The sequence below is a fragment of the Diaphorina citri genome, unplaced genomic scaffold, assembly GCF_000475195.1.
Source record: "Diaphorina citri unplaced genomic scaffold, Diaci psyllid genome assembly version 1.1 scaffold138, whole genome shotgun sequence".
Classification (NCBI taxonomy): Eukaryota; Metazoa; Arthropoda; class Insecta; order Hemiptera; family Psyllidae; genus Diaphorina; species Diaphorina citri.
This window is the reverse complement of record NW_007377575.1, coordinates 2,079-57,261: the sequence shown is the minus strand read 5'-3', so window position 1 is coordinate 57,261 and position 55,183 is coordinate 2,079. Positions and strand designations below refer to the sequence as shown.

Genomic DNA, 55,183 nt, shown 5'->3' with positions numbered 1-55,183 from the left:
TGACCCCGCCGGGAATCGAACCCGGGTCTCCCGCGTGCAAGGTGAGCGCAGTGACCACTACGCCATGGGAGCTGACTTACCCACTTGATTTAAAGCAAATTTTTCTCACACAAATGAGCTCTGATCTTGAAATTTGTCGCGACGACCTATGAACTCAAAGCGAGAAAGTTTTCTAGTATAGGCTATAGGTAATCAATATAACGACCATGGTAATCAGGTTGTATAAATGTAATCATCATGTTCTAAATGAAACATTTCAGTTGAAGATAAGAATCCTGGTGAGAAAAACTGGGACTGCACATACAATATATCTATACAGATAAATGTAGGTACAATTTCATTCAGAAATATTATTAGAATAAAAACTTTATATTTTACTGATATCTCTTGCTCGTTTCTTGTAGTGCTAGCCCGATCTGAATTATAGCGGTTCTATTAGGGAACCAACTTTATTTCAATTACTTACTTTACTTTCCGAGTCCGGATCACCTTTGTTGTCAAGTTGTTTAGATCTAGTCACTGCAACTGCTTTGTGGTTTGCGACTTGCAGATCTTTCAAAGTTTCATGGAGGTTAGAGAAGGTGGGCCTCGGTCTGGATTGACCATTTGACCCACAATCACATCTGTCCTCATCTGTGTAGCCCCACTTCCAGGTTAGCTTTACAGCGAGTCACTACCGTCCCGAGTCGGTTCAAACTCTCCCAAACAGGGTATTGTAGTTGGTTTCCATCCACAAGTTCTTCCTGTAGGTTTGGGTTTCCTGTTGCTACTTCCCCGAGTTACAGTCTTCTAGTTTCAGGTATCGTTGGGCAACTCTGGGAAGAAGCAACAGGAAACCCAAACCTACAGGAAGAACTGGTTTCTAGTTTCAGGTGTCTTTCAACATAGTTATCTTCTCTTTCCTGAACAAGTCCGCTTATATCATTCAACCTTTTTATGACGTTCTATCATTACAACCTTTTTATGACGTTCTGTTGAATTTCTGCATCTTTAATTTTATTTCAAGTTGAAACCCCGATGAAAAGGTTACTTACATACCCGCGATCATATTCTACCTCTGCAAGGAAATGTGTTTGTCTTTATTCAAGCTGAAAAAGCCACACTTTGAAAGTGCGATGTTCTAATGGGAAAATAATATCTGTTTCTGAATTTAAAAAAAAAGTAAGTTAGTATAGCAGAAATTGAATTTCATATTGTTAATTCAAAATATTTATTTATCTGAAAATTTTTCTTCTCTTCCCAAGTTTTCATTTATACAGGGTTAATATGCAGAGTGGGTTTAGTCTGGGTACCCCTGAATATTTTTTGAACGGCTAAAGATGAGAAGCTGAAATTTAGGGTAGTGTTTTATCTCTTAAAAGACTATTATTTTTACTTTCCTTATCCTATAGGAAGGAAAGTAATGTAGCGACCGGTGTCTTTTTATTTTCCCATTCATTATTTTTCTCCTCCTTGTGTTCTGACCCTTTGCTCTGTTTGTTTTTGTAACGAATAGGAAAATTTGTAGAAAAAGAAGAGGAGGAGGAGGAGAGAAAGAAGAAAGGGATCGCAAAATATGAAGGCAATAACCCACAGGTACTATGCTAAGCTGAAAAATATTCAAACCGAAAATAGGATAAGGAAAGTAAGAAGGGTGAGAGAGAGAGAGAGAGAGAGAGAGAGAGAGAGAGAGAGAGAGAGAGAGAGAGAGAGAGAGAGAAAGAGAGAGAGAGATTTCCATTATTAGTGGATGTGCTAAGAGCTCCGAATTTTCTGATCATATGTACCTATTATGTAAGTTGAGAGAGAGGTGAAAAAGTAGACGTTCAGAGTTGTTCTAGGTTCTGGTCAATAAGAAATGCATACGAAAACGTATAAAAATGGCCAAACTTACCTACTCTCTACAACTCTACGAATCTACACCAAGACAACATGAGTCTGCAAACCTGGAGGTGAATTTCCCATCGCAGATATGTACATATTAATATATTACCAACCAAGAACTCGATTCGGCTTGATCCAGTATTCATGATTATGAGTTATGATTTGAATAATGTGAAAATATGATTCTAGATCTACCTGCCTGATGACTGATAGGTGCCTGGAGTATTGATAACTATAAGGTGGAGATACCTTTTATAGTTCTTACCTTGTAAGTTGATAGTACTTGCTTGAAAAACGCTTTTTTCAGTGACTCATCGTCTTTACCCTAGGATTTTTAAAATCAATGTTCTATCAGAAATGCTAGGTATATAAAGGTGTTGATGTAGGTAAGTATTAGTGGAGATAATATTGCTTGCACGAAAATCGAAGAAATCTCCTTCCTCCTTAGTCTAGACATCTATAGGTACTTTTATTTCACCAAACTGACTAGCTTCGATTTTCGTTAACACCTTAAGGCCTTAGCCTTAGAGCTAAATCTCAAGTACTTGCAAATGTGATTATTGAAATGTTTATAATGCCTTATACCTACTTACTTTAAACAAGATCCTAGCAGGTTCGATTTATAAGGTTCGTTCTCGGAACGGCTGGCTTTCTCCTAATGCTGTTTTCCTTTATATTGTGGAGCTCAGTTCACATCCAGGATCAGTTGCCAACTTTCGGGTGAAAACACTATAGAGATAGGTATCCATTGGATTTTATACTATAATCGTCATAATAGTAATCGCATTTGTTACCATAACATCAGGTATAGGCCGTTACGTTATAGATTTTAATATCTTGCTCGAATCATTCATTATATTATTTCCTAGTTCCTTCCTTCTCTTTCGTCTCATTTTTCCGACAGGCGTTTTCCTACGAGTACCTATTTATCTATCTATAAATAGGTACCTACCTACTATTGTAACTACTCATAGCTCATAGGTACGTAGGTAATACGTCTCTATAGTTATTATATACAAGTATAGGTAGGTACCTCAAGTAATCGATTTTGATATCTATCTACATAAGCATTCATGATTCGAGATGTGACCAACTTCAGTGGTATACCTATACTGGTTAAACGCAGTGGACTTCAGATCTAGAGGTTGCTAGTTCGAGTCAAGTGTAGTAACTACATATAGTTACAACTTACAACCTACTCACAGATTATGATACCTACCTGAAGTACCTAGATTTAATACGTCTGAAGAAAATGGTTACGTCAGGTTTGTGTTGTAAACATTGGAACTGTCAGGATACCTTGATGGCATCCTGTGACATCTGATCTGAATGTCAATGTCACTTGTATTGATATTGGTGAGATCCAAAGGTGTGTCCACACAATCGACGGCCTTCGATCGATGTGAATTTATTGTGAATCGATGTCGTTCGACAGCCGGTCGACTATGTTTGGGCACACACCTTAAGAACATACCTAGGTACAATATTTTATTATTTTTTGTTTGATTGGAAGAATTGTAACTGTCAAGGTCTTATCTCTCCAAAGACAGGACAGAAAAAAGCCAGCCTTTCCAAGAACGAACATTTTACGTTCATCATAAAATCCACCCCGGGCGGGAATCGAACCCGCGACCTAGCGCTTACAAGGCAGACGCGCTAACAACCAAGCTAACTAGGCTGGCCAATAAAATGACTGCTTTTGAGACCTCCGTGGCTGAGTGGGTACTGAACTACTGTGGGTAGATACCTATTAGGTATCACATTGGGTTTGTACTTTGGAGGTCCCGCGGGATTATTTGATTCCTCACACATAAAATACCTACTGACAGGACGATAGGTATACCTATTTCTGTGCGTGGAGTGAAAGTGATGAGTGCAAAGTGGTTCCTGGAACAAGTCACTGGTGGAAATTCTAAAAATGCAATTCATAAAAGCCTGCCATATTTATTTGGCTGATTTTTGGCTGCTTCGCACCAAAAAAGTCGAATCATTTGACCAATGACGCAGAGATTCTAGACGTAGGTATTATTTATTCCGGTTTAAACTCACGTCATCAGTATCGTCTTGAAATCCAGCAAAAATAATCAAATTATTACCTATCTACCTATATAGGTATACCTACCTTCCTGCCTAGGTATATACCAAATCTTGAGGTAATTATAGAGGTAAGCATAATTATCAAACATAAACTTAAAGCTCACAATTATCTAAATGAAATCCAAACCATTTCACTTTTCAAATTTCTTGAAAAAGTGAAATGAGAAATATTATGGCCCGCCCTATAGTTCGATTTCTTAAGTTTTGATTCCGCTCTTAAACTGGTTTTACAGCAGCGAGGGTGAAGTCTGTGATAAAGAATATACCTACTTTGGTTTTTAGCGTCGAGCGTCTGGGAGTCTGGGATATAGCCTTCATTCTATGACAAACTACCCGTCTCCTAAAATATTATAACCTCATCCAGCCCGAGTGGGCAGCAGTACATGCGGTGCCCGGTACCCACCCGAGTGAAATATGAGGTACATAGTTTCACAGGAGATAAATGAAGGCTCCATTATCGCCCGAAATTTGTACCAAAGCGGGGGGGGGGGGGGGGAGGTAGCCGGGACCCCTCTGCCCCCCAAATTCCAACTCTGCCAACCACGCGCAAAGATTAACTTCAGTGAGCCCTTGGGTACTGTTACATTCAAGGTGCCAGGGCAGCTGGCTTAGATTATTTCTAAGAGATTTCATGGAACGAACTGTAACTGTTAGAAAAAAATCCAAGGTTCTATCGTCCCAAAACTGAAGAGAGACGAAGGACAGGATAGAAGAAAGTCAGCCGTTTCGAGAACGAACCTTAATATCTGTTCAGGATACTAGTCCGTTCCGCGGATGGGAATCGAACACGCTTGGATCTTCTATTTGACTGAGATCCCAGTTTTATTTTCTATATCTGTTGCTTGGTCAATGTCTTCTTGCAACATCTTCTCAGAAGGGTTTTGAATACCCAAGACATCAAGTGACCACAAGTCTGAAACACTGGCTTCTCTGACATACAAGGACGTCACAATAGCCGCCACTGTATTCCTATCTTCCTGACTAGCACACAAGTCTGAAACACAGGCTTCTCTGACATACAAGGAAGTCACGATAGCCGCCACTGTATTCCTATCTTCCTGACTAGCAGTACTAATACTAGGCATTTTACCAGACAGTGTCCATCCCAGGTAGGTTTCCATGGTGCCAGGGCAGCTGGCTTAGAATTATTTCTAAGAGATTTCATGGAACGAACTGTAACTGTTAGAAAAAAAAATCCAAGGTTCTATCGTCCCAAAACTGAAGAGAGACGAAGGACAGGATAGAAGAAAGTCAGCCGTTCCGAGAACGAACCTTAATATCTCTTCAGGATACTAGTCCGTTCCGCGGATGGGAATCGAACACGCTTAGATCTTCTATTTGACTGAGATCCCAGTTTTATTTTCTATATACATTCAGTTTGGCAACATCTACGTCATGTCGAGTCCCATCCCTTGATCAACCCAACTATACAGAAAACGGAGATCAAAATACAGTCAGCTAACTATAAATTTCACGGATAAATAAAGAAAATAATAATAGGTGCCTACCCTCCTACCAACTTATGTACCTACCTATAGGGTTTATGTAGGTAATAAAGTTAATCATATTGTTCAGATTCAAATTGAAACGTGAAATTATACATTCGCTTCACCTTCTCTGTATTTAAAATTTCAAAAATAAACGCTAGAGGTGAAATTAACATATTGTTCAGATTCAAATTGAAACGTGAAATTATACATTCGCTTCACCTTCTCTGTATTTAAAATTTCAAAAATAAACGCTAGAGGCTGACTACCACCTAAAATTTACCTACACAGGTACCTGGCTACTCCGTAGGTAGGTACCTAATTATTACCTGACGATGAAAGCTTGATTTGTAACAGAGGCCGAAGCTTGGCCTTATATTCTTTCCTAACAGCTGGTAGGTAAGTAGGTATAGTGTAGGGTGTAGGTATCTACCATTTTGAATTTTAATATATAGGAGGACAGGATAGAAGAAAGCCACCCGATCCGAGATCATAACTCTTTAGGTTCAAGATGAAAATTTTTCCCCTGGCGGAAAGCGAACCCGCGATTATACGTAAAAGCAAGGCTGGCCCATACCGTCCTGTGAGAGCTGTGAATCATCCCCTGGCGGAAAGCGAACCCGCGATTATACGTAAAAGCAAGGCTGGCCCATACCGTCCTGTGAGAGCTGTGAATCATATACCTGGTTTGATGGAACAAAATGGGTACTAAATGATGGGCTTTGGTACAAATTCGCAGCAAAAGTTGTGGTGCTAACTTCACGCACCTATACCTAGCGACCTCTATGAACTATTCAGAAAACTACAACACACGAGAGGAGAGTTAAAACTGTTCACTGGAAATGCAATAGGTCGCAGCACATTTGCTGATATTTGAGGTTATGTTTTCTGAAAGAAAAAAAAAAGAGGAAGAAGATTTTTTTTTCAAGTCGCGACCATTATTTTTTTCCCTGTGTTTTTTCCAAAGTTTTTCCAAATGTTTCCACTGAGTTTTATTGATTAGCAACCAATATTTGTGCATAAATTGAAAGTGATAAGGATTCAGCAGGAAAATAAGGTAAAATTTGAACAGATTCATTACATTGTGCTCGGCAGACATTTCGTTTTCATCAGCTAAAATTGGACTTCTTGTTTTTATTTCTGTGAAATGTAGTTGTAGCTTTCATTTTAGAGGTGTTTCGTTTGTACGACTTGTACATTCCCCATCGCATTCCTACGAATGGGTTTGTTATCTAGAGGTTTGATATAACATATTAATATACCTATTTCTAGATAAATGTTGAATAAAGATAATAAAAAATGTTCTCGTACCTATTCCCCTTTTTATTCAGTGTTGGATTGATATTTCTTTTGCATTATTAAATTCTACAATGTTGGGAGTATCAAGTACACGGATTTGATTTGCTATTCGGAACAACAAAATGTCTGAACTGAACAGTAGGTAGGTAGATGGGATGGGATGGATAGAGAAATATTTTCTGGCCTCAAAACAATCGTATCTTTTCAGATTTTGGCAATACTTTCAGACGGTTTTATGTTGATTTTATTGTCAAAAACCTTTATCAGTGGATTTTACATTATGAAATTCAAATTAATATTCCCTCTGGTCATTTATTCAGAGGTCCTGTTAACTTATTGATAAGCAAATGTATTGAGGAGTGCATAGACACAGGAGTTATTCAAATTAGAAATCAATCAGATAGGTAGGTGGTAGGCCTACATTGTTTTTTAGTCCGTCCTTCCTTTATTATTACTAATAATAAAAGGTATAGTGGACGGACTATTGTATTCGCTTCGGTGTCTGTCTGTCAGTCTGTCCGTCAGTCTGTCTGTCAGTCTGTCTGTCTGTCCCCATAGAAGGACTTATCCAAACCTGGTCGACCTATATATCAAATTAAAGGTCTTTTTACCAGGATCACGAAAATGGTGGTGCAAATTTTGTCCAGAAAACCATAAAGCCAAAAAACCAAAAAAAAAAAAAAAAAAACTGTTTTTTGGGGGATTTTTTTCACATTTTCTCACACAAATGAGGTCTGATCTTGAAATTTGTCGCAATGACCTATGAACTCAAAGCGAGAAAGTTTTAGATAACATTTCAGTCGATCATTTAAGACCGGTTTTAGCGTTACCTATGTTAAGCTACGCCGAGGAAGGCCAATAAATGGATGGGTGACTTAAACATTTTATTGGGAATAAAGGGAGAACGGGCTCTAGTCTTGATTTTAAATCATTACGTGAAAGTAAAATCAAAAAATCAAATCAAGAATGATAATAAACTGAATATTAAACAAATTAGGTAGGTACAAAGGTATTCTTTAACCACGATCGAATAAACTACGGGCTAAAAAATTCCCGGAGGGACGGACCCAGCTTGTTTAATTTTTACTAGTACTTTGATAATTAAGTTAATCTGATTAGATTACCTTAAAATTTCAAGTATGGCCCTGTACATAATTAGTTACCTAGTCCTGTCGGAGCATTAAGAATATTAGTGATAGGTAACATGTTAATAATTGACCAAACAAAGTGAAGGTCTATGGTTTAACTCAACCGTTTTGCATTCAGTTTGGATGTTTGTTTGAAAGTTGTGGTCCTGTCCATGTCTCCACTTCAAAACTATCCTCGCCTCCATTTCATCCTTCTTGTCCTCTACTCTGACTGTTTGAATATTTGTTCCACTATAACTTGCGATTGCCTGCACCAATTTTGATGAAATTATTTTGATACACTTCTTAATCAGATCAATGCACGTCAATGGGGTTCCTACACTAAACGGGGCACATTTTGGCCCGGCCATCCAAATCCTTCAGTACATAGTATGAGTCATGATCATGATCATAAACCCCTGACCCTAATTCTAGGTAAATCTTTTGTTTTGTTTAAAAGGTTCAAAATCAACCATTCTTCAATAAAATTTTATGCTTTATAGTGATTGACAGGTGTTATAATATTACCTATCACCTCCTTTTTCAGATATAGGTATATACCTAAAGTGTAAATACTTTTACTTCTGTTTTGATGCATGTGTATTACGTAGGGTTATCCATTTATACGTAGGGTTACCCCGAAGACAATTTTTCAAAGCAGGACATTTTTCTAAATCTTTAATTTGTCCAAAACTCAAAAAGGTACCAAGTTAAACAACAATTGTGGATATGAAAAAATGTTATTGTTAAAGTCTCAGTTTAGGCAAAAGAATCTGAGTGAGGTCTACAGTTCACAGAACCACTAGTGTACCGATTTGTAAGTACAGACTCACTAAATTTGAGAGAGAAAAAATCCATTCTAGCTAAGCAGGTACCTACTATGTAGGTATTTCCTTTTATTTATTGAACCAACATTTTTTTTTTTCTTTTTCTTTGGCTGATACCTTTTGGCACACAGATCCCATTTTCCTTGACCCTTTGGCTAAGTACCTAGTTGTAAATATTATTTGACCCTTCAACCACCTGATTGCGGACACTTCTTTTTTTTTGTACTTTTTCATAAACATGCACCCTGTTTTATTAATCCTTAACAACAAATTTCAATAATGCAAGTTGTTCATATTAGGTATGCATTTGATTGAGAGTCTCCTGCAAATTAATGCTGAATCCCTTAACACTGTAGTCCCCAAAAAGTTGATCATATTTGAAAGTTCTTTCTGTAAGCTATGTGGTCTTGCCATAAGTTCTGTTACACCATAAAATGATTGATAAAGAAGGCAAGATTTAAAAATTCAATCATTTGAATTTATGAGAAAATAATGTATTAAGAAACAAATAAGTAAAAAGTACCTACTTTCATTCGAAATTGTCACCTGTAGCCTTCACACAGGGCTTTACAGTGTTGAGAAATCATCACTCCAAGTAGGTAGGTACGTGGAATAATTTATTTATGGAATAATTTGCCACTGCTCTCTCCAGATTAACTTCATACCTTCCAAAGTCCTATGACATTTACTACAGGACATGAGCTTTAATCTGGCTAAGCATCATAAGCCAAATGTTTCAAATCAGTACCTTCCAAGGTCCATTCTTCAGATTTGATAAATTGTGTAACATGGTGTTTTAGCCATGCCTGAGTGAATTCAGCCTTATTTATGAACTGGGTCTGAATCTTGGTAGAAGACTCAAATGCTTCCCTGTGACTAAAATGTCACTGAGCAATTTCAGATATGTCTTCTTTAATTCAGAAATTAATTATAAACAAAAACATAGCAAAAAACTCATTTTTACTTTCCTTATCCTATAGGAAGGGAAGTAATGTAATCGGGTCAAATTTTCGATGGTCAGTTTTTAGTGTCAAAACACGTTTTGAGGTCCCTAGAGCCTAAATCCAAAGTTTCAGCCATTGGTCCGTGTGTGTGTCTGTCTGTAAACAAAATATCTCAAGAACGGTAAGAGCTAGAGACTTGAAATTTGGTATGTAGCTGTTAAATGTGACAAGGATGCGACACGAAACTTTTGGTTAAGACCGGTGCAACGGTTGGAATTTTACCGCTTTTTGGCGGTTTTCGGTGTAATTTAACAATATCTCAGGAACGGTATAAGCTAGAGACTTGCAATTTGGTATTTAGTTCACAAATGTGACAAAGATGCAACACCAAACGTTTGGTTGAGATGGTTGCTGCGCTTGGCGGTATTTTGACAGCTTTTGGACAGATTTCAACCGAGATGCAACACCAAACGTTTGGTTGAGATGGTTGCTGCGCTTGGCGGTATTTTGACAGCTTTTGGACAGATTTCAACCGTTTTTTTTTTGGCGGTTTTTAGCTATAGTGACAAAACGGTTACTTAGAGATATTGTAAAAGTTAGGGTAAAAGAACACTCAAATAAGCATCATTCAATAGGATAAGGAAAGTCGTGTGATGTTCACACCAGATATAACTCTTTGAATTACCTATGTTTATTTGGAAAATCTGAAATTTTGAAAGTGTTGAAATGTTCAAAATTGTTCATGCTGCTGTCATGAAGACAATTAAGGCCCAAGTGCACAGCTGATCCTTGAAAAAATGAGATGGGCTCCTAAACTCGTTTTCACATTTTTGTGGGCATAGTCAGTCCTGAATTATAAAACCTTCTAGTTCCTTTACCTAAAAGGAACCTTTCTGGGCTGGCATCTATTTTCTTGTTTATTTCTTAATGCTACGTCTTTTTTTTATATCAGTACTTTTTTGTGGAGGGTAACTCTTGACGTTAATTTTTTAACACGAAGTGTTTTTTTGGGGGGATACTAATATCTGTTTCTAAAATGACAGTGTAATTGAGTGTTGAGTAAAATGACTGCAAGATTTGAGTCTTGAGTAAAATGATTGTGAGATTGATCTTTATCTTTATTCCTTACTTATCCTGTTGTTCAGATATGACGTGAATTGTGTGTCTACTTGATTATCCTGTCGTCACCATTGCCTCCTACTATGGAACCTGGTAAATTCCATCACGACTTTGCGTCACAACTGAACCTTGCCATGAGTCAGTACAGATCCATGGGGTTCCTACACCAGCAGTTCCAGCACATCAAGATGGAACCCACAGATATGAATGTAAGTTTTATGTGTCTTCAATTTCGTCACCCTTGTTACAGAATTCTCAAAATATGCCTTTAATATTTATATTTATGTACCTACTTGTAAAAAAAATGAATATTAAACAAATTAGGTAGGTACATAGGTAGGTACTGATTTTCTTTAATCACAATCGAATAAACTATGGGCTGAAAAATTCCCGGAGGGACGGGCCCAGCTTGTTTGGAATCAGGGGACCCCAAAACGGATATTTCCAACCATTTTCCGATTTTGAAAATTTGGACCGATTACAATACTTTCATTACTAGTATAGCTCGCTTTACTGTAGTAATGGAAAGTAAAAATTGATGTCTCTTTTTACAAATAAGTAGTTAAGTATTTCAGTAGACACACAAAAACATAAATTTTTAATGGAGTATTGATGTAGGTAATCCACTCATATCCTGACCATTTGAGGATTCTTATCCAGTAGACGTGAGGAAAGTACATTATTGTCAAGTATACCTACTTAACCCCCTTGTGTTTCCAGTTCCGGTTTTACAATGCGGGTGATCCCAATGCTCCTCCCAAACAAGAACCCCGTACCGAGGATGAAGAAGATGACATGAGCTCCATCAGCCCTTCCCCACCTACTCGGGTACATAGTCAACCCGGCCCACAACACCTGGGTGGCCCCCCTCTACCTCATCACTCAGTCCCTGGGGACAACAAGATACCCCAACCTCTCATACCTAACCCTGTCATGAACCATTCAAATCAACAACAGCAGCAGCAACAGGTAATTGAGGTAATGCTTTTCTTTTTCATATCTTTCCTGTAGCAACTCTTTTCTAATCAGGGACAACAACATTACCATCTGGAGTATGTTCCTGAAAGCAACTGCACATTTCTGTTGGATAGTCTCTTGATCAGTTGGATAGTCATAACACTATTGTCTAAATCGCAACATTTTCTTCCACAGCAAATGCAACAGCAACAAGCTGTGGCCCATCAACAACAACATCAACAGCAACAACAACAGCAGCAAAACCAACAGCAGCAACAACAACAACAACAGCAACACATGCAGCTAGCCAATAACAACAACAATACCAATTTGAATCCAGGGCCCAAATTTCGGCCCAAGCCCCAAGCTTGCAAAGTGTGTGGCAAGGTCCTATCTTCGGCCTCGAGCTACTACGTTCACATGAAGCTACATTCGGGCAACAAGCCCTATCATTGTACAGCATGTGATGCATCCTTCTGTAGGAAACCATACTTAGAGGTAAGTAAAGTAGAGTCTACACAATGGTCGGTCCATATCGTCTGAAATACATCCACACTTTAAAGTTTTTCCTCACCAAAATTCTTTGATTATGAATTTATTTATGATTTGGGTACCAGATGATGTTGATCGAATTCTCCATTCCGTTCATATTTTTCTAGATAGTTGAATGATATCAAGTTTGAACTTGTATAATTTTTACTTTTGTCTAATTATCTGTTTGTTCCGAACTGTTGGTCTGATTTTGACGAATATTGTACTTTTCGAGTTCCATAGGGCTCTTTGGACATGATTTGTTTTGTCATAACTTCCGAGTGGTTTATCAATTTTCATGGAATTTGTACAAAATATATTTTACACCTAAATGTTTTTGTCTCGATTGGGTGTTGAGTGTTCATATGGGTCTTTATTAAACTAAGTGAGTTAGAGTTATACTCTTTGCTGGACCTCTTATTGGGAAAAATCCTACAATGCTGCAGTGAGCACCAAAGTTGTGACATAATAACACAAAGAAACTGCATTTACATTACATTACATTTGCTTTCTTCCTGGTTATGGTACTCACGCTCTTGTTAATTATTTAAACTAACTGCTTTAAATCTAAACTAAATCCTTTTCATCAAACATCTAAACCAGAACCTACTTGTGTCAAAACTGTCATAATATTATTTATTTTATTGTTTTTCCTGATTGCATTTTAAATAGCTATAGTTTTGCCCTATTTTTTAGGAGTTCACACAAAAGTAATTGAGCTTTTTAAACAGTTACTGCCCATGCCTTTTCACAGTATTTTTTCCTTCTACCGTCTTGAGAAAAAAACTTACAAAGGGAAAAAATCGAGGAGAGAAAACGAAAGTCAACATTTTGGTCCGCAAACTCAACAAACACTGAAAATTTCAAAATAAAAAACCCGACGACTTCCCTTTATAATTTTTTTTCTTGGGTGCTGATGATGGTGGTTGTGGTGGTGTCGGTTTTACTTTGCTATACCACTCCCTCACGGCAAATGGAAACGAAAATGTTGACGAAAATGTTTCGACCTCCCTCTGTTTTTTCCCTTTGTTCTCAGATTCACATGCGTACGCACACGGGGGAACGTCCATTCCAATGCGTTGTATGCTTGAAGCGGTTCTCGCAGAAGAGCGCACTCAATACACACAAGCGTATGCATATTCCCTACATACAGTACTATTGCGATGCCTGTGACGCTACGTTTACCACCAAGCAGAACTTGGAGGTAAAACACACATATAGCCTTCCTTTCCTTGTCTTGTCTTGCTTGGTTCTGGCTAAACTATTGGGCTTTCTTTCCTCCGGGCACTTTCAGCTATACAAATTAAATATGTGGGGGATCCCTTGAAAAAAATCCCGTCATGAGTTTTCATATTTGCTGTTAAATTTGTCAAGACACATTAATTGAAGAAAGATAACAAAATATTTACACAATCCCTTGCCCTCCCCCTCCGAGATATTGTTAGTTTTATGCTTTTTGAGTTGTATGCCAACCTTGCTTGTCCAATTTCTGAACCCTACATTTTGTACACCTGACAAGCCTGTAGTCTACACTCCATACTTTCTTCCTACGTATATTCTGTATCCTATTTTTTCTGACAATATTGTGACAATTAAAGCTACATTCACATACCTGAACCATACTCTCATGAGATGATTCATTATGTCAGAATTAAATGTAATTAAAATTGGTGCACTTACCTTCTTGAAGCACTCAAACACAAATACATATAACATTCACAATCACACACACACACACACACACACACACACACACACACACCATCACACTGGTCGAAGGGATCAAAAGAGAAAGGAAAGAAAAATGGAACATTTGTGTTATTACATGAAAATATGAAACCGGATTTCCAGCTTACTAGAGACGAGAGAGGAAATCTTAACATGAACTTCCTAATTCCCCTGTGAGCCTTGGTGGCTGTCAGCGCCCCTCAAATTTAAGTCCAAAGTAAGTCCTTCTATGGGAACAGACAGACAGACTGACAGAACCACAGACGACACCGAAGCGAATACAATAGTCCGTCCCTTATACCTTTTATTACTGTTGTAATAATAAAGGAAGGACGGACTAAAAACCAACATTATGAGAAGGAAATCACTCTTTTATTAAATTTAAGACCGAAGGGGCCCTTTGGGGGCGTTGAAAATATGAAAAGGCACACCTACCACTCACAAGAAAAAAAAAAAGAGCCATCAACCATCAAAATCGGTCCAGTAGTTTAGGCTGTAGAGCGGTCAACGTCAAAGAAGAAGCGGAAGCAGCAGCAGAAAATGATGAAAAATTTGACGTTTTTCAAACCCAAATACCTATCTCCAGCTAAACTTAACCGATTTTGATGATTTTTTTTTTTTTAACTTGGTCTACTTTCGTGCCCCAACACACACGCAATCCGTTTTCTTCCGTCATTTGTAGTTGTCCCTCTACATTCACATACCTGAACCATACTCTCATGAGATGATTCATTATGTCAGAATTAAATGTAATTAAAATTGGTGCACTTACCTTCTTCTGTATCCTATTTTTTCTGACAATATTGTGACAATTTTCCCTCTACAACTACCTGAAAACGGCTACTTTTCCTGTCGCGTATAATATCTCTAGTAGCGCGGTCAAACTTTCTTGACTTGGCGGGGTGGAGCGCTGCCGCGCTCCTTAATATTTCTCTCCTATATGATTGCTAGCTTCCAAGGCAGGACACGGTGTTAATGAGTAGAATTCATGGGAGCATTTTGGGAACAGAGAGGATAAATATAGTGCGTTAATAAGATTTTTTAGGGATATTATTAATTATTAGATGCATCCATTGTATTTGATAGGTAATGAATGGTTTTTGAAGTCTAATTGAATGAATTGGATGACTTTGGTTTCAGGTCCATGGGGAGCGTGTTAGTTCTACTCTGCCTCATATTATTACTCCTGATCATTTCTTACATCTCTCAGCTCAGGCGCAGTCTGCTCTGTTTAGTAATGCAGCTGACAACTGTGATGTTAGGTAAGTCATGTTGTCGTTTAAATAAGAGTAGGTATTCAATGGAAAATAATTTGCCATTCAAGACGTTCACCTGGTAACAGAACTACCCTGGTTCAATCCCAGCCAAGGTATGAAATTTTATCATTTACATACTTATTCATCCTCATAATGAATGACGAAAGCCTGTGCCTAATATTAGAACAGCGTGCCCAACAAACACAACAAGCCTGTGCCTAATATTAGAACAGCGTGCCCAACAAACACAACAAGCCTGTGCCTAATATTAGAACAGCGTGCCCAACAAACACAACAAGCCTGTGCCTAATATTAGAACAGCGTGCCCAACAAACACAACAAGCCTGTGCCTAATATTAGAACAGCGTGCCCAACAAACACAACAAGCCTGTGCCTAATATTAGAACAGCGTGCCCAACAAACACAACAAGCCTGTGCCTAATATTAGAACAGCGTGCCCAACAAACACAACAAGCCTGTGCCTAATATTAGAACAGCGTGCCCAACAAACACAACAAGCCTGTGCCTAATATTAGAACAGCGTGCCCAACAAACACAACAAGCCTGTGCCTAATATTAGAACAGCGTGCCCAACAAACACAACAAGCCTGTGCCTAATATTAGAACAGCGTGCCCAACAAACACAACAAGCCTGTGCCTAATATTAGAACAGCGTGCCCAACAAACACAACAAGCCTGTGCCTAATATTAGAACAGCGTGCCCAACAAACACAACAAGCCTGTGCCTAATATTAGAACAGCGTGCCCAACAAACACAACAAGCCTGTGCCTAATATTAGAACAGCGTGCCCAACAAACACAACAAGCCTGTGCCTAATATTAGAACAGCGTGCCCAACAAACACAACAAGCCTGTGCCTAATATTAGAACAGCGTGCCCAACAAACACAACAAGCCTGTGCCTAATATTAGAACAGCGTGCCCAACAAACACAACAAGCCTGTGCCTAATATTAGAACAGCGTGCCCAACAAACACAACAAGCCTGTGCCTAATATTAGAACAGCGTGCCCAACAAACACAACAAGCCTGTGCCTAATATTAGAACAGCGTGCCCAACAAACACAACAAGCCTGTGCCTAATATTAGAACAGCGTGCCCAACAAACACAACAAGCCTGTGCCTAATATTAGAACAGCGTGCCCAACAAACACAACAAGCCTGTGCCTAATATTAGAACAGCGTGCCCAACAAACACAACAAGCCTGTGCCTAATATTAGAACAGCGTGCCCAACAAACACAACAAGCCTGTGCCTAATATTAGAACAGCGTGCCCAACAAACACAACAAGCCTGTGCCTAATATTAGAACAGCGTGGCCAACAAACACAACAAGCCTGTGCCTAATATTAGAACAGCGTGGCCAACAAACACAACAAGCCTGTGCCTAATATTAGAACAGCGTGGCCAACAAACACAACAAGCCTGTGCCTAATATTAGAACAGCGTGCCCAACAAACACAACAAGCCTGTGCCTAATATTAGAACAGCGTGGCCAACAAACACAACAAGCCTGTGCCTAATATTAGAACAGCGTGCCCAACAAACACAACAAGCCTGTGCCTAATATCAAAATAAGAGAGTTTGGAGGGAAGCTAGTGATGAGAGGAAGGTAACAGACATAAGGAGAAAAGGAAATGCATCCGATAGCTCCCCAATTGAGAATTGCTGTGTAAAGAGGAGTAACATGATCAGGGTGTTTTGACTTCAAAATTCGGAGATATAATCTCCAAACTTGTTTTTCGAAGTTTAGTCAGAGTATTTTGTTTAACAACTTTCCTTCTAAATCTTACGAGTGATTTTCATTATCATATTTCTCTTTCCCTATATTCTATTTATTTGAGAAGTGAGATGTGATCTCATTGTTGGTATAGTCTGGACTACTATTTGATGTGTGTCTGTTTTTGGAATGGTGCTAACCAAAGTGTAATAGATAATATTTGTGTGCAAATAGCAATAGATATTCTGTACATAGTAGCGTGCAATATTTATATCCAGCAACTTGTTTTTGTTAATGATTCCAATTTTCAGTTACAGACCTTTTATTGTTTTATCTTCAGGCCTTTTTTGTGGAAGTGTTTGATTGAGAGGGGAGTGGTGAAATATTATTACTGATTTTTATTTTTATTATTTTTTGTTTGTGAGAAATGTGTCTTGTCTCACCTGGACTTTGACTCTATTTATATTTCTCTGTTCATGACATGAAAGGAATTATCAATATTAAAGAGCTTATTTTTTTTACCAAAGCCAAAATACTGACGAACGTAAATTTATAGTGGTTATGTCAATTAAATTCCAAAAAGAATACTTTACTTACAAAGGTAACATAATAATAATTTTATTTACAAACCAATGTCACAAACAAGGTCAGACCAGACAGTGTTGTCTCACAAACTTTTTGGTTACTTTTAGGGGATATGAACCCCGTCCCATGTACTTGCTGTATACTTGAACTGTACAAACCACCGTGTTATATATTTTACCCTGTACATTTGTTATCAAATGATTTTTACATAACTCTCTATATGATTATTATTTACTTTCTATTGTTTTCTGTACATACCCATACATATTATATTTATATACACGATTACTTTCACAGTTTTAGACTAGGAAGCTTGTTTATAGAAGACACCTTACACCTTTAACTTTACCATTTACAATACCAGCAACTGAAGGGAAAATAACATGATGAAAAACAACTATGACATTCTCGTATTGGTTAATAATATTTTGTTTGTCTTGATGTTCTATATTTTATTTTACGAAACCTGGAAATGATTAGGCTGAGTTTCAGTCACCAAATAATCAGGATAAAATCAGATTGAAGTTACAGCAAATAATCAGATTTTTTTTTTTTTTTTTTTTTAAAGAAGATGAGCACTTAGTTATTTAAAATAGCCAAAAGTGATTGTATAAGAAAAGATTGTGGGATATCAGTTGTATAATTTTGAGAAGTGTGATATAGAAAATTTCAACTTATTTTAACTCCAGTGTTTTTTTTTATGATTTCAATATCAAAGTATACAAACTTGACTATAAAAGAAAGAAAGATATTGTATTTCATATGATCTTACTCAATGCATAATCAAAACATATTTATATGTGCAATATCACAAACCATGGGTGTTGAATTTCAGGAAAAGAAAAAGATCATTTTATTTTATTCAATTTTTATTATTTTATTAATTTTGTTTGGATTTTTTTAGATTTTTATCTTAGGTAACCACGGTGTAGAAACAGAGATAATGTGTCTTTATTTGTTTTATTTTGTATTAAAAAGAACATTCGAATTTTTTCTAAAAAAAAGGAAACTTTTGCACAGAATATAGTAGATTGTTCATATATTAAAATTCAGACCCAAAAATGAAATTTAGACTTTCGGCCCTGATGGCCTCTGGAGCTGGAGCTCAATGGATATTTCAAAATTTTATTTTTAGGACTGAATTTCAAAATGAATAAGCTGGTTTCTAGAAAATCTGTCGTACCTACTTCAAAGTGGGGATTAAGATTTCCCATATAAATGTGGAGGCACAAAAAATATCTCAAAATGGTAAAGAAGTAGTTTTCAAATAATAAAATCCCCATTTTTACGTGTACGTACAGACAAAAATCCCACGTACGGAAATAACACCGTACGGTTTTCATATTTTCCACTGTTGTATGTTGACGCCTCACTCAAATCAAAGCAAATGTTTCATGTGTTTTGTTTCTCTTTCTCTTCTGTCCCCCCCTCCCCCGGCCCGTTAGGTTCACATGAGGACACACACAGGAGAGCGCCCATATCAATGCGAAGTATGCAATAAGCGATTCTCACAGAAGTCCAGCCTCAACACACACAAACGTATTCACATTAACTATCTGCATACCGAGGACAAACCATACCACTGTACTGGCTGTGATGCAGCCTTCTCTAGGAAACAATACTTGGAGGTAAACCATACCACTGTACTGGCTGTGATGCAGCCTTCTCTAGGAAACAATACTTGGAGGTAAACCATACCACTGCACTGGCTGTGATGCAGCCTTCTCTAGGAAACAATACTTGGAGGTAAACCTTGCAGAAGTTACATAGAGATTGTGGACTGCATCAACAGCATGGATTGTTCAAAGACAAGAAATTGGACCAAGACAAAATAACGGAGTGAACAGCTGAACAGTATAAAACAAGCAAAGAAGTTGTGAACAAAATTGAAGAATTGGTTTACCTGTTCAGAGCTTGTTAAAAGTTAACACTTCCTAGTCTTATATTCTTGCTGTGGTAGATTTATTCACCAATCCAGCTTCGCCTACTTTCCTAGTCACTCAAGTTGACTATTTTCCCAACTTTCAAAGGATTTTCCTCTGTAACATTATGTTATTGAAATTATTAAGTGAGTTTTAAAGTTGACTCGACGATTTTGCATTTAGATACTTACCAGTTAATTATTTCACATTATCTCTTGAACGGTTTGTCCGATTCTGATAAAATGTGGCAATAATATGTAACGGAAAGGTTGCTGATTGGATTTTTGGCCCAATCAAAACATTATAGGTTATACGTCCCTTAGGAGACTAATTTAAGAAATACTTTTTCCTCCGTAACTCCTGAACGAATAGGCCAATTTCGATGAAATGAGACAAATGTGTTGAGCACCTTGTACATTTGTTCTTTAGATTTCGGGTTTATGAGGACCCCATAGAAACTTTTTTTTTCTGATCGAGTTGAAACATTGGTAACTTAGTAATAAAACCTTTTAATTTAATGAAAAGACACGTGACTTGAAAAATCTTGAAACGATAACACCCGAAATGTATTGATGTAGGACGTAGGTAATACTGTTAATACATTAACATAAAAAGTACTGTAAAATTTGGCCACGTGTGTCTTTCTCAAATTTAACTAGTAACTATTGTAAAGTGCAAAGTTCCTGACGTCTCTGTTCTCCCATCAGGTTCATATGCGTACTCACACAGGGGAGAGGCCATTCCAATGTGCCGTCTGTTCTAAACGATTCACTCAGAAGTCGAGTCTGAATACACACAAGCGTGTACATACCGGGGAACGACCCTATGCGTGCGACATTTGTGATAAGCGATTTGCGGTCAAGTCTTATGTCACCTCACATAGGTAAGTCATAGGAGCGATGAAAGATATTTAGTGGTAGTCACACAGCTTTTTTTTCAACTTGCTTTGATTTAACTTGAGATCTCTGTTTGTATGATGGGTCAAATCTTGTAACTCACTTTTGAACAGCTTTCACTGGACCGATTGACTTGAAACTTCTTAACACTTGTGTATTTTGGATGATCCTTTGTACGAAACCAATTAATCAACATAATTAGGAACTTTGCTGATTCAATTTTTGAGCCATTTGGGCCTCTTTTGGTGATTGGCCACAACTCCCAGAAGGTTTGTCCAAATGTGATGAAATTTGGTATACCTCTGGTGGAACATTTGAAGAACACTCAATATATTAATAGATTTTAGGATCAATGGAGTGTCTAGGAATCCCATAGTGGGTCTCTTTCCCTGAGTTCTTCAGTTCACTAACCCCCTATTTATAATGTTGTTGTGTTTCAGGTGGAGTCATGTAGGTGATAAACCATTCGGATGTACCTCATGTCATTTGACATTTACATCCAAGTCTCAGTTCGCTGTACATCTTCGTACTCATCATACAGTGGGTGCTAATCATGTGTGTAATGTATGTGGACGATCCTTTGTACGGGACTCGTATCTGATTCGACACCAAAACAAGGTAAACATTTGATTACTTAGACAGTTCATACTTTAATTCCATCTATATTTATAAAAGAGTAAACCCTGACTCATACATTCATTCATAATCAACGCACAGCCGAAACAACTGAACCGATTTTGATGAAACTTCGAGAATAGCTTCCATTTGATTTGAATAGGCCCACTAAGAACGGATTTTCCGAAACTCGCAGTGGTTTCCAAACTATGACCAAAAAATTACAAAAAATACTAACAAGCTGGTCCGTCCCTCGGAATTTTCAGCCCGTTAGTTTATTCGATCGTGATTAAAGAAAATCAGTACCTATGTACCTACCTAATTTGTTTAATATTCAGTTTATTATTATTTTTTATTTGATTTTTTTTTTTTTTTTTTTTTTTTTTTTTTTTTTTTTTTTTTTTTTAGGGTTTTAAACATTTTTTTATCAAACAAATTTTGTATACCTACAATCTGAGAGTATACCTAAATTGGTACTTGATATTTTCATTGCCTGTTCAAGGTAAAAGTTCAAAGCCATAATTATTCTCTTTACTGAAGTACTTTGGTTTTGTAAATCCTCACTAGTTGGTACTATCAGAATTTGAAATCGTTTCTGATTTAGTTGTTTATTATTGATAAACATGGAGTGAGTCCCTAATGACCACGTTATATGTAACAAGCAGTTAACATTGATTGAATACGACAATACGCAACATTAGCACAAGCAGACAAAATATTCCAAATCATAACCTCAGTTAAAAGCTAAACACTTTCATATTCTTCCTCTACTCATTCAATAGGTTACAATAACAATCTCTTCTTTTTCAGTCTCATCTTTCTTCAATAGGTTACAATAACAATCTCTTCTTTTCAGTCTCATCTTTCTTCAATAGGTTACAATGATTACAATTCCATATAACTTGTAATACTCACAGTAGTTAACATACACGTGTTATCCAATGAGTATCATGCTATTTTCATGTTAATGTTATAAATGGATCTCATTTCTCATTACAATTGTACTTTGATAAAAAGTTCTAATCTTGCCCCCGAATATTCAGAAATGTTATAAAATCATCCACCTGTTTTCATAATATCTTCGGAATTATTTGAAGGACATCATTTGCTGTCTATCCATTGGTACTGAATATTACTGAAGCAAGTTTAAAAAAAAAAATCCCTTCCATCCCACAGCAATGTTGTATAACCTAATGTATAAAACCATACCCCACATGCAAATTTACGATAAAATTCTTTCTCCACCAACTAGTCAGTATTCATTTGATTTATTTACCTATCCTGATTTCAAGAAATAGATTACCTACCTATTTTATATTATGTTTAAAAAAAAGGAGATATTAAAAATAATATTATAGTAATGTACTAAAAATTAAAAAAAAAAAAACTCTTTGTTTTCCGAAATTTATTTGCAGCTACAAACATTGAAGTCTGTGTGTGAATAAAATGTACGGAATACTTCGCACTCTCTTGCTACATTCTACTTGTAAGCGGTAGGTCTTGTGTTTGATTCCAGCCCGGGGTAGATTTTATCCTAAACACATAAGGTTCGTTCTCGGAATGGCTGGCTTTCTTCGCTTTCGGGACGGTAAGACCTTAGCAGTGACCTACTCTATCAAACCTCTTGGGGAAAAACAGCAATGGAATGGCGAGTTTGAAACAAGGAGCGCGGCAGCGCTCCGCCCCGCCAAGTCAAGAAAGTTTGACCGCGCTACTAGAGATATTATACGCGACAGGGAAAGTAGCCGTTTTCAGGTAGTTGTAGAGGGACAACTACAAATGATGGAAGAAAACGGATCACCTGTGTGTGTTGGGGCACGAAAGTAGACTAAGTTGAAAAAAAAATCATCCAAATCGGTCAAGACAAGCAGGAGATATTTGACTGAAAAACGTCAAATTTTTACACATTTTCTGCTGCTGCTTCTTCTTTGACGTTGACCGCTCTACAGCCTAAACTACTGGACCGATTTTGTTGGTTGATGGCTCATTCTTTTTCTCGTGAGTGGCAGATGTGCCTTTTCATAGTTGAAAGGCCCTCAAAGGGCCCCTTTGGCCTTAAATTTGATAAAAGACTGTTTTTCTTCTTATAATGTCAGTTTTTAACTTCTTAGGACCAGTCCGAGGTGTGTAGGGATTGTTGTTGTTGTTTTTAACGTTTCCGACAGCATCAGCCTCACATTTCCGCTTCTAAATCTAGGAACTTCGCCACCACCACGGGATCAGTCCAGAGGGATGTCCAACATCCGATGTTGGATCCAGAGTTGTGGGTTTGGATGGGCAGGAGGATTCCGTGTACCTAGGGATTGTAATCCCTCACGCTTTTGAAGGATCTGGCACAGGGGAGCGTGTTGAGGACGAGATTTTTGTGGGAATTTTGCTTTAAATCCCACCATTAAAAAAAATACCCTGAGGACGAGTGAAATTACATGGGATTTTTATTGTCGTCCTCTATACGTAGGTACATAGTGCGTATCACTAANNNGGTTTTGAAAAAAAAAAAAAAAAAAAACTTCTGAAATCAAAAGTAAAGGATTTTTTTCTTCACAAAAATTAATTTTAATTTCATTTAAATTCCATTTCAAGGCTTTTTATTGAAGTGGAGAGAATATTCTACACTTTGGCACCATGTCAAAATCTAATGTGAACAACGTCAATATGAAAGAGATGATTCCTAATCTGCCAGACGACAAAACAGGTAAGGGATTGGTCAAATCTTGATAGGAACTGGGCGTAGGTACCTTATCAGTTAGGTGATAACTAGGATTTCAAATGCCTTTTCTCTTGAATTTAGGAAAAATAGATGGCTTTCAATTGTGCAAAAGGATTTAGAGTAAACTCCTGATCATTTAAAGTAGGTATATTTATTAGAGCTATAGGGATTAGTTGATTCCTAGGAGTCTAATGTTGACACCTATATGATCACACCCTTCTTGGTGTTATCAGTGTTATCAAACTTATCACACATTGGGTGGTTCTACATTTCAATTTTGCATTGAGAAGCTGAGTAGTTACTTTGTTTTTATGAAATGCTGAAAGAGCAAAGTTGTGATGTAAAAGTGGACACAAATATTGTATCATTGGCTAACTAAGTTCATTGAAGATAGCTTCTTGTTCATTGAAGATAGCTTCCATTTCATTGGACTTTAAGCTAACTTTTGTGTCCAAATTATCAACACACTTGTCTATTGAATACCTACTTGCCTCCCAAACAGATAAGTTTTGTTCTTGGAATAGCTGTCATCCATACAAATTAGTGGATTATTGAGCAATCCAAAAATTCCATGGGGTTTAAAGTGGGTGTAACAATAATCTTAAATATAGGGTACAAGTTGATTTAGCCATGGACTTTTTGAGTGGTACACAATCTGTTGGTAAACAATCTTACACTTAAAGAGCTGCTTGATCTCTCCAGAGAATGAACAAAGATTTCATATTTTATTAAGCCTTATGACGTGCCAAGAATTTTAACCTTGTTTTCTTTGTCTTGTAGACATGATTGCCGCTACTAGTGTGCTTCAGCAACAAGCTACTGAGGTCAGGAACCAGCGTCCAAACTGGAATACCTATCAGCAGTGAGTATGGGACTATGAAATATAATCTAGGTGCACAGCAGTGCGCCAGGCCAAGTTCTGGCCTGATCATGCCAGTGTGTATATTACACAAAATATTTCGATACATTTTTACCCCTATTATAACTGTGTCAATTCAATTTTCAATGTAATCTCACAAAATTTAGACCATATGTTAACCTATACTTCCTTATTCTACTTGCTAAATTTCGAAGTTCTAGCTTTACCAGAAGGGGTAGAAAAAAACGGTTCAAAAATTGCTTATTTTACGACTGACTGACTCACTCATCAAAATTATGAGGCACTTCCCGATGTCCTAGAAACTTGAAATTTGGCAGGATGGTAAGTCTTGATGAGTAAGTAAAGGGAAAATTCTGAAAATTGGCAAAAGTTGCACTGGGCGCCGCCCACAGGCGGAATTAACCGCTTTTTGGCGGTTTACACAAAACAATTAGAGATATTGAAAAAGTTATGAGAGTAGACCCCCCCAAAATCATACCTATAACCCCCCAATCAGTAATTTTTTATGAACATTGAAACAACAGTTAGTGGTATTTTCCTGTATTTTTACAGTTAACAGTGTTTCAACCAATTTTTTAATGACTAAACTACTTACTGAAGTCTTAGTTAGGTATCAAAAAGATATTTCACCAACAACAATTACAAATATTTTTTTTTTTTTTCTCTCCACTTAGATCCCAGATGATATCAAAAGAAGACTATGATTTCATCACTGTGTTTGACACGGCATCTTCTGCTAAGCGAGCTGAGATGCTCAATGAACGTAGAGGTCATGCAGCCAAGACCTTCTTGAATCTACTCGAGCACATTTCCAAGGACTCCACCATTCAATATATCCTGGTGCTCATTGATGATATCCTGCAGGTATGACATATGACCTATGTCAGGGGTTGTACGTTGAGGCTGAGGCCCAAATTTGATTTGGGAAAATGAAGAGTTCAATATAAATAGTAAGGCTTTGTTTGCATTTCATATATTCTGGAACTACTTGAGATTTGATGACTAAATAATAATAATAGTGCTTATTTATACTGCTTGCATAGGACTGAAAAGTCCCTTTACTCCAGCAGTAGGCTACTACTATTATTGTGGTCAAATTCTCAAATTATATTGAGGATAAAATTCCATACCTCGGCTGGGATTGAACCCACGCCCTCCTGTTTACCAGGCGAGCGTCTTGACCACTACACCACCGAGGCAGGTGGTGCTTGACAGGAAAAATGACAAATTTTCCTAAAATAAAAGGCGGGGTACAAAATTGATTTCTAATCTTTTTTGGGGTGGGATGGATTTTTGTTTATTTTTTGTGGGCACTTGATTTTTTTTGGGAGGAAAGACTTGGCGGGGCCTTTTTTATGCCACGAAGTGGTATTTTTTGGGGGGATGACAAATTTGTGCTTAGCTTTACTTTTACAATTTCTTATCCTCATTACTTACTGGCTTTTCAGGAGGATCGCTCCCGTGTGGAAATCTTCAAGGAATACTCTCAGACCAAACGTGAGCCTGTGTGTTCTCAATTCCTCAACCTGCTGAATGGTTCTGATGGTTTCATTATCAACATGACGGCTAAGATTATTGCAAAGATTGCGTGCTGGTCTGTGGATCTACTCAACCCATCTGATTTGAACTTCTACCTAACCTGGCTGAAGGACCAGCTCAAACTGGCAGTAAGTTACCTAGCTCTCACATTGAAGCTTCTGGATTCAATTCCTTATGGTGTTATACATTTATTTTTCCTGTCTTTTTTTATTTTTTTCCTTAAATCGAATTTTGATGTTTGTCGCGACGACCTATGAACTCAAAGCGAGAAAGTTTTAGATAACACTTCAGTCGATCATTTAAGACCGGTTTTAGCGTTACCTATGCTAAGCTACGCCGAGGAAGGCCAATAAATGGACGGGTGACTTGCACACTATATTGGGTATTTTGATGTTCAATCTCAGAGAACTAATCTATTGATATTGGTTATGTATTTCAGAACAACGACTACATGCAGTCTGTGGCACGTTGTCTTCAGATGATGCTACGTATTGATGAGTACAGAATAGCTTTCATCAATGTTGATGGCATTAGAACTCTACTCAGTGTACTATCCGGCAGAGTTAACTTCCAGATCCAATACCAACTGATCTTCTGTCTGTGGGTGCTTACGTTCAATCCAAAGCTAGCGGATAGAATGAACAAGTTCAATGTTATTCCTACCCTGGCTGATATACTGAGTGATTCAGTCAAGGAGAAGGTACATAGGTATTCTTTAACCACGATCGAATAAACTACGGGCTAAAAAATTCCCGGAGGGACGGACCCAGCTTGTTCCTATTTCCTTAAATCTAATTTTGATGCGTGAAGGTTTTTTTTTTTTTTTTTTTTTTTTTTTTTTTTTTTTGGAGGGGGGTTCACTTTTTTTAGGTTGAATTTATAAAAGCATGTGTGAAGAAAAACTCCATGTAGATACTGTACTCCAACTACATCTACTTTTTTAGGTACCTAGATATTTACTTGAAAAAAAAAAAAAAAAAAATAGTACTTAATTCCAATGTGTTGTGTTCTCTATTGACAGAATTTGATTGAGAAGCCCACCGAGCCTGCTCTGGCTAAGGAGAACTGTATTGCTATGGTTCAGAGTAAAGTACTCAAACAGTTGAGTATTCTGGAGCAACGCAAGTTTGATGATGAGGACATTGTAGAGGATGTGCAGTTCTTGAATGAGAAGCTACAGGCATCTGTGCAGGACCTTAGCTCATTTGATGAGTACAAAACAGAGGTGAGTCTTGAAAATAATCTGCAATGGCTGAGACCTGAAATTAAGAATCTGAGATTAAAGTTATATAAAATGGGTGGTTATAGCACGTTAAATAGATGAAGCAACGTTGCATGATGATTGGTGTCTGGATGGATCTAGCAATCGTGTAGAGACCATTTGGCTAATTTTGATAAATTATAAGGAAAAAAGGTCAATACTTATCTTCATATTCGTACTCGAGAATTCGTAGAGTATTTGAAAACTTCTTTGTGAAATGTATCCATTTATTTTGATGTACATATTGTACATACCGACTTGTATTTTAAAACATTCCACTCTCCATCACCAGGTGAAGTCAGGTCGACTAGAATGGTCCCCAGTACATCGGTCTGCTCAGTTCTGGCGAGAGAATGCACCGCGTCTACATGAGAAGAACTATGAGCTACTCAAGTCTCTTATACATCTGCTGGAGACTAGCCGTGACCCATTGGTACTCAGTGTGGCTAGCTATGATATTGGGGAGTATGTGAGACACTGCCCACGAGGCAAACAGTAAGTACCATTGGTACTCAGTGTGGCTAGCTATGATATTGGGGAGTATGTGAGACACTGCCCACGAGGCAAACAGTAAGTACTATGATATTGGGAAGTATGTGAGACACTGCCCACGAGGCAAACAGTAAGTACTATGATATTGGGGAGTATGTAAGACACTGCCCACGAGGTAAACAGTAAGTACTATGATATTTAACCACGATCGAATAAACTACGGGTTCAAATATTCCCGGAGTGTCGGACCCAGCTTGTTTAAAGAGGTTTCATACAGGGAACACTGTAAACCTGTGTCCACACATAGTCGACGTCCGTCGATCAATGTAGATATTGTAGATCGACAGGCAGTGTGGCCGGTTCAGTCGACATCGATCGACAGTTGATCAACTACGTGTGGAGCTTAACAACGGAGGTCTTATCATTCCGAAATTGAACAGGGAGGACAGGATAGGAACAAGCCAGCCGTTCGGAGAACTAAGATAAAGCAGATGAGAATCGAACCCGCGACATAGCGCTTACAAGGCAGACCCGCTACCCTCCTCGCTAACTTGGACCAAATGTTATAAAGAATAAATCCATAATATCCCTGTTCCTATTATTTCCAGCGTAATTGAGCAACTGGGTGGCAAGCAGCTTGTTATGCAACTTCTATCCCATGAAGATCCCAATGTTCGTTATGAGGCACTCCTGGCAGTTCAGAAGTTGATGGTTCATAACTGGTAAGTGACACGATTTTTAATCACGTTAGGCCCGTCACACACGTTACACTACCGGATGGGTCTTGGCTTGGTTTGACACTCTAGTAGTTCTGTTGGTTTATGAAGAACTACTCTCAGACCAAACGTGAGCCTGTGTGTTCTCAATTCCTCAACCTGCTGAATGGTTCTGATGGTTTCATTATCAACATGACGGCTAAGATTATTGCAAAGATTGCGTGCTGGTCTGTGGATCTACTCAACCCATCTGATTTGAACTTCTACCTAACCTGGCTGAAGGACCAGCTCAAACTGGCAGTAAGTTACCTAGCTCACACATTGAAGCTTCTGGATTCAATTCCTTTTGGTGTTATCCATTTAAATTAAAGGTCTTTTTACCAGGATCACGAAAATGGTGGTGCAAATTTTGTCCAGAAAACCATAAAGTCAAAAAACCAAAAAAAACTGATTTTTGGGGGATTTTTTCACATTTTCTCACACAAATGAGCTCTGATTGAAATTTCCCAGACTTGATATATTTCATTTCCTTGTATAGCGTTTGATAAACTTGTACCGTCCTTCCATTATTACAATAGTAATAAAAAGGTATAAGGGACGGACTATTGTATTCGCTTCGGTGTCTGTCACTCTGTCGGTCTGTTGGTCTGTCGGTCTGTCCCCATAGAAGGACTTATCCAAACCTGGTCGACCTATATATCAAATTAAAGGCCTTTTTACCAGGAACACGAAAATGGTGGTGCAAATTTTGTCCAGAAAACCATAAAGCCAAAAATCCAAAAAAAAACCTACCCATTATGGAGTACCTATGTTATACTTTCAGTGTTAGAACTGCGGCATTCCGTGGGTAATACTTGCAAATCCCGCAAAATCCCATGCGGAATTGGTCAAATCCCGCGGGAGGTTCCGCAGGACTCGGAAACCTGCGGGATTGCAATCCCCACACACGTAGCACTCACTGGTTCTAAAGCGTAACCAACTTTTAAAACTATTACCAAATGAGTTAAAAACCGACATTATAAGAAGAAAATCAGTCTTTTATCAAATTCAAGGCCAAAGGGGCCCTTTTAGGGCCTTGAAAATGCACATCTGCCACTCACGAGAAAAAGAATGAGCCATCGATTAACGAAATCGGTCCAGTAGTTTAGGCTGTAGAGCGGTCAACGTCAAAGAAGCAGCAGCAGAAAATGTGTAAAAAATTGACGTTTTTCAAAGTCAAATATCTCCGGCTTGTCTTAACCGATTTGGATATATTTTTTTTAACTTGGTCTACTTTCGTGTCCCAACACACACGCCTAATCCGTTTTCTTCTGTCATTTGTAGTTAACCATCTACAACTACCTAAAAACGGCTACTTTCCCTGTCGCGTATAATATATCTAGTAGCGCGGTCAAACTTTCTTGATTTGGCGGGGCGGAGCGCTGCCGCGCTCCCTAATGCGCATAGCGATCGGTACCAGCATGGTATAGGTAAACATTGGGAGCTGAGATTATTGAGATATATTTGAAAAATCCTACAATGCTGCAGTGAGCACCAAAGTTGTAATATAATAACACAAAGAAACGGCATTTATTTATTCATTTTATTAACCTTTTCTTGTTCCATGTGCAGGGAATACTTGGGAAAACAGTTGGAGAAAGAACAAACAGGAGGTCAGAATAAATCCAACAGTTCTGCCACGCTGACAGGAAAAGCTTAGGATTCCAGAGTGCATTAAGCCCAGACCTGGATATGTCCATTGTTATCGTCTTAAGTTACCCCAGGAGACGGCAAGGTACCCAGAACAAAAGTCTTTGGCATCCCTTGAAAATAAAGGTATGGAGCTAAACAATAAAATAATTCACAAAGCGTTCACAACACAGTAATGTTCATACAATATTGTGTGATGGTTGTTGTAATATTAAGGTTCGTACATACCTGTATTGTTTGAAACTTGCTTCAAAGTCCCAATCTGCTGCAGTATTACTGGAGCACAGAGGTGTGTATGCACCTTTGCAAAGTTTCCTGGAGTCTAGAATTTATCTTTTAGATTTGTATGTTATAATATTCTGTTTTCTTGCGTTATGTTTCATTTTATCCCATGTTTTACATTCCACTTCGCAATATTTCGACTCTCCATTTCTATTTCCTATGTCTCCTTGTTGATAGGTTTCATTTGCATGATATTTTACTGATCAATGATTTGCACATTGTAATTTTATGGAGACAATACCTACATTGTTTTTAACTTTTTACCATTAAGATTTTTATCCTACTTAGGAGTAGGTTTATTTTTTAATGTCGCTATTTAAGAATGTCTTAGCGCCCCCATAAGCCGAATCAGCTGCTTTTGTTTTGAATGCCCGGGTCTACAGTAAGACCAATTAGTTCTGTAACATACATATTATGTGTAATGCCATTTTTGCTCAAGAAACCTGCAAAGTCGTTTTTCGCTGATGTTGTGGAAGTGTGACCATCTTGTATGCCATGCCAGTTGCATAAATTGAAGACATGATTTAAGCCAGTGATATGATCAGTCCAATTTGATCAGTTCTCATTCTGAATTTCTTACGATCCGAATTCATCTCAATTCCCTAGTAAGTTCTCCTGAATTATAAAATTCTTTTTGTGTAAAAATACCTAAGATTCCTGAATTCTTTTTGAACACAAAAGAGTTTTTTTTTTTTTAAGGAAAGCACGAAATGTACCTACACCGATATAGTAAAACAGCTGGATGAGAACCCCCTACTTCTGATACACCATATGAAAGGCCTGGAAAAACGTAGAACTTCAGTACAACTTTGAGCTTGATTCCCAGAATGCTTTCTAAATTCACTCATTCAAAAATCAAACGGAGAGGGACTTTATGCACACACTGTATGTTTGTATGTACTGAGATGGAGTATGTAGATATAAAGCCCAAATTACATTTCAACATGAGACTATAGACCCGGATGTTAATTTATCACAAATGTTACTCTATTTTATGTCTATCTAGATTCTAGATGATTTGTGATTATGTCAAGTGTAAGTAGAATTCCATTGTTTATAAACCTTATTATATATCATAGCTAAGAGTAGTTAATTCTATTTGAAATATTATAATACCCTGTTCGTTCTATTTTATTTAATCAACTGAGTTTTAATTTTGTACTTTAGTTTCCCCCCCAAGTATCGAATGCTTTCCAAGGACATAAATGAGATACCTACAATCATTCTTAAGCTATGTGCACACATAGTTAACGGTCTACCGGAAAAAAGTCGTCTTTTGTATTTTTTTTTTCACGTCGATCGACTATTATCTGTGGAGACAATTTTAGCCTTTGAAATAATCAGGATTGAAATGTTTCTACCATTTTTTTTCTCCATTTGAGTTAGGTCCTGGGAACACACCTCAATTTCTTTGAAATCAAACATTGTTTATACATTATGTACGTATGTAGCCTTTGAAATAATCAGGATTGAAATGTTTCTACCATTTTTTTTCTCCATTTGAGTTAGGTCCTGGGAACACACCTCAATTTCTTTCAAATCAAACATTGTTTATACATTATGTACGTATTTACATATTATGTTTTCATTATGTATTCAAAACTCACCACTCCCTCCTACCATTGCAAATCAAACCTTTGACCTTGAACAAAGCACAGCCTGGCTACACCCTAACTCATTGGTTAATTACATACCGGATGAACCTATTATACACCTTGATAATCACACATACAGGGTGTTTAACTTTACAACCTCTACTACTGGATACCACAGGTACCCGTAAAATCAGAGACTTTGCAGAACTCCTTAACTGCAGGTCGGACGGTTCTGTTGATCTCAAGAAAAAAAAATCACTTTAAGATTTTAGGCTAAAAACGGATATTACAGGTTAATTTTCTATGTTGCAATGTAAAGTTGGACACCCTGTATTTAGAACTTCTCATTATAAAGCTATTATATGGGTTGTGTATTATGTAGGCAGCTATTAAACAGGTGACTGCGTAACACGAGAACTTTGAGAAGAATATTAACATTAGAATAAACAATTCATATTCTTATTATTTACCCATACGTGAAGTTAATAACAACTAGCGATTCCAAAACAACTTTTAATTCCTTAGAGAGAACTGTAACTGCTTAGGTCTTATCGTCCCGAAAGAGAAGAGAGAAGACAGGCAGGATGGGAGAAAGCCAGCCCTTCCGACAACGAACCTTATCTTTTAGGAATCCGCCCCGCCGGGAATCGAACCCGCGACTTAGCGCTCTACTAACCTAGCTAACTAGACTGGCTCAAATCTACTTGAATGGAACCTAACAATAGATCAGTTGCGCTTACTTGTGTGATGTTTCAAAGTCATAGAGCAGGAAAAATGAGGACCAACGGAATTTTTCTTTTTCTTCTACGACTTCTAGATACCGAGATAAATCGATTTAAATAATACCGATAAATCGTAAAGTTTGACGTCACGACATATGCTCCCGTAGGCGATGACGTCATAACTCATGACTCCCGCTTCGTTTGTTTGTGCGCAAGCGTTTCTGCGCATTTTGACATTAAGTCTGACGTCACAACTCTATGAACTTTTTAATTGAAACGGCAATTAAAAATTGAATTTTCGACCTTCTAAAGTTACTTTTTCGGAGTTTTGACTTCAGATTTGGATTTCTCACAACTTTTTACGTAGGAATCGACCTTTTATTAATAATATTTTCCCAATAGATCAGTTGCGCTTACTTGTGTGATGTTTCAAAGTCATAGAGCACGAAAAATGTGGACCAACGGAAATTTTCTTTTTCTTCTACGACTTCTAGATACCGAGATAAATCGATTTAAATAATACCGATAAATCGTAAAGTTTGACGTCACGACATATGCTCCCGTAGGCGATGAAGTCATAATTCATGACTCACGCTTCGTTTGTTTGTGCGCAAGCGTTTCTGCGCATTTTGACATTAAGTCTGACGTCACAACTCTATGAACTTTTTAATTGAAACGGCAATTAAAAATTGAATTTTCGACCTTCTAAAGTTACTTTTTCGGAGTTTTGACTTCAGATTTGGATTTCTCACAACTTTTTACGTAGGAATCGACCTTTTATTAATAATATTTTCCCAATAGATCAGTTGCGCTTACTTGTGTGATGTTTCAAAGTCATAGAGCACGAAAAATGTGGACCAACGGAAATTTTCTTTTTCTTCTACGACTTCTAGATACCGAGATAAATCGATTTAAATAATACCGATAAATCGTAAAGTTTGACGTCACGACATATGAAAAAAAAAAAAAAAAAAAAAAAAAAAAAAAAAAAAAAAAAAAAAGGGTGGCACCCTCTAAAAAAAAAAAAAAAAAAAAAAAAAAAAAAAAAAAACTACGGAGGTCTAATCTTCTCAAAATAGATCAGTTGCGCTTACTTGGGTGATGTTTCCAAGTCATAGAGCAGGAAAAATGAGGACCAACGGATTTTTTTTTCTTCTACGACTTTTAGTTCCCGAGATAAATCGATTTAAAAAATACCGGTAAATCGTGAACTCTGACGTCACGGCATACGCTCCCGTAGGCGATGACGTCACATTAAATGTTCCGAGCAAAGCTCCCTCGCAGGTAACGCATTAATATGTTTGTGCGCATACGTTTCTGCGCAGTTCTTTCTGCTCCTCCGCTAACGCGCTTGCATAGTGGCGCTACCTAACGGACGAAAAAACAACTGCGTAAAGTCTGAGGTCTTCTGAAGTCTGAATTTTCGACCTTTACATTTATTTTTTCGTAGTTTTGACCTCAGATTTGGATTTTTCCCAACTTTTTACATAGGAATCGACCATTTATTTATAATTTTTACCCATTTGCAACTGCTCCATTGAAGAGGACAGGATAAGAGAAAGCCGGCCTATCCGAGAACGAACCTTATTTGTTTAGGATAAAGTTCGCCCCGGGTGGGAATCGAACCCATGACCTAGCCCTTACAAGACACTTATACCTTGCAAGCGAAGTAGGCTGGCTGAGTGACTCTTATCAACTTGAACTTCCTTTTCATTGGACTTTGGGTAATAGTTTCCATCAGGGGCCCAACAGGGCTCTTAGGGGCCCCTTTCCTCTCAGTTCTACAGTTCACTGAACCTCTTTGTTTAATAAGTTTGGAAACGCTGCAGTTAGGAATACACAGGTTCTAACCTTGCTACCTTGTTGATTCAGAACATCTCAAGTTTTTACGACTGAATAATGAGAATGAGTACCAAGATGCTGATTTATTTACCATGCTAATATGTTTATTGAGTATCTTACTGAAGGACATGTCATTTATTATACTGTCTTCTGTATCTCCGATGGGTTTTATTGTTTACTGCTGGTTGGAATGTTTACGACTATAACAACGTCTTAATTAGACTTTAATGTCATCAATAAAGCGTCAAACGGGTGTGTCACACATTCCTAATCCCAATGGGATACTCATGATGGACTCAAAATATGAGAAACTTTTCTTCGTGTTGAACATACCTATTTGATAAATTGCTTGTGTTTTCCCATTATGAATTTTTTTCGTAGCAATGAAACAACTGGTACATTAGACGCGTGTGGCCTGTGTCATAGCATGCCCATCCTGTAGTATGCCCCTCATCAGATCGGCGATAAGAGACATGATACCTACTTCCCATTCAGGTCCTGGGTCAACAGAAGAACACGAGAAAGTAGCCCGTTGGAATGTTTGCAATCGAAAAGCGAGTACAAACTTTTGTCGACTGTGGGCATCGAACCCGGGACCTTCTGCGAGGCAAGCAAGCGCGTTACCTCTTGGCTAACGGTAAACTTTTTGATGTCCATGCATTGAAACCCAATGCCAATTTGGTAGGAGTAGGTCCCTAGATAAACAGATTCTCCATATCTTCTTCTTCTACACCTTTTCCCACTCAAGTGCGGTCGGCGCTTTTCGCCAGCCTCTTCCAGTCAGCCCTGTTGTGCACTTCATCCCCCGTTAGGTTCTTTTCGGTCTGCCCCGTCCCCTATTTCCATCTACTATCATTATCATAGTAATAAAATTGAAGCATAAGGTATTGAGCATAAGTAGAGATATGTATATAATCGGATAATCTTCATTTACTCGGTCCGTTTGTATCAATGACACTGGAATTAGCAACAATTGCACCGCGGGGGTTCCACACCAAGTCCTCATTGTAATGTCTGCCATAACCAAGCACCTACAGTCGAACCTGAATAATTGGGAACTCAAGGAACCGATTTCCCCTTCTCATTTGCCTGAAGAGTTTTTCGTCTTTTCTAGAAATCTAGACGAAATCCTTTACAGGTAAATTTAATTTTTATTGAAAATACATTACTTTCCTTATTAGGTAAGTTATTATAGGATAAGGAATTAAGGAAAGTAAAAGCCTGCCTGTATCGTTTTCTCAATCAAAAGGTATCAAGGTATTCTGAATGATCCAGGTTCGACTGTACTGAATTATCTCCCTAATGTCACAGTTTACACCCCGGGGTGATTATTTATTTAGGAAGTAAGTACCTCACTACTCGCCAGTAGCATTAGCTGCCTAAGTGCGGGTACTTATGCGAAAGGTCGTTGGGTTTAGCCCAGTGGTGTAACTACGAATCTCTAGGGATGTGGGAGATAGAGTGGATTCTTTTTTCCAAGAGGGAACCGTTAACACATCTCTTCTTCAACTGTGTGGCGAATCCTACTACCCTTGATCCATCTTCACTCTGGACAAATTCTGTGGCGGCGGCGGAATTCCTTAACTTGGAGACAGCGTATCTTATCGTGACCGAGTGGTCAAGAGCCCGGCCAGGGCGAAATTTTCTAACCAAAATTTTGCGTTCTTGGATAGACATGGATGTAAAAGAATATGCCTTGAAGTACCTACCTAATGGCGAAAGCGGTGCCGAGGTACATTTTACTCTTTCTACTGTTCACAAAAAAACCTAAAGAACCGTTTTGGACGAAAGAGGTTAATAATATTCACTTTTCCAGTTGATTGATCACGTAACCTTAGCCTTATGGCGAATTACATCTCAGCAGATAAGATGAGCTAAAACTCGTCACTTAAATAGACTAGACTAGAATAAATCTACGTGTCAGCCTAGGTAAGCACTAGGCACTAGGTCGCAGGTTCGATTCCGGAGGGAGGAATTTATCCTAAACAGATATAAGGTTCGCTCTCTCGGAACGGCTGGTTTTCTCCTATCCTGTCTCCCTTCTCTCTTCGGTTTCGGGACGATTGGACCTTATTAGTTACTAGTTACAGTTCCCTCCCTCGATCAAACCTCTCTAAAAAAAGCAGTTTTTGTAAGATTAATTTCAAATTGGGTAATTGATTTTGTTATTTTTTTGACGTACAAAAAAGTAACCACTGTCCTCAAGGGTGTACCTACCCACCTGTGTGTTTCCATTCGGAATAGAACTACCTACCTGACAAAAAACCAGCCCAGATGAAAACTCAATATGAACTCTTGTTACTACACTTCCTATCTGACGTTACGTGAATTATGTATTGTATTTACTGAATAAATTATACAGCACATGTCTTCCTGGTCTTGAGGTAAACAAGGTGATATTGTCCGGGAAACATGAATATGAACCAGTTGGATTGTTCTTGAGAATGATCTGTTGTTTTAACGGATGGAAAAAAATGCAAGTAATTTATCGTAAGTACTACTTGAATGCTCGTCACAAATGTCGTTCAACGTTTTTATAGCCCCGGGAAAAATTGTTCGACATGACTTGAAATCGAACCACCAACCTCTGGATTCACAGCGCTAACCACCGCATCATTGAGCTTCTTCCTGTTCTCTCTCATCTTCTTCCTCTCTTTTTTAGTTCAGCAAGTCGTGTGATGTTCACACCAGATTTTTTCCTGGTATAGGTACGCATGTACCTAGGTAGTTACCTACTCGATTGAAAAATGTCAGTCATCGAAAATTATGAATGTTATCTAGGTATTTGAATGCTTATTCACTGCTGCAAGTTTAGTAGGTACCTTTACTGAATAAATTATACAGCACATGTCTTCCTGGTCTTGAGGTAAACAAGGTGATATTGTCCGGGAAACAAGAATATGAACCAGTTGGATTGTTCTTGAGAATGATCTGTTGTTTTAACGGATGGAAAAAATGCAAGTAATTTATCGTAAGTAGGTACTACTTGAATGCTCGTCACAAATGTCGTTCAACGTTTTTATAGCCCCGGGAAAAATTGTTCGAGATGACTTGAAATCGAACCACCAACCTCTGGATTCACAGCGCTAACCACCGCATCATTGAGCTTCATCCTGTTCTCTCTCTTCATCTTCTTCCTCTCTTTTTTAGTTCAGCAAGTCGTGTAATGTTCACATCAGATTTTTTCCTGGTACATATAGGTATGCATGTACCTAGGTAATTACCTACTCGATTGAAAAATGTCAGTCATCGAAAATTATGAATGTTACCTAGGTTTTTGAATGCTTATTCACTGCTGTAAGTTTAGTAGGTACAGTTAGGCCCGTCACACAAGTTACGGTCACAAGCCAGGGCTCTAATAATGACCATAACGTGTACAGCGGGCCTTTGATAGATTAAATTTTGAGTCCGTCAATTAAAGTACAAACTTATTTGTCTAAACGGTTTAAACTTTAACTGTTAAGTGTTAGTTGTTAATGCGTTCATTGTAATGGATAAGCCCGTCACACAAGTTACGGTCACAAGCCAGGGCTCTAATAATGACCATAACGTGTACAGCGGGCCTTTGATAGATTAAATTTTGAGTATGTCAATTAAAGTACTTATCTGTCTAAACGGTTTAAACTGTTAAGTGTTAGTTGTTAGTGCGTTCATTGTAGGTACCTAATGGATATTTTGTAAAGAAAATTCAGAATGAAAATTTAAAACACGAAACCCCACAAGGTCAGATGTGGACTTTCGTGATGCACATTATTCATAATAATATAGGTGTGCATAATTACTTTACACAAGTATTAGGTTCCTAATGTTAGGGGTACCTAGTTTACCCTAGATATAGATAAGCATAGGTAAATATTTACCTACTTCTGGGTATTGTAATTTTCCGTCAGAAAGATGAGGCATCCCAGGTAGGTAAGTTTCATAACTTGATATGCAGTCCATGTGTAAGCTTATACCTAATGGGTAATTTATTATATATATGCTGTGAAAGTGGTAATAATATACCATAGGTCCCCTACTTTGGGCAGTCGGCTTTGGCACCCAATATGAACTTGACAACCATGTTTTTCCTTTTTAGTCCCTCTTCCTTTATTATTACAATAGTAATAAAAAGGTATAAGGGACGGACTATTGTATTCGCTTCGGTGTCGTCTGTCTGTCAGTCTGTGCCAAATTATATTAAACAAATTAGGTAGGTACATAGATACTGATTTTCTTTAATCACGATCGAATAAACAACGGGCAAAAAAATTCCCGGAGGGATGGACCCAGCTTGTTTAGGAGAGTAAATGTGATCGTATAACTTAGTGACCCTCCATTTGGCGACAAGCTACCAGCCTATTTCCAGCCGAAGAGGGAACGGGAAAAGCCATCACATGGTTACTCATCTGGATACTAACCACGCGCAACGTAGCTTAACTTCAGTGTGCCATCGGGAACTGGTACATTTAACGTATTATAGTGGTAGAGCATTGGGACATTCGCTCATATTTGTTTGTTATATGGACCCAATCACAATCAGATCTGTGGTAATGCGGTTGGTTATTCGCCCAAATACAGAGTAGACAAGTGGAAGAATCCTCACAACACGTTACCAATTTATATGTACATCCCCTTCATTGATATCACTGAGATGAGGTATTATGTACCTCTCTGCATCATGCAAATGTGCTTGGGACTATTGATACTTGTCGCGGGGTACATTGCTCTGATCTTGATGCCTCTGACAACGATAAGTCTACAAGTTCACTATGATCTACTAAATGACTATACCAAGATAATGGGAACTATTCACTATAATCCTAGCGGGCAGCGTGTTTTCCACATGAATGTCAGGAAAGGGGAATACGTTGAAGTGGAATCTCTGTTTAGAGGAAAGAGACGAAAGGAATTAAATAGTAGAGTATATCAAGAGTATGAATATTATTTCATGAAGCAACTCATTCAATATCATCAGGAGTTGAGACTCATGAGAAGGAAGGTGAGTTATCATTTATTCCCAATATAATGTTTAAGTCACCCATCCATTTTTTGGCCTTCCTCGGCGTAGCTTAACATAGGTGACGCTAAAGCCGGTCTTAAATGATCGACTGTTATCTATCTTAGCTGAATTATCTAAAACTTTCTCGCTTTGAGTTCATAGGTCGTCGCGACAAATTTCAAGATCAGAGCTCATTTGTGTGAGAAAATTTGAAAAAATCCCCCAGAAAACAGTTTTTTTTTTAATTGGTTTTCTGGACAAAATTTGCACCACCACTTTCGTGTTCCTGGTAAAAAGACCTTTAATTTGATATATAGGTCTACCAGACCACGAGACCACGAAGACCACGACCAGATGACCACGAGCTGCTGGAAACGTGAGTATTTACATAAAACCAACCCCAGTGGTGCAGTGGTTTTCTGAACATTGTAGCTCAAAAATTTCGGCTGCGACGCGGAAGAGAGAAGGAAGACAGGATAGGAGAAAGCCACCCGTTCCGAGAACGAACATTATGAGTACAATATGAAATCCGCCTCGGGCGGGAATCGAACCCGCGGCGTAGCACTTGGAAGGCAGACACGCTACCAACCAGGAAGAAGTTTTATCCGGAATTTAAGCGTCGTGCGTCCGTCAAATTCCCTGATACTTTTTCGATAGATTGCTTTTGGTGTGTCTGGAAGCTTTTGCAGTCTACTGGTGAAAAGGTTGCGAAAGTGGGCATCTGGAATTTCGGTGTTGCCCGAATTGAGTAAGATGAACACCATCTGTAAGGTCCATGATAACTTGATATGCAGTCCATGTGTAAGCTTATACCTAATGGGTAATTATATATATGCGGTGAAAGTGGTAATAATATACCATAGGTCCCCTACTTTGGGCAGTCGGCAATGGGTAATTATATGCGGTGAAAGTGGTAATAATATACCTACCATAGACCATAGGTCCCCTACTTTGGGCAGTCGGCTTTGGCACCCAATATGAACTTGACAACCATGTTTTTACTTTTTAGTCCGTCCTTCCTTTATTATTACAATAGTAATCATGCAATGTTACTTATGTTAGAACGTAACTACTTTCCTATTCTTCTATGTGTCATGGTGAGCTTTATACATAATTATGTACTTTCCATTGTAAGGAATTGATTGCTCCATACACATCTATTAAATTCAGTTTTTTTCAATTTATAATAACTTCAGTGTTCCGTAAGGAAATGGTGCATTTAAAGCGCTATAAGTACCACTTGTTTCTTCACACATCCATAGGTACTGATTTTCTCTAATCACGATCGAATAAACTACGGGCTAAAAAATTCCCGGAGGGACGGACCCAGCTTGTTTCAATTTATAATAACTTCAGTGTTCCGTAAGGAAATGGTGCATTTAAAGCGCTATAAATACCACTTGTTTCTTCACACTGCACACATCATATATATTCCCGATGGGCATAGGAAGAAAAAATCAAAAAGATATGCAACCTTGAAGGAACTTCTGATAGTCTCAAAAAAAAACTGCTCTGCTGATTTGAATTTTGGTGTGACTGGATTTCTGGAGATTGTAGACCAAATTTTCAAAAACTTCGCCTGCGGCGCTGTTTTACATTAAGCTTTAATTAGATTAAAATGTAAGTAAAAGTGTATGTCTATCTACAACAAATTCTTAATTAGAATATGCCCTTGGGTGTCTCGATTTTGAATTTTCAAAACATCGGGCCAGGCCTATTTTAGTAGTTTTGCTATTACTTTTTTTAAAAATTGCCCGCGCCGCAGTTAATTTCTGGTTCAAATTGAGGGCTCGCTCATGATATCCTCTCCTTACTATGGCTTATAACATAGGACGGGATAAGCATGCTTGGAAATCCATACTCAAAGTGGCCCATATCATGGGACTCATCAGTCTGCCTCATTTCTACAAGGAACCCTGGAAGAATGTTGCTCATAGCTATTATTCCACCGGTGTCAGCATTCTCATGTTAGTCGGCACGATGAGTTTGTTAGTTAACACGTTGTTCTATTCCATACGAGATGTGGCTGAGTTATGTGAGCGATCCATTGAGACGGTTTTGGTCCTTGTCTACATATTAGAATCAGTTTATTTGAAACTCAACCTGACCAAATTTCTACGCATTGCTGACTTTTTCGAAGCCGTGTGTATCTACCATACTAAGAACCAAGTTGTAGTTGCTTATAAACAAAGAGAGAACTATCTAGTCAAGTATATGTCCATTGCGATGATTTTGGTGTACATTGGTAAGTATCTACAACATTTGTTTATATATACTTATTCAATGTAGGTACAATGAAAAACGTCATATCTTCCTATTTACTTTCCATCTTCCACCAGCACTTCATTCTTAGCCCGTCCTTCCTTTATTATTACGATAGTAATAATAAAAGGTATAGTGGACGGACTATTGTATTCGCTTCGGTGTCTGTCTGTCCCCATAACTTATCAAAACCTGGTCGACCTATATATCAAATTAAAGGTCTTTTTACCAGGATCACGAAAATGGTGGTGCAAATTTTAGAATTAGAAAACCAATTTAAAAAAAAACTGTTTTCTGGGGGATTTTTTTTCATAACGATTTCTTATCTACCCAGGACAAGGGTTACCACGAGAAAGTGAAGAACCCGATGTCGTTCGACGTGGTCCGGTGGCGACTCAACCCTTCCCACCCCGAGGGCTACAAGACAATCGTCCAATTTATCTCGGACATTCGGCTCATCTTCAAAAACGCCTTCGTCTACTACGCCAAAACAGATCAGGAATACAGCGACGCGAAGAACCTCGAGGAATATTTCGAGCACATGTTGGAAAAATGGCTCCCAGACTATGCGTACGACGATTCTCTAGATGGGGAACTGTCAGAGCCTAGCGCGAAACGACTGCGTCGGGGCCAAGAATGACCTTACGCTTTGCCTGTGGGAGTTCCCGGCCTTGGCGGGCTCCCGTATCCACCGAGGGAGAGACCGCCAAGTTACCCGGCCGCGCCCAGGGACCCGCCACCCTCGAGCGGAGGGTACCCACCTTCGGCCCCACTGAGACCCCCGTCTGGCCCCTCCCCGTGTGGTGATGACGCGTGCTTCAAGTCCCCGTTCTGCAATCTGCTCAAGCAACATCTGAGAGAACAAGAGATGAGGAGACGTATGAGCTCTCTACCTTCGTGTATGTATGAGTATAACTCCTATGGATACTATCACCCTGGTACTCCTCAGTGGTAACTCAACACACCAGGTCAGTTCTGAGTGACCTTAACAAACAACTATCCCGTGTACGGCTGACTACTCTTTTGAGTGGACTACTTTCTTCCTGATCCCTTATGTGCCGCGTCCATTTTAATTTAGGACTATTGCACTGCTCTGAGTGGACTACTAGTGAAACAGTACTACTCTTGTAAGTGGACTACTAGTGAAACAGTTCTACTCTTTTGAGTGAACTATTCAGTCAGTGAGTGACTCATCTATACCTAGGGAGTTAACTGATTTTAATTCCTTCTCCGTATTGTTGATTTGTGAAGGCCTTCCTATTTCCCCAATACCTTCATATCTTCTCTTAAGGATATTTCAGTTGTATTTTCCTTTGGGAAACGGAACCGATTTCGATCTTGGATTTCCTATGGTTTCGTTCAAACTTAATCCATCTTTTTAGGACTGATTGCCCCTACACCTAAGCCTCGGAGTGGGCTTTTTGTGTATAGTTCCTATGGTTTGTACAGGCTATCACGCTAAAAGAGAGGGGAAGTGAGCTTCAGAAGAGGGGGGAAAATACAACTTGTTTTTAACAATACCACCATTTTAATTTAGGACTATTGCACTGCTCTGAGTGGACTACTAGTGAAACAGTACTACTCTTGTAAGTGGACTACTAGTGAAACAGTACTACTTTTGTAAGTGGACTACTAGTGAAACAGTTCTACTCTTTTGAGTGAACTATTCAGTCAGTGAGTGACTCATTTATACCTAGGGAGTTAACTGATTTTAATTCCTTCTCCGTATTGTTGATTTGTGAAGGCCTTCCCATTTTCCCAATACCTTCATATCTTCTCTTAAGGATATTTGAGTTGTATTTTCCTTTGGGAAACGGAACCGATTTCGATCTTGGATTTCCTATGGTTTCGTTCAAACTTAACCCATCTTTTTAGGACTGATTGCCCCTACACCTAAGCCTCGGAGTGGGCTTCTTGTGTATAGTTCCTATGGTTTGTACAGGCTATCACGCTAAAAGAGAGGGGAAGCGAGCTTCAGAAGAGGGGGGGAAATACGACTTGTTTTTAACAATACAGTTCTGCTTCGAAAAAAAAAAAATCTTATTGATAGCTCCTTTTTTCACGGAGTTAAACGATTTTTTGTAAACCAACTCATGGGCTAAGGAATTATCTTTTCAAACCAAACGCGTTTTTCTCAAATTTTCGACTTTCGCCCTTTTTCCGATCAACATATCAATTCAATTTGCACACTCCGTCCTTCCCCCATCTCTTGTGTAACATATGAAATTAAAAAATCTCTATACATTCGGCAATAAGTGTGAAAAACAATTTGTAAATCAATGTGCAATACAACAAAATTCGATTCCTTGTGTTAAGTAACGCCCACAATGCCATATTTAATGGCATTTTAATTCCACAGATATACAACTTAATGTGCACCAAGACTTTTTGAACTTCTAATTGCCTAAAAGATCGATACTAATTTTAGGTACCTAGCTGTTCATTACTGCATATTGCATAATAAATGTGTTCTTAACTACATTTCTGAAAGCAAAGGTGTATTTTCCTTTTCGGGAAACTTAATGTGCACCAAGACTTTTTGAACTTCTAATTGCCTAAAAGATCGATACTAATTTTAGGTACCTAGCTGTTCATTACTGCATAATAAATGTGTTCTTAACTACATTTCTGAAAGCAAAGGTGTATTTTCCTTTTCGGGGAACTATAGGAAATGGAACCGGTTCTGGCGCCTGTACTTAACTATAGGGGTTCCAAGAACACCATCGGAATCGGTTTAGTTTCCAAAAGGAAAATACACGTCAACTTTCCACTTCTACAATATACATGTATAACCATTTCTTATCTACCCAGGACAAGGGTTACCACGAGAAAGTGAAGAACCCGATGTCGTTCGACGTGGTCCGGTGGCGACTCAACCCTTCCCACCCCGAGGGCTACAAGACAATCGTCCAATTTATCTCGGACTACATGTATAGTCAAATAAATAAGAGATGTGTAAGTAGTGTGTGTGAACTTAGAGATGGGATGAAGAGGTTGGATCGCTCAAGTTAAGTAACTTTGGGCACAGTTAAAGTATCCGGTTGGGTGACCAGAAGGATAATCGCGCGTTGCGGGCTTTTCCCGACCAAAGGCTGAGGGTGAGGTTAATCAAAATCTTACTTGAAATTGAGAGGCTGACTGAAAAACGGGCGAAAGTCGACTTTCGCCCTTTTTCCGATTATTGCATTTTTGGATCCGTAATATTGTTCTGCTTCGTTTTTAATTGGTTTTCTGGACAAAATTTGCACCACCACTTTCGTGTTCCTGGTAAAAAGACCTTTAATTTGATATATAGGTCTACCAGGTTCGGATAAGTCCTTCTATGGGGACAGACAGACAGACGACACCGAAGCGAATACAATAGCCCGTCGCTAATACCTTTTTTCATTACTATCGTAATAATAAAGGAAGGACGGGCTAAAAAGGGAAGTATACCCTTTCACAAAAATCTGACAGTTCATTGGCTATAACTATGTACTTCGTTCCACCTATTTTTCTTTCTGGTATCCAAGATGACAAACTACGCTGGCTTTCTTCAGGCTCGCCGTCACCGCGCCCTGCCACCCGCCACACACACTGCCCAAGTGTCTCCCATGAACGTAACATGTGTGAACATTGGTTTTCTTAACACTTGGTTCTTTTGAAATTTACCACTTCATTATGTTTACTTTCTATTGATTTTGCAGATTGATTCCTATTTGAAAGTAACCTGGATATTACGCACAGGACTGATGGGTCCACTACTATGTACCTGTATGTATGCATTACTAACGCCTGGACTCCTCTCCACTGTTATTTACAATAAATTCATTCTAGAATCAATCGGATTCCTGATGGCATCTCTATTTGTATTCCTTGCTGGGGAACTTCTTGCATCTTTTAATCTTACATGGAGATCTGCCCTCTACAACAGTCCCTGGTACAAGTGCTCCAACAAAACCAAAAAGGTCATTCCGCTGCTGTTACTTCTGAATCAGACACATGACTATCACAGCCTCAATGGTTTGATTCCGTGTAGTCATGAATACATGGTCCGAATGATCAAAATGGCGTACTCCGTGTTCAATCTATTGCGGGTTAGGAGATTGAATACCTGAGCTGTTCCTCGGGTACAATAGTCACACCGGGGTTAACAAAGATTTTAACATGAGATTGCAGATAAAAAGACACATAGAGTTCTTTGGAGGCAAGCAGTCTGGTCGGCACGGGATTCACATATCCCTAATACGCCATCGGAGTGAGTGTGAGTGAGTGAGTGTATAGGTCTACCAGGTTTGGATAAGTCCTTCTATGGGGACAGACAGACAGACACCGAAGTGAATACAATAGCCCGTCCACTATACCTTTTGTTCTAAAAACTCATAGATCCCTACGTATTGGGTATGTATTTATGTCCTCAGAAAAATGGCCTGGCAATCAATTCCAAGCATTTGAAAACATTTTCTTCTCTTTATAAAAAAAAAAGATCTTGTGATGAACAGAATAAAAGCGGACATAACCTGACGCATCCTGTAATGTTTAAATGAGAATCTAACATGTTAATGCAACATATTCTATCATCTAAAACAAAAGATAATATCAAGATATGACACAAGTGTAATAAGATGGCTGAAAAAGAGGATCCCAGAGTAGAGCAATACCACTACTGGTCGCTACTCACTCGATTTAAGTAGCTACTCAACTGTCATCACGATGCTGAGTGCAAACCGCCTTCTAGCACACAGCCGAAATAATGACTTTGCCTGGATCGAACCAGAGACCTTCAACGTGCAAGCCTAGTATGATACCAACTCGGCCACGGAGATCAATATGATTCATTTTGTAACTGATTCTTCCAATTCTTAATAATATACCATGGTAGAAAACCCGTTTTACTCAAAAATGGCTTGAGGGGAGACAAAATTTAGGCAGCCTTTTCAGCCACCTTGTACATAGAGGATGCTTGAAATTGATAACATTAGGTACTCCAACTCTGAGACTTGGGGGTTCGAATCGCACTAGCTTCAGTTTTTTTTTTTTTTTCTCTCGAGGTGGAGATACATAACTCATCGATTTTTTTAAAGGATTCTTATTTTTGGTGCCCGATTCCCGAAAAGAACGGTATTGCCAATGAACAAATTTTCAGATTTCGTTACGCTTGACAAATTTTATTAGAGAAGTCAGGCTAATGAATTAACCATATCGTTAGGCTGAGTCCTATTAGAAATATATTATTATCATGGTTGGCCCAATGAGGTACGCGTGGTGGACATCTATAAGAATGAACATCAACAATTTCAAGCACATCACTCTACTAATACTAAGGTGTGTTTTCCTTTCAGAAACGGAAACGATTCCGATGGCGCGCCATCTTGGATTTTTTATGATTTAGTACAGACGCTATCATGCCAAAAGAGGGCAAACAAGCTTCAAAGGAAGGGAAATTTCGAAAGGAAAACACAACTCTACATGAGTAAATTATACAACTCAACTCGGGGAAAAAAAGAAACAAATTAAATGAAAGTTAGATTGTCAATTAACATAAGAGAATTACCTACCTAAAGTGTATTTCAAAAAGTGTTTAGTACGAAATGGTAATCACCTTAATATAGGTGGAATGTTTAGAGTGTACAGTGTAATATTCGGACCCGGGTTTTCAAGTCTTTGGCTCCGAGGGTTGCTGGTTCGAGTACAAGCCAAGTAATATTTTTTTTGGGGGGGGTTAGATTGTCAATTAACATAAGAGAATTACCTACCTAAAGTGTATTTCAAAAAGTGTTTAGTACGAAATGGTAATCACCTTAATATAAGTGGAATGTTTAGAGTGTACAGTGTAATTCGGACCCGGGTTTTCAAGTCTTTGGCTCCGAGGGTTGCTAGTTCGAGTACAAGCCAAGTAATAAAATTTATTTTGGGTGACCGTCTTTCCAATCACAATCACATACTGCTGGCTTTTCCTGACCCCACTCAGGCTAGGTGAGGTTAATGTGAGCAGGCGAGTAGCTTGTCACCGAAAGGAGGGTGAAACTCCTGTCACTGAAAGCCTTTGCTGTCTTAGCACTACTTGCAGTGGCTTTAAACCACTACCAAGTATGGAGTATTGATTTTTACCAGGATCACGAAAATGGTGGTGCAAATTTTAGAATTAGAAAACCAATTTAAAAAAAAACTGTTTTCTGGGGGATTTTTTTTGACATTTTCTCACACAAATGAGCTCTGCGACCATATTGCAGAGGAACGTTGTTTTTCTCTTGAAAATTTGAAATATCCTAAAGCTAAGATCACACGATATGACAGAGAGACAATATCTGGCAATTTACTCTTCCATACCGTGTGATCGGTTTCGTTGACATGACCACACGTATGGCGTCAAATTTTGCTACTTTCGTACCATAGAAAATTTCCATGGTACAAACAAAAACATGTCCACCCATGGCGGTAAACCTGTGTGGCGTCAAATTTTTGCTATGTACCATAGATCTTTGTATGTACCATGTACCATAGAAAATGTCTATGATACCATAGAAAATTATTAGATGTTATGTCACTCTACCATATCCTGTGATCCTAAGCTGAACACTTAATTTTAATGTTGGTAAATTAAATCTAAAAAGGTAATGGTCTAGCATCTAGAATCACATTGGAAAATAAAATACTATTGAAGATCTATGAGTTGACTAAAAGGTATTCCAAACTTTTCTTAAACACCTAAAAAAAGAGAAATCAAGGAAATTACAAGAGGAGAAACTAAAATTGATATTTGAACAGGATACTAACAATATTTGAACAAAACTATGGTTCAAATTTGTTCAAAACTATGGTTCAAATTTGTTCAAATATTTGAAATTTGAACAAACTTCAAGCCTGCATTTCCAAGCTACGATTCTCTTGTACAACACGGTTTGCGCAAACCACTTTGTGCAAGTGGCCATACACAAAAAGCCCACTCTGAGGCTTAGGTGTTGTGGCAACTGCCCCAAGGGATGGGTTAGGCTTATACGAATCTTGTGCAAATGGCTTGAGCGTGTAAACCTACATGGTCACACATCACACGGTACTCGACTAGGACATGGTCACAGATGACTCGGAACTATCCGACTGACTCGACGTACTACACAACGGACACACGACAAATCCCGACGAATGCCGAACGCACATCGTGTGAAACAGATGCCCACAGGGGTAGACAAGGAGCCCGTTGTGTTTACCGCTCAGTAGCGCTTCGGACTTGAGAGGGAGCGAACAGAACAGACAGAGAGGGGAAGAGACGGCGTTGGAGCTAGTTTGGGACGGGGAAAGAAAGGTGGAGCTGGTTTGGGACGGGGAAAGGAAGGTGGAGCTAGTTTGGGAAGGGGAAATAAAGGTGGAGCTAGTTTGGGACGACAGGTTGACCCGGGCGCCCCAGTGGGCTAGGATGGACTCGGTTTGTACCGTGACCAGGCTAGAGGAGTCTGTGAGGTGTCCGTTGCAACTTACGTTGGCGAGGTCCAACCGCAAGGCGGACTGAAGCTTGGTCAGATTCTGAAAACAATAGGAAGTAACCGCATTATGTAGATATCACAGCAACTTTCGTTTAATTAAAAATTTATTAAATATAAACTGCACCGCAGGCGATTTTTTCCACTAAAATAATTCAAAAATAGAATAGAATAGTATATACTTACTATATACCCTGATTATACTGCCTGAATGAGACTGAAATGTCCCTTTATTCCCGCAGTCAAAACGAGATCTTATGTATTTGGTACAACATTTTTGAAATAAAATTACATACATATCTCTGGGACTCCGGGGAGGAGAAAAAAGGGGTTTAACGTCACTGTATAACTGCTAAAGTTTTTACTAACGGAAGATTTATCCTCCACTCCATTCGGCGTCAATCCGCCTGCTCACAATAACCTCACCCAGCCTAAGTGGGGCTAGGAAAAGCCTCATGTCCTGATAATTTTTTCTCGGTCCACCCCGCCCTTTTCTCCCCCTCACTTCCATTCTCTCAATTTTATGTAGCTCTCATCTCTTCTTTCAACATGTCCATACCGCCGCAGTCTCCTCTCCTGGATCTTCCTCCACACTTCACTTTCATACCAGATGAAAATTCAACTTACATGGGTTCCCAACAGAACGGAAGCATCTTCTTCTGGACTTGCCTTCTTAGTGACCGCACAAATGACAGAGTACGGCAAACTTTCACACTCAGGTCTTCTGGACTCGGCCATGGCTGATAGGGCACAGGCTTGATAGAATCTGAAATAATACGGACCATTCTTTCAATGACGATTAGCTCTTACATTGTTATCCATTCCATGCAAATACTTTAATTAGACTGCCTGTACCTAACTGATGGTGGAATATTTTAGAATAGATAGAATACCTCGTTTGTCCTGCTCGAATGAGACTAAAAAGTCCCTTTAACGAAAGCAGTCAAACCAAAATATTATGGATTTTATAGGTCAAAGACGTCTTTTTTTTTAAGAGTAGATAGAATACCTCGTTTGTCCTGCTCGAATGAGACTAAAAAGTCCCTTTAACGAAAGCAGTCAAACCAAAATATTATGGATTTTATGGGTCAAAGACGTCTTTTTTTTAAGAGAAAAAAAAAATTTTAGAATAGATAGAATACCTCGTTTGTCCTGCTCGAATGAGACTAAAAAGTCCCTTTAACGAAAGCAGTCAAACCAAAATATTATGCATTTTATGGGTCAAAGACGTCTTTTTTTTAAGAGAAAAAAAAATTGCACCTCAGTACCGTATTGCAATACTTCAAGGCACATTATTTTACATCCATGCCTATCCAAGAACAGAAAAGTTTGGTTAGAAACAGGCTATAGGTACAAAAATCAAAATCCCTTACCTTCGATCGAGTTGTAACGAAGGGATGAATTGAGCATATTTCTGCAGGAGCTGGAGGGTTTCTTCGGCACCCAAACATTTCAAAATGAACACACTCAGCGCTGTCCAATCCAGGGCGCCCCCATTCTCGGCCCCCTGTTTGCCGCAGTTTAGACAGAACCCTTTCTTGACTTTAATGTTGAGCAGGAGAATTGCCTCGAGCATTTGCGAGTCGTGAATGTCTTCCACGCAAAACTGAAGCTCAGATACCAGACCTGGAAGTGAAGGTGGACGGGAAAGTGATTTTCAAGTTTTACTAAATTTTACACTAGTTTTTTCAGCATACCAGGGGGAGTTTTTTATGTATCTGAAATTCTGCCCAAAAGCCCAAATTTTTTTTCCAGATGAAACTGTAGATGACTTATTGTCTGCTCCAAAACTGAAGCTCAGATACCAGACCTGGAAGTGAAGGTGGACGGGAAAGTGATTTTCAAGTTTTACTAAATTTTACATTAGTTTTTTCAGCATACCAGGGGGAGTTTTTTATGTATCTGAAATTCTGCCCAAAAGCCCAAATTTTTTTCCAGATGAAACTGTAGATGACTTATTGTCTGCTCCACAAACGACTCTGCACTCCTTACTTACTTCTTTTCGGCGCTTTAACACTTTTAGGCAGGTGTTCGCTCCAGATTGCCCTTACCCTTACTTTTTATATTACACTAAACTTTTAGGAGACTGCGGCGGTATGGACATGTTGAAAGAAGAGATCAGAGCTACATAAAATTGAGAGAATGGAAGTGAGGGAGAGAAAAGGGCGGGGTGGACCGAGAAAAAATTATCAGCACATGAGGCTTTTCCTAGCCCCACTTAGGCTGGGTGAGGTTATTGTGAGCAGGCGGATTGACGCCGAATGGAGTGGAGGATAAATCTTCCGTTAGTAAAAACTTTAGCAGTTATACAGTGACGTTAAACCCCTTTTTTCTCCTCCCCGGAGTCCCGGAGATATGTATGTAATTTTATTTCAAAAATGTTGTACCAAATACATAAGATCTCGTTTTGACTGCGGGAATAAAGGGACATTTCAGTCTCATTCAGGCAGTATAATCAGGGTATATAGTAAGTATATACTATTCTATTCTATTTTTGAATTATTTTAGTGGAAAAAATCGCCTGCGGTGCAGTTTATATTTAATAAATTTTTAATTAAACGAAAGTTGCTGTGATATCTACATAATGCGGTTACTTCCTATTGTTTTCAGAATCTGACCAAGCTTCAGTCCGCCTTGCGGTTGGACCTCGCCAACGTAAGTTGCAACGGACACCTCACAGACTCCTCTAGCCTGGTCACGGTACAAACCGAGTCCATCCTAGCCCACTGGGGCGCCCGGGTCAACCTGTCGTCCCAAACTAGCTCCACCTTTATTTCCCCTTCCCAAACTAGCTCCACCTTCCTTTCCCCGTCCCAAACCAGCTCCACCTTTCTTTCCCCGTCCCAAACTAGCTCCAACGCCGTCTCTTCCCCTCTCTGTCTGTTCTGTTCGCTCCCTCTCAAGTCCGAAGCGCTACTGAGCGGTAAACACAACGGGCTCCTTGTCTACCCCTGTGGGCATCTGTTTCACACGATGTGCGTTCGGCATTCGACGGGATTTGTCGTGTGTCCGTTGTGTAGTACGTCGAGTCAGTCGGATAGTTCCGAGTCATCTGTGACCATGTCCTAGTCGAGTACCGTGTGATGTGTGACCATGTGGGTTTACACGCTCAAGCCATTTGCACAAGATTCGTATAAGCCTAACCCATCCCTTGGGGCAGTTGTCACAACACCTAAGCCTCAGAGTGGGCTTTTTGTGTATGGCCACTTGCACAAAGTGGTTTGCGCAAACCGTGTTGTACAAGAGAATCGTAGCTTGGAAATGCAGGCTTGAAGTTTGTTCAAATTTCAAATATTTGAACAAATTTGAACCATAGTTTTGAACAAATTTGAACCATAAATTTGAACCATAGTTTTGTTCAAATATTGTTAGTATCCTGTTCAAATATCAATTTTAGTTTCTCCTCTTGTAATTTCCTTGATTTCTCTTTTTTTAGGTGTTTAAGAAAAGTTTGGAATACCTTTTAGTCAACTCATAGATCTTCAATAGTATTTTATTTTCCAATGTGATTCTAGATGCTAGACCATTACCTTTTTAGATTTAATTTACCAACATTAAAATTAAGTGTTCAGTCTAGGATCACATTTTTTTGAGAGGTTTGAGCTCAGTAACAACGGTGGTCTTGTCTCGAAATGGAAGAGAGGAGGACAGGATAAGAGAAAGCCAGCCGTTCCGAGAACGAACCTTTTGTGGTCAAACTCTGAAATGATAATGAAATTTTATACCACAGTTGGGATGTGAACTGACGTCCTTCTGCATTCCAGGCGAGTCCCTACCACAGATGAAAAAAAAAAATTGAAGAGAGGAGGACAGGATAAGAGAAAGCCAGCCGTTCCGAGAACGAACCTTTTGTGGTCAAACTCTGAAATGATAATGAAATTTTATGCCACAGTTGGGATGTGAACTGACGTCCTTCTGCATTCCAGGCGAGTCCCTACCACAGATGAAAAAAACAAGACAAAACACGTTGAATATTTTTTATAAATAAATTAAAATATATTTTAAGCTAAAAATGATTAATTTAAACCTCTAAACTTGAAAAATTTTACACAGTAAAATTATTATAATAGGTATTGGGACTTACCTAAAATAGGGAGAAAAATGTACATATCCATTAAATTAAATTAAAAAGAATCCTAATTAAATTTAAAAAATAAATAGTCTATTCACAGAAGTAAAATTACAAATACTCAAGAGTAATGAATACCCCAAGAAAATAAATATTAGGTAGTGGGTAGGTAAAAGATCAATACGTAAAAGTCAATAAACAACATTACTATTCAAAATGATAATAATACTAACCCTAACCCCCTGGTCTATCAACTCGTGTTGAATTCATATTGAATAGATTAGAATATACCCTTTTCATATAACCAGAATAAGACTGAAAAGTCTCCTTACTCCCGCAGAGCGATTTTTTACTTTCTATTATTTTTCCAAGAGGCTTGAAGGGTATTATCGTCCCGAAAGCGAAGAGAGAAGGAAGACAGGACAGGAGAAAGCCAGCCGTTCCGAGAACGAACCTTGTATGTTGATAACAACATCAATGTCAACATTGGAGTTGTAGACCGGAGGGATAAATAGTTTGTTCCAAAAAAAACTTAACAAAAACATACCAAAAGAGAATAAAACAGAGAGCTACCTATCTAATCAATAAGAAGACGAGATAAAATGCCAACTTTGACCTACAAAGACGTCAAAATATTTTTCCCCTATGCCATTAGACATTTGTGAGGGGGAAAAACATTAGATTGAAGCATCTAATTGTTCGTCAAAATCAAACCCACATAACAGATCTTGTGTCCATAATTCCATAACTAACCACAATAGGTAATGTCCTTAATCGTACTTTACTTTCTAAAATCATACAAATCAGATAAAATGGAATCAAGCTACCTGTATTGTTAAAAACAAGTCGTATTTCCCCCCCTCTTCTGAAGCTCGCTTCCCCTCTCTTTTAGCGTGATAGCCTGTACAAACCATAGGAACTATACACAAGAAGCCCACTCCGAGGCTTAGGTGTAGGGGCAATCAGTCCTAAAAAGATGGGTTAAGTTTGAACGAAACCATAGGAAATCCAAGATCGAAATCGGTTCCGTTTCCCAAAGGAAAATACAACTCAAATATCCTTAAGAGAAGATATGAAGGTATTGGGAAAATGGGAAGGCCTTCACAAATCAACAATACGGAGAAGGAATTAAAATCAGTTAACTCCCTAGGTATAAATGAGTCACTCACTGACTGAATAGTTCACTCAAAAGAGTAGAACTGTTTCACTAGTAGTCCACTTACAAAAGTAGTACTGTTTCACTAGTAGTCCACTTACAAGAGTAGTACTGTTTCACTAGTAGTCCACTCAGAGCAGTGCAATAGTCCTAAATTAAAATGGACGCGGCACATAAGGGATCAGGAAGAAAGTAGTCCACTCAAAAGAGTAGTCAGCCGTACACGGGATAGTTGTTTGTTAAGGTCACTCAGAACTGACCTGGTGTGTTGAGTTACCACTGAGGAGTACCAGGGTGATAGTATCCATAGGAGTTATACTCATACATACACGAAGGTAGAGAGCTCATACGTCTCCTCATCTCTTGTTCTCTCAGATGTTGCTTGAGCAGATTGCAGAACGGGGACTTGAAGCACGCGTCATCACCACACGGGGAGGGGCCAGACGGGGGTCTCAGTGGGGCCGAAGGTGGGTACCCTCCGCTCGAGGGTGGGGGGTCTCTGGGCGCGGCCGGGTAACTTGGCGGTCTCTCCCTCGGT

At 38.6% G+C, this 55,183-nt stretch overlaps 4 protein-coding genes and 1 long non-coding RNA gene across 11 annotated transcripts; 4 read left to right on the top strand and 1 right to left on the bottom strand.

Annotated features, from left to right (window-relative positions):
• Positions 1-6,350: 6,350 nt before the first annotated feature.
• LOC103504884 (zinc finger protein OZF-like) lies at positions 6,351-21,030 on the top strand. Of its 6 annotated transcripts, none has more exons than XM_026820325.1 (8): positions 6,351-6,504; positions 10,790-10,972; positions 11,484-11,732; positions 11,916-12,218; positions 13,288-13,455; positions 19,005-19,187; positions 20,189-20,364; positions 20,818-21,030. In XM_026820325.1, the coding sequence occupies exons 2-8, from the start codon at positions 10,847-10,849 to the stop codon at positions 21,005-21,007; spliced, it is 1,395 nt and encodes a 464-aa protein (XP_026676126.1). In that variant the 5' UTR covers positions 6,351-6,504; positions 10,790-10,846; the 3' UTR covers positions 21,008-21,030. The 6 variants fall into 6 exon arrangements, with proteins under 6 accessions (XP_026676126.1, XP_017305375.2, XP_026676127.1 ...); XM_017449886.2 differs by having other exon boundaries at positions 11,484-11,741; XM_026820323.1 differs by lacking the exon at positions 6,351-6,504 and adding an exon at positions 6,513-6,888 and having other exon boundaries at positions 11,484-11,741.
• Positions 21,031-21,380: 350 nt separating this feature from the next.
• LOC113465647 lies at positions 21,381-22,276 on the top strand. The gene is made up of 2 exons (XR_003390283.1): positions 21,381-21,821; positions 21,868-22,276. It is a non-coding gene; the product is annotated as an uncharacterized LOC113465647 (long non-coding RNA).
• Positions 22,277-23,480: 1,204 nt separating this feature from the next.
• On the top strand, positions 23,481-31,700 carry LOC103504881 (V-type proton ATPase subunit H). The gene is made up of 9 exons (XM_008469179.2): positions 23,481-23,687; positions 24,483-24,564; positions 25,257-25,446; positions 26,031-26,249; positions 26,561-26,847; positions 27,139-27,346; positions 27,675-27,877; positions 28,483-28,596; positions 30,202-31,700. Exons 1-9 carry the CDS (start codon positions 23,618-23,620, stop codon positions 30,287-30,289), a joined length of 1,461 nt encoding a protein of 486 aa, XP_008467401.1. The 5' UTR covers positions 23,481-23,617; the 3' UTR covers positions 30,290-31,700.
• A 7,592-nt stretch (positions 31,701-39,292) lies between these two features.
• Positions 39,293-46,126, top strand: LOC103504878. 2 transcript variants are annotated; one of them, XM_008469178.3, is made up of 2 exons: positions 39,293-39,701; positions 45,650-46,126. In XM_008469178.3, the coding sequence occupies exons 1-2, from the start codon at positions 39,324-39,326 to the stop codon at positions 46,058-46,060; spliced, it is 789 nt and encodes a 262-aa protein (XP_008467400.2). In that variant the 5' UTR covers positions 39,293-39,323; the 3' UTR covers positions 46,061-46,126. The 2 variants fall into 2 exon arrangements, with proteins under 2 accessions (XP_008467400.2, XP_026676123.1); XM_026820322.1 differs by lacking the exon at positions 39,293-39,701 and adding an exon at positions 41,663-41,946 and having other exon boundaries at positions 45,650-45,920.
• A 2,372-nt stretch (positions 46,127-48,498) lies between these two features.
• On the bottom strand, positions 48,499-51,075 carry LOC103504883. Its single transcript, XM_017449885.2, has 3 exons — positions 50,794-51,075; positions 50,048-50,186; positions 48,499-49,463 (listed from the first exon to the last, which is right to left on the bottom strand). Exons 1-3 carry the CDS (start codon positions 50,994-50,996, stop codon positions 49,005-49,007), a joined length of 801 nt encoding a protein of 266 aa, XP_017305374.1. The 5' UTR covers positions 50,997-51,075; the 3' UTR covers positions 48,499-49,004.
• Positions 51,076-55,183: the final 4,108 nt, after the last annotated feature.

What these genes read in the sequence shown, in the direction of transcription:
- LOC103504884 (XM_017449886.2), top strand. Translation starts at nt 10,847, where the DNA reads ATGGAACCTGGTAAATTCCATCACGACTTTGCGTCACAACTGAACCTT. An exon ending in CTAGGAAACAATACTTGGAG is followed by an intron (nt 19,188 to 20,188) that starts GTAAACCATACC and finishes TTCTCCCATCAG; the next exon opens with GTTCATATGCGTACTCACAC. An exon ending in TCTTATGTCACCTCACATAG is followed by an intron (nt 20,365 to 20,817) that starts GTAAGTCATAGG and finishes GTTGTGTTTCAG; the next exon opens with GTGGAGTCATGTAGGTGATA.
- LOC103504881 (XM_008469179.2), top strand. Translation starts at nt 23,618, where the DNA reads ATGTCAAAATCTAATGTGAACAACGTCAATATGAAAGAGATGATTCCT. An exon ending in AACTGGAATACCTATCAGCA is followed by an intron (nt 24,565 to 25,256) that starts GTGAGTATGGGA and finishes CTCTCCACTTAG; the next exon opens with ATCCCAGATGATATCAAAAG. An exon ending in CACTGCCCACGAGGCAAACA is followed by an intron (nt 27,878 to 28,482) that starts GTAAGTACCATT and finishes TATTATTTCCAG; the next exon opens with CGTAATTGAGCAACTGGGTG.
- LOC103504878 (XM_008469178.3), top strand. Translation starts at nt 39,324, where the DNA reads ATGTACATCCCCTTCATTGATATCACTGAGATGAGGTATTATGTACCT. An exon ending in TGAGACTCATGAGAAGGAAG is followed by an intron (nt 39,702 to 45,649) that starts GTGAGTTATCAT and finishes TTGATTTTGCAG; the next exon opens with ATTGATTCCTATTTGAAAGT.
- LOC103504883 (XM_017449885.2), bottom strand. Translation starts at nt 50,996, where the DNA reads ATGCTCGAGGCAATTCTCCTGCTCAACATTAAAGTCAAGAAAGGGTTC. An exon ending in TCGTTACAACTCGATCGAAG is followed by an intron (nt 50,187 to 50,793) that starts GTAAGGGATTTT and finishes GTATTATTTCAG; the next exon opens with ATTCTATCAAGCCTGTGCCC. An exon ending in CCGTTCTGTTGGGAACCCAT is followed by an intron (nt 49,464 to 50,047) that starts GTAAGTTGAATT and finishes TATTGTTTTCAG; the next exon opens with AATCTGACCAAGCTTCAGTC.